The sequence below is a fragment of the Apteryx rowi genome, unplaced genomic scaffold (genome assembly GCF_003343035.1).
Source record: "Apteryx rowi isolate R43461 unplaced genomic scaffold, aptRow1 scaffold_550, whole genome shotgun sequence".
Classification (NCBI taxonomy): Eukaryota; Metazoa; Chordata; class Aves; order Apterygiformes; family Apterygidae; genus Apteryx; species Apteryx rowi.
Window position 1 is genome coordinate 320884 of NW_020450817.1, and position 72089 is coordinate 392972.

Sequence of the window (72089 nt, forward strand, 5' to 3'; positions counted from 1 at the left end):
TCCAGATGTGGGCAAATTTTCTCATGGATGTCAAAACATATGTTCCTGGAACAATGAGACTAGAGGAAAGCTTCTAATAAAACCAGTACTTTAATATTAGCTTAGCTAATATTACAGCCATTTTTAATAATAATATAGCAACAAAGATAATAAGAATGACTTAAAATAGAATCTGTACTATTTTCATTATTCAAGAACTTGTGATCATCTTTTCCCCTTTAAACTATCCAAATTAGCTTTGACTGTATCCTTTACATGAGTATTTTGGATTAATTTCAGCTGAGAGAGTTAGAAGTGGCTAAAGAAAAGAGAAGGGAAACATTCATGCAACATTTCTTGAAAAAAATGGAATCCAAATATTTGTGAGAAATAGAGTCAGTTCTCAACAGGAATGATCGAGGTCAGAAATTCCTGTGCTCAGATATTGTCTTAGGTAGCACAATGAAAAAAAGTTTTTACCCCATCAGAATCAGCTTGAGCCTGGAAGTAGTAAGCACAGTCTGCATTGCATCCTACGGTAAGACTGCTGTGTTCCTGTTTGTGATTTCCTTGACAGAAGCAGATGACATCTGTCACACATGGGACCCCTCACAACTTCTGCATGCATGCCACACCTATTGCCTGTACATGCCTGCTCCTGTATGTCCCAAAGACACCAGGTTTGCTATGTACTACCAGGCTGTGTGTGCACTGCTGGGTAGTGTTTGCATCTACAAAGTCATGGTGTCCCCATTACAGAGCTGATCTACACATGCACAATAGTCCTGTGTCCAGGATTTCCAGCACCTTGGCTGGAACCTTTACTCCAGCGAAACTGCCCAGCACCTGAAAATAATGGGCAAACACTGAAAGTCCTTCCAGTTCACCCGGTAGCCCTGTCCATGAGGTTTATTAGCTCAGGTGCAGTGCAGGATAAAGGCAAGAAACCTGCCGGGGCGGGGGAAGTATTGAAACTGCTTCCCCAGCAATCTGAAGTGCTGGGCAATGCCATGCAAGGTCATTAGTGTGACTGTAGTTTTTGCTGTCTGCATGTGTATTATCTAGATTTTACTGCTATCTGGAGCATCCTAACCTCTGATGTCCTGGAACTAAGTGGAACTACAGTTCAAAACCTGAATAGTAAATACACTTTCTCAAATTTATGTTCTCTGAGCAGTTCTATTGACTTAAGTTTAAAAAGAAGCATAAACAAATTTGGGGTCTTAAATTGTCACAAAACAAACTAAGCTGATAAGTTTAAAGTAAAGTATAAAATTGCAAATGTATCAGAAACAAATCCTCCCAGATACATTGTAAAGAATTTCTGCTTCCTTCAGACAGTTCATACAAGTTTTAATTTTTGGCTTTATTTTATTTGGTTTATTTCAGAACATTATTGAAGAAACATTCTTCTCTTCACTGTGCTAATGGGAGAGTATAGAGAAGTGATAGCACAAGAGGCAATGGACACAAGTAGGAATGACAGCAATTCTAATTAGATCTAAGAAAAAAGAATTTACCATAAGGGTGGTGAAACACTGAAACAGGTTGGCCAGAGAAGCTGTGGAGTGCCCGTCCCTGCATATATTCAAAACCCGACTGGACATGCCCTTGAGCAACCTGACCTGGTTGGATCTGCTCTGCGCAGGATGTTGGACTAGACAATCTCCAGAGGTCCCTTCCAACCCAAAAACTATTCTGTGACCTTGTGTTATACAGATAGCATTCACCTCCCTGTTACATCTGGAAAGATGCCCAAACCCAGAAAGCAAATATGCCTTTCAGAGCTACTGTGAAGTGCTGGTTAGCTGCTGCAAATCATGTCCTTCCACTGATGGCTGCAAACATTTTCCTTTGTAAGTGGTGTCACCCCCAAGAGCTATTCGGGTAAGATTTCATGCAACACTCATCTCCTGAAGAGCTGGATTCTCATCTATAAATACAATTTTACTGGTTTTCTTGTCCTTTAAATGTAGTTCCGTAGCCTTGGGCAGATCATTTTAACTTCATGTAGTTGTTAGTTTTGGCAAACCTGCATATGCTGATGAGCATGTTCCTCGTCCTGTAAACACTGAGGCACTTTCTTAATTTAGTTGTCTGACACAGTCAGTTGTATGGAAAACAGTGGAAATATTCACATTAGTAAGGTTAAGCCATTGCACATGTGCTTGCAAATGGTCTACATCTGCACAGTTTTTAGCACAAGCTGGCTCCAGTGTGGCTGAGCTCTCTTGAGAGACTATTGTATACTGTACTTTATTCTAGGTGTAAATAATGTGGAAGTATCCAATATTAACTTGATTGTTCTGAGCTATTTATTCTGAATATAGAACATAATGGTTGAATTGTTTCTGATCATGCTGAATTTGTGTTATAAAATACTAGTGATTCTGCTGAAGTAAAAGAGTAAAGCAAAGCTAAAATCGTTGATTAAAACACTTTTGTTTACAGGAATAAGGACTTCAGAGAAATCCTTTACAAAGACTTGGAACAAATGAAACCTTAACAACCAACAGACCAAATAGTGGGCAAGGAGAGTAAATTTGTCAGTCATTATGCAGAAAATAGTGTTATACTGAATTTGCATTTTCTTTGGGAAGTAGGAAGATAAATTTATATATTGCAGTAATAGGGAAATGTTTTGTATTCCATCATTATCTATTGGCGCTTGCTAAAAATAACTAGTCATGTGAAAAAAAGACAAATCAAGAGAACCAGTTAATTTGTAGCCAGTTTATTAAGGAGTTAATTAAAAATAATCTGAATAATTTTGAACAGCTGCTTGAATCCTGAGGAAGTTCTCTAAGTCTGCAAAAAATATACTGTTTTGCCCATAATTAAAACAGGTGACTGCAAAGACATAGGGAGCTGCAGGCCGTGTAGTCTGCCCTAAGGAAAAACTGTAGAGAGCATGCTGTAGACAGTATCATAATTAATGTCAGTCAACAAGATCAGGGCATACAGCCCCAGGGTGAAGGTGTGGAGGGCACAAATGCAAGGGCTGAGGCTTCTCCCTAACCCTTCTAACATCAGATCATCTAATGTTTTCTGCTGCCAGAAATCATGTGCTTTCCACTGCCAGAAATCACGTGCTTTCCAGCTCTGCATAGTGCTGTAATTTCTCTATAGCTTTTTATAACTGATATATTTTGTTGAGAAGCTAAAGAGAAGACCAGGTGTTATACTAGGAATCCAGAAATCCACACCTGAAGCAAAATTCGTGAAATACATTTGAATAAAATTACAAATTTTGTTGATAAACTCTGAAATAATTACTTGATGCAATACTTTTTGAAGGCATAAGATATTATAAAGATCATATACCCATATGAACTTTCAGTACAGAAAATTACAGAGTAAAAATAACGTGTTTCATGCAGATTCACAAGCTGCTAAATAAACAGCACAGATATTTGATGGAAAAAGCTTATAGAGTCAGGTTATTCAGTGAAGCTCCTGCTGGAGAAGGATTAAATTAAATTAAATACATAATGATGTTTTCACATTAGAAGAAAAAAGTCCAAAGCAAGACAAATAATAATGCCTGCAAAAATTCTGATGCTGCTCTTAGGGCATTCAGCTTAGTATTTGTGGGCTGTAGTTGTTCCTCATGATCCCAAAGCCACAAAATGTAAATTAGTCTTTGCAATATTAAACTGTAATATATTTTCTTATCTGGAGGTATAATACACATTTTTTCATTAGTAAAATACAAGAAACTGGAAAAAAATTATTAAAGGAATGTCAAAGTAACAACAATCTTTACCAGTTATCCTGTTCAAATCAGCCAAAAACCTGACATAATAGATGAAGGAAGAAACCTGATGCTTATGTAAACCTCGGTCTACATCACCTAATAGAAACTAGGAGTAATTCTACCAAGTCTTAGATACATAGCATGAAACTGGTGGCAGTTGGAGTTAAGTCACTATACAATTTCTTTAAATGCAATGAATTTGATCAGATTGATGCACTGCAGAGGGCATGAAGTCATTTCTTACTTTGCTGTAAAGGGAGGCATATGTCTCCCCAGGCACTGCTGACGCAGATGTCAGTGAGCTGGAAAAATTGCTTAGGTACCTGTCTTATTCTGTCTGTGGTAATGGAATTTCTCAGGTGTTAATGCATTATTAAACTGTATACATCTACCACAAAACACCTGGACAGCTGTTCAAAAATTTGTATTAAATCTGTAATATTCTGATTAAAAGGGGAGAGATTCTATGATAAGCTGACGAAAAACCATCCTTTAAAGGTTTTCAGTCCCGATACGGGGAAATTCATACTGATGTGAAGACAACGCACTTCCTGAAAAATTTACTTGTACCTTTTTTATTATATTACTTCATGTTCCAAAGCCTATAATGGGATTCCTTCCTTTGCTGTCAGTGGAGAGTGGATGAGGTCCTTTTACAGAGCTTGCATCTGCACTATGCAAAGCAATTGCTGTTTGTCAAAGTACACTTTTCAAAGCATCAAAGATACTTAATAAGAATATGACCTTCCAGATGCAAACAGTGCATAGAACTAACAAAAAGGATATGTAGATACTGAAATCCTTCCAAGATTTCTAACTCTTTAAAAATTAATGTTTGGGATAACCTTTAACTGGAAAACTGGGATGGCTTCATTCTTCATGTTCTAAACCTGTTTCTGCAGTTCCCAACCTTTAAAGTGAATTAGGTAGACTGAGTGCCCCACAGGTCTGACTGCATGCAAATTGTGGTTTTGATCTCCCTTTTTGCATACCACTAATTGCCTACATTTGCATTCAGACACTTAGGAGACTGAGAGAATTTCTTCTTCAAACATCAGCAAGTGTTCTGCATACATCCCTAAACTACTGCACAAAGGGGAGATGGGGGAAGAAAACATTTAAAGTCTTGAAACCAGTAATTCTGTGGTCTCCCTTTGCTTCTCAAAAACATGTTCAGAAGTATGTTAAGTCAATGAGGTTAGTCACAAGCTTCTATTAGGTTATTCTTTGGGGATGGAGTGCTCTGCACTGTCCAGAACCCCCCGAATTTCAATGGCTTTGCTCACATGAGCAAATTATACTTTTTTGTTTCTAGGCCTTGTTTTCAGATTACATTGAGTAATCCCAAGTTCTTGTTTTGTCATTCAGCTGCAGGCTTGTTGACACAAATTTTATTTGGAATTTTATCTGAATACAGATACCTGCTAAATCAGGCTTGTAGATTACAAAGTATGGCTTACTTTGGCTTTCCAGCCACAAGCCCAGTGTGAATACGCACATTATGAAGATGTGGAAATAGCAAATTCTTTCTACATTAGGAGTCCAGTGAGCTACTAAAATCGACATTTTCAAAACACAGTTGCTCCAGGATCACAAACATAATTTTACTTTGTAGGAAATAATGATGAGTTTGATGTACTGGGAGCTGTAACAGAATGAAGGAGTGGAGAGTGTACTTTTAAAGCACTTTATCATCTTCAAAAGAGATATTTAAAATGAACCTACAATGTGAGATAACAGTTTATTTCCAGCTAGTTCTTTAAATAATTTATTTTTAAAAGGCCTGAGGCATCATTTATACAAGGAACAAGAAAATATTTGAAACCACACTAATGTGCAGTTCTGACCACTGTCACCAAACTGTTTGCTATCACTCTTCAGTGATGGTATATGCAGGGCCAATTCTTGGTCAATATGCATTAATCTTCCTCAGTATGTTATGACTAAAGATAGCACTATGCTCTTGCATGGCTATGCAGAGTGATAGAAACACGCGGATGCAAGAATGAAAAACAAAAGGGAGAGGCATCATGAACTGTTAAAACTTCCCCCCACTCTGAGGAAATGTTAATTTATTTTATTTCAGGATATCTCTAAAAGCAGATATACAGGACAATAAAGATTGACTTTTGAGTCTGGACCTAATCTTGCTGACTTCAAGCCCAAATCATTTCTTCCCCAGGCAAAACTGCAGTTTAATCTGGATAAAGATTACACAATAATTTACACATGGCAGCATTAATCTGCTTGTAATAATCTTATTTTTATTTCTATTCTTAAAAATTATGAAAACATTAATTCAGCTCTCCTACTATCTTCCGTTTCTTCCCAGGTGTATTTCTATGATGACTCACTTTTTTTTTTTTTTAAAAAAGATCTGCTCTTTAAATTTACTCTTACTAGATTTTTCCACAGTGGTAGTGTGGTAACAATGACTCCACACACAAATGAGGTTAATGTATAGGGCACTGCCATAAAAGGCTACATATGCTCAGAACACACAATAATTTTAAGACTGAATTTCAAAACATTCTTAAATATAAAGGAATAATATTACAGTTGCTATTTTCAGTGCAAATGAGACAGTAACATTCGCCTGAAATATATTTCGGAAGACTTATCATTACCTAGTTAGTATCTATACAACACACTGAAAATAAAAGTTTGATAGTATTATACTGAATGAAGAAATCTGGCCTGCGCATTAACAAATTCTTGTCCTTTAATGTTGTATCATTACCAGTTTCTTATTATCTTTGCTCTTTGGGGAAAAAAATCCAACTTTCTTTTGATTTTGCTGTTTCATTATACTGTCAAAAAAAAGGCAAAAAAGCTGTGTTAAAAATGTGTATGGCTTAAGTAAAACTGATGAACAGCCTCAAAGTTATTTGCTCGTTATTTACTATCCTATTACAGCAGTTCCTTGCTCCTTGGATCTCAAGTTGAAAATCGCCACATTTGACAAACATCAGGTGTTCAACCAGGCAACTCTAGCACAACCTCCAGACTCTGGCAATTTTTTGGATAGGTTAAATGAATTCCATCACCTGCCAGCTTGAAGTATGCTTTACTGCAGCATGCACTGAACTACCCCGGCTCTATCCCCACCAGTATGACTATTGCTTTCTTCACAGCTGGTGGGGCTGACGGCAGAGGTAGCATGCTGTGAAAAATACACTTTTTGAGGATAGAGATACACATCAGTAAGGTTAGGGGGCTGATAATTACAATTGCTGTTCCTTTGTATAGCGAAGACCTGAACAGTCTTCAGACAGCTCTCCCCAAAATGGCAACAATAGAGGTTAAAATGCCTTCTGGTCACTGTCCTATTCCATACAAGGAATGTCTTCATTTTGGCCACTCTACAGGGAACGTTTACCCTGGATTTCTTCTTCCGCCTCATGTATCCCATCTGTGCTGTTTGCTCATTAATTTAAGGGAAGCCAAAAGGGAAATTTTTGCTCTCCTTCTGTCCTCACTATTCTTTCCTCTTTGTTGCCCCAGGGTATGGCTATTAGCAACAGAACAGAAAACACCGCATTAGGTCCCTTGACTTCCCTTTCAGCAAACCACCAAGAGCTGCCTGCACATGTATGTTCATGTTACGCCCCCAGGGGATCTGCATGGGTGCATCCCGGGCACACGCAGGCCGGGGCTGAGCCTCCTGTGCTCAGGGCAGCCCCACTGGCTCCAGGGGCGCAGCGCCTGCCTGCCTCAGCACCAGCCCCAGGGCGGTGGGAGGGTGAGCAATCCTGCTGTCCACCACCGGCAGAAATCACAACCATTGCTGCATTAGGGCTTGTCCTCTGGAGCGCATTTCTGTCTTTCTGCCCATCTGATACATGCAGGTGCTTATCCTTCACAGTCTTAAGGGCAACTTTGCTTCCTGTTTGCCACTTACTTGTGGCAGCTCTTTCTGGCTGCTATGACCCCTCTAAGCACACTCAAATATTCTGACAGTGATGACTGGCCAGGCTGATAGGGACTGGGCTCTTCTACCCGTTATTCATACAGGGACGCATTTTGTTGCTTCTCAGACATAATATTAGGAATACACTGATCTTCTGTGAGAACACATGCTTTTGCTAAGTATCAATGTACTGAAAAGTGCATCAAGGGAGAGCTTTCCATTCACAAAAAGCAGTCAAAGAGCCCACCTTTTACTGAACCAAAGCATTTACTGGAACCTTAATGTATTCCACTAAAGACATATGCCCAAGTGTGTTAAAATCTGACACACAGAGCACCTTTCATGGACTCCCCCCTGCATTATCAACTGCGTGATTTTATGAAAGAGCTGAAAAGCCACAAACTGACAAGTGCTACCTGCCCTGTCCCCCTGCCCACCAGCTAGAATAGCAGCTACATCTTCCGATACCTATGTGCAAATACAACACTACTTCTGGGCTTTTATCGTTTATACTGTGTGTACTCCAAGATGTAAAAAAAAAGAAAAGCTTGTTTAAGATTGTAAACAAATTCTATCATATTACAGGATGTCAAAGACAAATGAAAAATGACCCAAATCATATCCTTGACAAAGCTCCAAGCTTGGGAGCATTATTTCACATTAGAAAGGCTATACATCTAAACAGCTGATGATCTCCCCTATTTTTATTCCACACCACAAATATTTTATTCTAAAGTGTTCATTCATTTTAAAGTGATCGAAGATAATTCAGAGAAGTCTCTTGGACTCGCAGTATGGATTTCATTATTTGGGAAGTGCTATCATAGTGAGTAGCTCCCTGCAGTTCACAATAAACCAAGTTCCTTGATACAAGCTCTTTGCAAATGTATGAGTAAACCTAGTAAGACTGTCCTTAAAGAGACCTTACTTTATTTTCCATGCAGTCACTGTTATCAATTGCACGTTAATTTTTCAATCACTTGTTAATGATATCTGAGGTTAAAATGTACTGAGCTTTTCCATCAGAATCATGACTCATATTTTTTCTTCTACCACTAATGCAGCTTTTCAGTAGGTAAAGATCACTTAAACATTTAATTTTGCAATATTGTATTCTTCATAGAAGTAAAACAGTTTTATCTCCACATCAGCAACTTCTACTTCCTGAGCAAGATCAGAAAAAATAAATTCCAATTTTGTCATTTTGCCAAACAGTGTCCATATCACTTCTTAGCTGTACTGCTTTTCATTAATTTCTAGGAAAAGAACTGCTTCCTGTGCTTCTAGGAAAGACAATACAGCAGTTAAGGCATGTTTTCTCTCACCTACCTTCAGTTATCTAGAACTTAGTTGGTTTGTTTCAGTTAGTGCCTAGGCACCTTCCACAGTCAGCGGAGATAGATGAGCACCTTTGGAGATTCATTCACATATTCTAGACACATTTTAGGATGAAGTAAAACACCATCCATTAGTTAGAAAACACTCACCATTAGTTAGAAAGCTAGTCTGGACAATCTAGCCCAAACACTGTTTTCAGGCATTTAAATTTGCAGATGTATATGTACCAGATGACAGATGAGGATCTTCTGTTTAGTTCTAGCACTTCCATACAGTCTAGACCTTCCAGTTGGGCAAGAGGAAGAGAAGTCGCACGAGCAGAGTATTAAACAGAATTAAGGTTAGAAAAAGTGACTCATTCTGTTTTTTGGGAGGCTTTTTGTTGTTGCTGTTGTTTTTTAAAGAAAAAAATCATTTCTCCATTTTCCCTTTGATGACTATATTTTTTCATTATCAATCATCTTTTCTGGCTCCTGATTTTTATTTCCTTATCATTAGTATTCCTTAAAAGAACTATTAAAAGAACTATTATATTCAGTTGTGCCTTTTGGTCAAATTCCAAGCCTTTTCAAATTCAACATTTTCACAATACTTTGTCCTCTGCTTGTATACAGTTGTTCATTCCACTGTTTCTTCTATAGCACATCACTTCCTCACTGACTGCACTTTTGTGAGACACTGCAATTAAAGCTTTTCCTTTTGCCCTTATAGAGCAATTCTTAAGAAACTGATTTTGAATTGTCTTAAAAGAGGTATTAAAATGTAACAACATTAAAGCTGTAATGAAATTTAAACGGTTTAAAAGGATTATTTTACACTCCTAATCTTTACCATGTGCTGAAAGAACACCCTACCCTCCTAGCTTACAGGCTTATTCTATGTTCCTTATCATTACTATTGGAAAAAAAAGCCAACTGTTTAAATAATCATAGTATATAAATTTTAGCCAGTCTGGTAAAACTGAGACAAATGAGTTGTTCTGATTCTGTGAATGAAAGTTAATGCTCCCTTTTTTGGTTGCAAAAAAAAATATTCCTTTTTAAAAGAGTCTGTTTCTTATTAAGATTTAGAATACCCATTCTTCTCTTATCTGAGCTTCAGAATATGCAGCACAGTGCTCCTGACACCTTAAAGCTATTTTATTTAAAGAAGAAAAGTGTATTAAATGTTTATAACATTATAAAGTCAAGGTTCTGGAAGATGGTAAATACCAGATGTAGTCATCTGCATACTGTGAATTCTATTCCTTATCCATTTCATCCAGTGTCCTTACTGGTATAGGGTTCTATGGGAAAAAATGAGATCACACAAAATGGGTAATTCAAATTGCAATTACAACCTGAATTTTCTTTGGCAGTTTTGTTTTTTTTCTTCCTCCTTTCAAGTGTAGATTGACCAGTTTTCAGGAGGGTGAAGGGTAGAAAGGATGAACAGGGCTCCAGACCCCCCATTATCTGGTAGAATACACATAACATAGCTGTGAAACCTGTCCAGTGTGGCATCCAGCCATGCACATGTGTCTTGGCCTACTGAGCTGCCTTAACTGGAATCATTAGGCTCATGTCAGAGGTCCACAGATTGACCTTCAGTACATTGCTATGTAGTTGTTAGGGATTTAACTTTTGTTTGATAAGCACAACTACAGTTGTTATGAAAAAAAGGCACAACTAGCAGAAACAGCAGAATGAAACTTTAGTAAAAATATTTGCCCAGCAACTCCTATACCAATCAATGAGCAATAGCTCGCAGCAGTCCACCAACCTGTAAACATCGGTCTGGAAGATGTTCTCCACCTCATAAAACTCATCCACTTCTGCCCGAAGAAGGGGGTAGCCTGACTCTACCTTCAGGGATGCCTGGGACCAAGCTCACACAGCCAGAACCACCACACTTCACACCCTATTCCTCCTAACTACTGACCGCTGCCACCCCTGTCAGCAAGGAAAGGAGAAGTAGCAATAACCATGTTTCTGCAACTTTGTCATATTCTATGCATTAATAATCACTCTTTCACAGAGGCAAAAAATATCCAGACTCCTTCACACAGATCCAACCCTTGCATAGTAATTAATGCATATGTTTGGTCTGCCCCAGTGTGAACAGATGAATGGTAGCACTTTCATGAGAACTTAAAAACATTTAAAATATTCAGTGGAAGACTATAATAAGCAATATTAGGGATTGACTGCTACCCTGATAAAGCTCTCATATTTTAAATTACTACTAGAAGTGCATGCTTTTTATTTGTAATCTAAATGGAGACAGTAATAGGCTAAGGAATTATTTTCAAAAGCAAAGACCATTCATTAAGCGAACTCTTGTAGCCTTGCTGTAGAATTTAACTGTTGGGCTACTAGTAAAGTTGCAACAGCTACAAAGTAGAACATACCCCTCAAAACTTCGCTAGTGTTTCAAACATACTGAGGAATCAACAAGAACCCGTTCAAGATTTAGTACGTGCATGCTTTGATTATCCAGAAAACCTCTGTTTTTCTCTACTTCTCATATGTCTTGACTGGTCTCTCAAAGGTATTTTTTTTAATCTCAACTCATAACTGCTTATGTTAAACGGCTCTGGAATTGGCTGCTTTACAGACTGCCTCTCTAGCAGTCTCTTGCTTTTCTTAATCTAGTGATGTTTAATTCAATATTCTTTGCAGGATAGGGCAGGAGAGAAATCTGTAAGTGTTCCAATGCTATCTGATGTATCACATATGTACCATCATACTATCTGATGCATCTATATCATAGATGTACCTATAATTTGCTCTTCAAGACATGTTAGAACCCCTCTGGCTTCTACATTTTTTTAATAAGGAAAGGGATTAATAAATTAGAAACAGCCACACAGCAAAGACTTTTTTTATTTTTGAAAAAAGACTGTTCTTGTAAGCAGAACTGAATAACTGGAATATGGTTTTCATGAATACGGAAAGACTTTATCAGATACAATATTTATGGTACCAGTGCAGCATGTAGGACTGCACTGTATGTGCGTGTTAGATTGACTCTTTAAGTGACCTGTGGTCATTACTACTCTTAAATGCAGTGGCTGATCTGTCTCTTTTTTGCAGATCCCAAAAGAAATTAATTATGTAAATCTTTGGCACAATAAATATGGAAAGAAGGATATGAAAAATTATTTTAACCAAGAGTGAAAAACTCAAACTGTTTTCTCCCCTTTTTCCTCATTCCATCTTAACAGGCCAAATGTCTACATGATAAAGGAGCACCAGAGCACTGATGCTAAAGCCTCTGGAACAATCTACCTGCACCTCAGACTGCCAAAAGAAACTACTGTAAACACTGCTTAATACTGTACAATTCAGAAGGCTAGGTCTTTTTTTCAAAAAAGATTTTCCATAGTGGCAACTTACTAGAGTAGGTGGGTAGGCAGAAAGAGATGAGAAACAATGCCAGAGAGGGGGGAAGACAAAGTTACAAGATCGTGCAGTACATCATCTCAGTCACTAATGGGAAGCAGCATGTAGTGATTTGAAAAAAAGAGAAGAAAGTAGTTTTAAATGTGTAACAATAAAAGCAGGAATAGAAACCCCCATTCTCCCCATCTTCAACAAAACAGAGCTGTGCAAAGTAACCTTGCACTATCTCAATGAGGCTTAAGCACTTTTCCAGAAGTACTTTTCAGATTGTCAGTGGTCCTTCTTTGTAATTCAGGGAAAAGGTATTAAACTTTTTAGTTCTGGAAGGTGTTATAGTATGAATAGTTACTGGGAGAAAATAAATGAATTCCTCCACCTTTCATAATGTACATGTTCCACAGAAGATTCCCCCCCCCCCCAAAAGCATGTACCAGATTTATTTCTATGAAAATTAGTAATATGGTTTAAAGTTTGCATAAAGTTGGTGGTTCCTAAACACAGTGGCTAATTGCCCAACTTACTTCTAAAGCATTGTGTGGAAAGACTTAGTCAAGGAGAGGACAACAACAAAAATACTCAGTTTAAGGGGACAGCACATTGCAGAATGAACCTGGTAATTCCTGGGTTAGCAGAACTCCTGCTATTTTTAATTATGTAAAATTAATTGCACTAATAGAGCAAACCAAGTAAAACAAGATACTTTATTCTACCATGTATCTGTGCAAACCCAGAACTTTTTTTTTTTTAAACCCCACTATTTGAGGCATTGCTTTGACATACACCATAGTGGATTCTGGATGGCAGTTTAGAAAAAAAGAGAATCCCGTGTGATCTAAGCTATACATTTATATATGTAAAGGCCTTAGAGTGGGGAAAGTAGAGTTTTTAACACAGTTGGCTTAAGATACTCAACATTAGCCAAGTGGAAGTCTTCATGAATCATTCTACTTTGCATTGTGGATATATGATTGTAACAACCTATAACAAAATTACAAGACATGTATATTCTTGGGACAGTTCTGTTTTAGGAGATGTTACATAGTCTGAGAAAATTAAGAATCTGAAAAAATTATAAAATAAGTTAACATAAAAGGTCTTCAATATTCTTCTTTTAAGAAGCTTGAAGGACTAAGGCATACAGTTCTATCCAGAAGCATCAAATATTCACAAACTTTTTAAACAGTAAAGCAAGAATTATTGCTATTATTTTATACTATCAAATTTCAACTCTTTCATTTCTAAAGAAAAGATAAAAATCCTGTTTGTATAAACTTCAAACAACTTCAAAACACGTGCCTTTTCCTGAGGCCAAAAGTTGCTGGATTTGCTGAAGACCAAATTCCTGTCAGGTATTCTTCATTTCTAAACAGATGAGAACTGAATGCATTTTGAACACTGAAAAAATCAGTCACATCTGTGAATTAAAGCGAATAAAGTAAACATCAATTTTTATTACCTTTCCATGAACAAGAACAACAATTTAGATAAAAAAATAGTTTATCTAGAAGATCACACCCATTTAGCAACCTATTATGTGTTGCTAGAAGGGACACGTCTAAATCAATTTTCAGATAGTTTCTTTGACTATAGCAATGCCACCTTAAACATTTCACCTGCAAAAAAACCCTAGAAGCCAAATCAGTATGTTCCCCAAATACACAATTCATCATTTCGGGATATGCAAAAGACCAAAGTCAACAACACACAGTATTTAATGCTCAGACTCTTCATATGGGATGGGGGAGAATACAGTTATACTACTATTTAAGAACACACACACACACACAAAATCTTGTTCGTATTGTAGCACAGATTTTTGTATTTAGCATTCTTTCACAAGATGCTAGCTTTAGAAGTATAACACACTGCTCCATATCTAATATGGTTAAAGTGAAAAACAGACACTCACTGATGCAGGCATTCCAGCTCAGAAGGCAGGTCACAACCTATATAAACTCTGTTCTTTAAACTGTACTCTAACAGTGCACAAAAACAGGGATCCTACAAGAAAAGATGAATGTTTAATTCAACTCATGCTACTTTGCATAATCAATTTTCAAACAGATTAATGGGGCACAAGAATGGAGGAAATTTAAAAGGACCTTTTTCAGAAATAGAACTCTGCAAATGGTGCAAGCATGAAGGTACATGAGAGGAAGATAAATATAGTTGCTTTAAGTTACATGTGCTGCGTGTGGGTGGGGGAAGAAAACTTTCTTTTCAGACTATTTCTGGAATACTGCTTTCCTCCTTCATATCCGGAAGGACAGAAAGAACAGCTTATCAGAAGAGCCCGTCTTATTTCTGTGGAAGACCAGAGGTAACCCCAATTCATTTTTCAGGGGGATCAGAAGCCTAAAGCCTAGATCATAGAAGTAAGATTTATTTAAACCCTGCATTAGGTGTGAGAAATGCAGTCTGGTACTTTGGTACTCCTGCCTAGTCTCTTAGATGTTTAAACTTTCATTGGTAAAGCACTTCAGGTGATTAGGTTTCTGTTAGCTGTATGCGTTCAGCAGCACATCATCTTGGTTAAGATTCTGGCACCATAATCCTAGTTAGGATTCCTAACTAGGATTCCTACATTCCTACAGCTAAATCACTTAAATATGATGGAATTGGACCTCTTCGCTCATGGACAGCAGTAAGTCTAGCACAAAAGCCACAGGCCTTGCAGCTTCATCCAAAATCACACCTAAAATTACAATGCTGATAACTATATTAGATGATGGCTCACATAGTGAGAACGTCTGTCCCAGTGTTCTGCTCAAGGCTCTATCACATTGTCTTCTTGTTTGTCCAGTGATTGCTTGCTACAAAGTGTATGTGGAAATCCTAACAGCAGAAAGCAAACCCCTGGACTTTCAGTGCTTTTTGACTACCTTAATATCTAGTGTAGATTTCATATTCTTTTTCAGGCCCCATAACTAAGATATCCACACACCCCGACGTACTTCGAGAATGACGAGTATACCTACCTTGATTAACTGTTAGATACAAGTATGAAACATGTAGCTTAAAATGCCTTTACCCTAAGAAAGGCTACCTACAGGCTCAAGAAGGAGACCACCAACCTGGCAAGCTGTAACAGAGAGCAATCACTTCTATCTTCCTTCATTTTAAAAATGAGGTAACTACATTCTGTGAAGGAGTCTAATCTAGTACTAGGAGTCTAAGCTAGCACTGCATAAGGATATTCAGAACATACTTATTGGACTTAGAATGGCGGAGAACTGCAACACTGAGGTTCTGACCTTTACTAGACAGAAACAGGAGGTAGGTGCTCACATGCACAAATCAGCATTGAAATTTTCTTTGTGCCTGGAATTCTACTGTATGGGTGCCTAAACCGTCCATATTCAGAGAAGCCTATGGAGATCACATACTCCCAAATGCAGAGTTAGAACAGTATAGCACTTCTGAAAACATATAAAAGATGCTCCATCACATCAAATAAACCCCAAATCAACCATTTACCGTGGCAAATACCATATAAGCTCAAAGATCCAAAAGCTACTTACTTTTACAAGAACATGAGGATTTCCCACCACAATCAGCAAAGCTTTTGCTCTGGTAACTGCTACATTAAATCGCTTCGGGTTAGAGAGAAAGCCCAAACAGTACTTCTCATCACCAAATGAGCCTTCATTAGATCGTACCTAAAATTAATTATGGATAATTTTAGAAGTGGAATAATGAGAAAGCAACTCACCTATCCATAGTGTAGTTTTAACATTATTTGATTACTGCAGCAAACCATTGCTAAGTGCGAGCAACAGGCATGTTCAGCTTCATAATCCAACTTTCAAGTAGCTAACTGCATTCCCACCATTGATCTTCCCATAAAAGGTCTATTCTCCAACAGTCTGCTAATGCAACTTCAGCCATTTCAGGAGAAGTGTTCCTTGGCTCTACTGTAGCATCAGGACTGTCCACTGCAATTTAAAAATACAAGATATCAACACTGCTTCCTAATGAGAAGAAACAGACACTGAATCTATCTTTTCCATAGAAGTAATGCTAGAGTTGCTGGTTCTGTAGGTCCTACAGCTGAATTAGAATTCACAGAATGTCTTTTTACAAGCCTTCTCCAATAGTCTGGTGCCTTGACTCAGCTTAGAAGAAACTGCCACTGCACGTTGAAATTTATAACTGTTCATTTATTTCCTCCATATTTGAGGCCATCTTTGAGGTAAGAAGCTTTCCATCACATAAATAATGAATTCTTGTGGATGGGACCATAGTATGCATCTAGAACTATTTTAAGAGACAATGCTGGATTGGAAGGCTGTGGTATAACGCATGATGAACAAAGTAAGCATGGTACCACTGCCTTCAGGAGGAAAAGGAAACACCACCAACACCAAACACATACCACCACCAAACACACAAAAAAGCCATCCTGCTTTGTGGACTCTTGGCTGTTTTCATAGGTACTTCATCCTCCTATCTCCTGGAAATGCTAAGCTCTCCTCTTAAAAGAAGTCTAATATTGGTCACATCTTCAGCTACACATTCTCAGTCTACATTTCCTCCTTTGATCAGTTTGCCTTATATCCCATTTCCCAGATTTAAACTGACTATGTCCGCACTGTATATTTTTGAACAGCTCTGAAGGATCCAGGGTCACAAACCCCTCAGGAACTCCACATTCCTGACTCTTAAATCTCTTACTTTATTTAGATGCTGATTGCATCAAAAACATGTCAGCAAAGGCAGATTTTTTGTATTCTGAACTGAATTTCACACTTTAGAAATACAGCTAGGCAGGGCTTATAATGCCTACCAAAAGAAAGTCTAAAAAAACAAAAATACACTGAACATTAGGCAGTGATACCAGTTTAAAGTAGTAAGTTAGCATTGCTTTAATGTTTCCCAGGCCACTGTCTCTTCTGCTGATCCAGCACAGCTCTTTACTCCTATCCAGGAGTTCAGTGTATCTATATGCACATATGTAATGGAGCATATTTGACTGGATGTTGTTCCAGAAAATCAAGGATCAGCATCCCATATTCCAGGAGAAAGCAGCTGCTTGCAAAAGTGTCTCCACTCCACTCAGAATTCTCCTTATCAGCATACACAAAAATCTGCTGTCAACAGCCCTGGCCAATAATCTTACATGCCTGAGAAGACAAAGGACAAGAAAAAGTTGCTGTAGTTCTTCCACTTATGGCGCTTTCATGAAAATCCAAATGCCAAGGATATGTGCATGTACCAGAGTAATACCTAGTATTTAGAAAGAGGGGCTGACAAGAGGTATTGATGAAGAGTCATCTGAAGAGCACATATAAAACAGCATGAGTGGAGCACATAAGCTATTTTTTGGATATCACAAGGCATCACCTGCATCTGATCAAAACCAAGGTATGGTAATCACTGATGAGTGGAGCTCAACCCCTCACAGAGTCTTTTGAAGCCCAAAGTATCAGCTGCTACAAACAGATTTCTACACTCTAGTCAACAGCCTGAAAACTATGACTTCTTCCATGTCTTTCATCTGCAGATAACATTCACTGAGATATTTCCAAAAACCAGACATCTGCTAAAGTACATTGGTCATCTGTTTGCAAAGGAGTAGTGAGAGGCAAGGGCTGCCAGCATCCAAATAATAACAGCAACTCCCAGTACTCAAAAACGCATTCCTCTTTCTTTTTTCCCTTCTCAAATGACAGGGGATGAGTTCAACACGAATCTCCAAACATCACTGCCCCAAACTTTAAGATGTCATTGCATCTTCCCATGTTTGCAGAACACTCTCTTCAGTCAGCACCGTTCTCAAAGATCCATATATTGCAAGGAGTGAAAAACAACACTTCTGCATTTTCATGGTTATTTAAAAATTTCTAGTGATGTTAATTTGTGCCTCTATACCTTCATATTTACATACATTTAGTCCACCTAATACAGCTCTGAATCAAGGAGATGATGTGTTGTTAAAATGATGGCCCATGACCATTGTGCTGCTGAAGTGCCACTATAGCACATTAACCGCATGGAAGTTTTTTTCCCCGACACTTTCTTCAAGGCAGTTGCTAGCTTGAGATTCAAACAACTAGCAACCTAGAAGAGATGTTCACCAGTATCCCTCTAACACAATCAGCAGAACACCTCAACAATGCATCATCAGGATGATCCTGAAGGACTGTCAGGCGCTCTCGTACTAATGCAAATAAATGGCAATAAAGGACTATTCAGCTTCTAGGCACAGTCAGCATTGGTGACTGGGAAACTGCCAACTGTATACAATTAAGTGATGATACTCAAACTGAGAGGAAAGAATATAAGAATCTACAGCAACTTCAGTAAGTCAAATAGTAATTACTTTTGATTATTACGATTTATGCCGTTTTCTCTGCAGTATTTAAAATGCAGACAGTTTCCACTCTCCCTATGTTCTCTTAAGTAAAAGGTACATTACCTGCATGAAACTCTGGCTGTAAAATAAATTTAGTGTAAATATCTACAAAGGTTTACAAAATTTACCTCAAAATTAGCGATGTTGTGATGTTACCATATGCCTAAAAGTAAGCAAGTATTTTTTCAAATACTGTGATAGACTACTGAAAAAAATACAGGCTTTTTTTAAAGCTCCACATCAAAAAAAGCACCATAAAGAGTTAGAGACTAACAAAAACTCTGCAGAACCACAATAGAATACATACCGTTGATAAGATGATAACCAAGTACTCCTGCCCTTGGAACTCTTCTACTGAGCCAACTTTAACATCTTCCAAATCAATACTTCTCAGAAGAAATCTTATTTTTTCCGCCTACCAAAAATATGTTTGAAGGAACTTATTTTTACATTTGAGGGTGGATTACTTCAAAAGTGAAAACATACTTTAGGTACAAATATGTGGTTTAACATAGATATGTCACAGGCAATGCCTGCACCAAAGTTAGCCAAAGTTATCCAACATCAACTATTAAGTCTTTTTTTAAAATGAAGCACAAAGTTTACCTGAGAAATACCACATTTATTACAAGACTTAAAAGGTGAAGTACCGAACGCCATCATTTAAATAGAAATCAACACAGTTTTTTGTTAATAATCCAGATTTTAGAGAAAACTTAGACCCTAGAGATTATACACATAAATTCTTCTAATGTGCAGTGTGTCCAAAACCATGCCTTACCACGGATATGGTAAGGCAAGTACCTTTCCCCAAACCCTCAAGAGGACTGTGGAGAGATTCTACCTTTGCTTTCCAGCTTCATGAGGTGAGATGGGAACCTTAAGCACTCTCCAGAAAAGGGAATGAGCATGAGTCATCTGCATTCCAGTATACAAGAGGATGCTTGCGATCAGCATATTACCAGCATATTACCAGTCTCTGCCTGGAGACTGTACTTTAAATGTTCTAAGAAATCTACTATCACGTCTGGGAAGGCCAAGGACTACAGAGAATGACTACTGTCAGATCTGTGTTCCCATAATACAATGCAACGTTTCGAAGCAGACATTACTATCCTTTGCCCTGCATCAGAGGCAGATGAAGAACTTTATTTTATTTAAGGGTATGAACTGTTTTAGTGAGTGCAAGACATTCAGTCACACAAATACTATATAAATGTTTGAAAAATAAATAGTAAACTATAAACAGGGGCAGGTGTATATGTCAAAGAATGGAGTCAACATGGACAGAGCTCTAATTTGCAAGTAAGATTTCTTCAAAATGGACTGGTATTTTCCATATGCCTCATGGTGTCTCCCCCAATCCACAGCATGCAAGGCCACAGATACCAAATAGTGAACACCAAGAAAAACAATATCCACCCTGTTGAGAGCTTGCTATGGAAATGTAAGGAGATTCAGCTCTATTTTAAAAGTGAAAGCACACATCACATACTTCACAGACTTGAATATAAACAATTCTAAAAATCAAGCATTGCATTTGAAGTTGACATTCAACATTGTTTACAGGCTCAAATAGCAGCCCAAGCTTCTAGCCTAACCTGTGGACAGCTAGGAAGTCCTAATTCCTTTAGCTTCCTCAAAGTCACAAAGTGACATGTCCTCTACTTTACTACATTTCCTTTTCATTCCACTGCTCAGTATAGAGTGACTGATAGAATTGGATCACTAATTAGATATATTCTATTTGTATCAACTGTTGGATGCTAAATTGAGTTACACTCTTTACTCCCAATTACTGAAAAGTTTATTTCTGTCTCCAAAACTGCAAGCAGATCTCCCACTAATCACTTCCTGGTTTTTAAAATCAAGAAAAGCAGAATACCATTACTGTTATCTTTCTCTTAGAGTTTAGAGTTCAATGAAAACACCATTACTGGATTGATAAAACACTATGTAATATGACATACAGTGAAGTTTGAGATATGCCTCCCTGCTTTAACGAACCACAGCAACTACGCAAAGCCACAGGATAAAAATACAGCTTAACTTTTAAGCTTTTAAAAACCAGGTATACCTGCTTACGATATGGCGTAATCACTCCAATATCAATCACTGGCACTGCACTGTTTTCATTTTTAGTAAGGTGGCAACAGTACCGCATTACTTGAACTGCTTCAGTTGGATTAAACCACGAGGGACTGTGACCTTCACGTGTTTCATTGCCCTGCATTAGTGGACAGGAAATTAGAAGATGAAGACCAGGTATGGCAAGTGACAACATAATTATACATCCTTCACGCCATAAAGATAGGTTTGGTAATGGAGCTCAATGCTGTGATGTAACGTTACACACAATTTCTCTGCTATATATTCTTTCCAATAAACATGCCTCACCTAACATTCTCCACTGTTTTTTGGCTGAAGAATTTAAGATGACAGTGCTCTAAATGTGTGATGTGGGAATTAAATGTCTACTCAGAAAAACAGGGGTTAGCAGCCTTGTACCTTGCTTCTGTGCAAGGCAGAAGAGTCCAGAAACAAGCCTCTCCAAGCAGAGGGTAGGTCGGATTTTGTTTTACTAGCTTCTTGGAAGACTAAAGAAATTATTTCAAACTAGTATTTTTTCCTGCTTGCTTTCAGGCTTAATCCTCTAACTGCTATAATCCTCTAGTTTTAGTGGCCTACATTCTAATGTGGCAAACTCATATCAAAAGGCAATATAAAGACAGCTGCCTGTAGCTCCATCTTGATTAGATATTAATCTTGATTAAGAACTTAAATTTATAATCAAAATGTCTCTAACGATACACTACAAGGGGCAGATGCTCAAGTTCTTCGCATATATTTGTTGTTAAAAAAAACCAAACACACCCCAAACCCCCAAAACCCAGAAAAACAAAAAACCAAAAACCCACCCCAAAACCCACAGATGATCAAGAAGTCATACTTCTTGCAAAAAGTAGTTTATTTTTTTTCTTTTATATTCTTTATGAAATTTACTCTAAAGAAAACCCTCGTCTACATCATCAGCAAATTTCTATCAGGTCTCATTATTCATACCTTAACTAATTAAACATTTTACATACCCGTATTCCATGAAAAATTAATGGAAATCCCTTCCTGGGCAATTTTCCCCAATGCAACAAAGTTGTTACGACACCAGCGTCTGCACAAACTTCTAGCTCTTTATGATAAAACAATTTAGATGGTAAGGTAAGCAATGCAGAGTGTGACCTGTAATTCTTCACAAGTTTTGTGATCTGCAAAGACAAAACCCAAAATCCGTAACTGAAACGCGCAATTATTCATCCAGCTTCACAGTACATGGCTCTAATAGAGACACTATCTTACCATCCTCCACTATTTAGTTTTTTTTTTTAAAAAGCTGCCAGAGAATTGTATTGAAAGCATAATCGCAGCTGTGATCTTCTACAAGCAAACACTACATCACTCCTAGCATCACTTTCTCAAAAAAAAAAAAAAAAAGAGAGAGAGAGCGTGAGAATAAATCTGAAAGATGAAGTAGCCATTCTCCTATTTCTTAGATATTTTATCTATAAGCCCATCCTTTTTTTTAATGCAAATCAGATTCTTTCCATTGGGTTTCTAATGAAGTAACCTGTTTTGGGGGGGGGGGGGGAAATCTTGACAGGCAGGGAGGTTGCATGCAGAGGAAACCTCGGCCTATAGTGTGCAGCATAGGCCTCAGACAGTACAGAGCACATCTGATTGCCCCTACAACCAGGGTCTTATATTTGTAGTCTGGTGGGGAAGCTAAAGCTTGAGCAGTTATCAGAAGCTGGCCTTGGAAAACAGAATTTTTTTATTTGTCTTTAAATGAAAGAATGGCATTAAGGATTTTACTAAGCATCCCAGTCAATAATAATTAGCTCCACAAAATTATGTCTGGTAAAAAGACTGACGTATGACACAAGTCCAACAAGATCCTTAAAGCTTTCACTTCCTGCTCTCTAAGTCTCAAAAAAGCTAGTTCTTCTTCAGTATTGTATAAGGAACACAAGAATGGAAGTTTGCTACAATAAAATTTTAGGAGGAGACATGACAAGTTTTTCAGACCCTCCTCCTCTCCTAAGCCTGCCACCAGATTTCCTCCTTTGCCCACCTGGCCACCCTTTGCTTTCAATTTTAGTTTAATACTTCAAACTATAGTACTGCAAGAATGGAAAGGCATCTTAGTACAGGTAAATCTAACTTTATCCCTGTATTTCAGATTCAGACAAGAACTTAAGGCAGCTGAAACATCTATGCTTGCTCATGAGTTATGCTACCCCTGGCACGTCACAGGTACTTTAGGTACTTTATCATACAAGAGTACTGGGAGGTTGTAATGACAAATTATGACTGGTCTTCCTAATATTTAGCTCAAACAAAGAGAAAAACAGTACTATTAATATTCCACATGGGTAAAGGAAGAAATTTGCAATGTGCATGTGTAGAGTTGGACAATTAAATCTTGGATGAAGACAAAACAGTGCTCTTGCCCCTAGCTTTTCACTCTTTTCCCTCATATCAGCCTTTAGAGCTAAGCAGGGGCCCAAAATAAGACCAGGCTAGATCATCTGTCAGGTAAGGGGAAATGGTTCTGGAGAGTCACAATAGATCCATTTAAGAGAATCTTCAATTCAAATTTATACTTCAGAATGGCATTAAGGGATTACTTTGGTCAAAGTTATAATCAACAGGTTACCAGATCAAGGTTTCTAAATATACTTGTGCTCACTAAAATGTGTTAACCCTATAATCCTGAACAGATTTCACTAATGTTAATTAGCTTCTAAAATCTTCTGATATTTCAGTTGATGTTCCGGGCTGCTAGATATAGTTTCAACTCAGAGGTAGAAGAAATATTTTTGTGGCATAGAAAGATATAAAACTATGTATCAGTTATTTCCAGCTATTCTGCAAACACTGTTTTCTCACGCTTGTATGGGGGAAAAAAAAAAAAAAAAGATTCAGAAAGCAATCCTTCAGAGAAAAATATAAATACAGATAAAGAAATGAGAAATGGATAAGTGTACTTTTTTTTTCTTGCTTTCTGAAATATGATTTTTGCAAAATTATCTTTGTATCTTTAAGGAACAGGTTTTGCTTGTCTTTTTATGTTAAAGGTGGAAGTTGTGCTGCTTCTTCTGTGGAGAATTAAGTTACAAAGTTATGGTAAGCCCAGACAATGGAGATGCAAGGGAATTTTACAGTTATGCTTTGTGTCATATTTGGCTTATTTTGCCTAAAAATAGAGAACCCCTTCAAAGAAGGGTTTTAACATGCTAAAGGGGTAAGCATCCTTGCCATTCAGAGTATATACTTGAAATATTCAAGTCTTCCTGAAAAAACAATGCTCAAACTAGACTTACTACTATGCATAAGGGAGCAAAAAGGTGGTAAGGAAACTGATAACAGGAACCACAGTTTCTCCTGTGATTAATCCGAGAAAATAAAATTGTTTTTTTACTCACCAACAAAGGATTGTATGATCCACAGACGCTAAAAGCATCCTCATCTCTCAGATACATAGATCGTGACATCAGCCTTTCCAGCAAGGATATATTCAATCCAAAAGCCGCTGCAACTTTAGATTTTATTACTGGCCCTAACTGCTTTGGATCTCCAACAAGAACTATCTGTATATGCAGTTAAGAAAATCTTGTATTAAAACAGTGATTAAAAGTCTAGTTACACACTTCAGAATTTAAAAGCCAATTTGTATTAAGTTTTCTGCTTTCCTCCAAAATGTTTTTGTGAGGAAGGTCTAGGCCCAGAATAGCAACATATTATTGTATTAAGCTCTAAAAATAGCATATTTTTATTTTTACACATTCCATGCTCTGAATCCTGTACTACCAAAGTAGGCTTTTTAAGATGTAAGTCAACTATTTTTAAGTGTGGGAAATGGACACTGTGTCCAAAATTTAAAATTAAGTTAGTAAAATCATGTATTAATAAGATTACAAGCATTCAGCATTTCTTACTCATTACCAGGAAATAGCAGTTTGCATTGCAGATTATGAAGTGATTAGAAGTCACGTGACATCATTCACAATGATAAAAAAGAAAAAGCCAAAACTTTCATGCTTTCAGAAGATGATGCTAAGAGAAATACCTGTCCATTAGCTTCTGAAATCAACCCAAGAGGAATCAGGCTCTCTGGTTCACTTGCTTGCCCTGCCTCATCCAAAATCACATGTGTGAAGTGTCCAAGCCTAGAGTTAAATAACATGACCCAAACAGGGCTGTTTTCAGATTAGTTCATTCTGCCACCCTGTGGTTGGCCTCAGCGATTATGTAAACTTCTTGGCTCAAGTGTACCAGGCAACTCCACATACACATCAAAGGTATTTCAACATAAAAGGTAGAAGAAGCAACCTACTATGTTTAAGCCCTCATCTGTGATTTCTCTTACGTAGTCTGCTATACACAACCACTGCTTATCTTAATAACCTTGCTATAAACAAAGGTTTAATGACATTTAGAAGATTCTTCCTTGTTCTCAATTTCCTCTGGCTATTTAATTGGAATAATGCGCTTGGTTTGGCATGCACAATCCCTTTAGGCTCTGTTATTGCAAAACAACTTGAGCGAGTTAGATTTCAGAAGTGTCATTTTACACAGTTAAAAGCAGAATCACACAGGAATCTTTAGTTAATAATACTTTACACAATTTATTTTTATAGCTAGTAAAGGTGACTTGATGAAAAGCTAACTACAATATGGTCTTAGTATGAACTCCCAAAATGCTTTTGGGCCAACATGATTGCAAACAGCAACATAATTGTCTAGGATCCTGCTCATAGTAGAGGGAAAATTACTGTATCAAGAACTTTTAATGTTATTCAAGATAGTTCTTAAATTTACTATAGAGGAAGTCTCAGCTGAAACATTACTAAAAAACAAGAATTATGATAGGAAACTGTTGAGACTCAGCAATGTCTAAATAGAGGTACATGCAATAAATTAAAACAGCTTAAGTTACAGTATGGAGGAAATCTAAGCTGGATATTACAAAATCCAAAGTTTATCTCAGTGATATTCATATCTGTAGTACTGTACCGTATTCCCGTTTGATAGAACAGTCCTGCACTGCTGCATGTGGTAATTATTATCCTGAACCATAATGCTTTCCAAATATCATCACCATCTTTGCAGTAAGGCTTCACTATGTCATCAATTTGCTGCAGAAACAGAAAAGAGTATTTTGTAAAACAAGATGCCACTCAAACTAAACATTTTAATACGAATCAAAAAATGACCACTAAAAACTTCATTTTAGAAACTAAGGAATGCTTAGATTTGGACCCATTCATTCACTGAAATGAATTCTTCACAAATTTGCCTGAATAAAATAGTACCTATGCAAGGCACACTTCCTTTATTTTAAGGACAAAATTGAACATATATGTATAAATACACAAACATACACTCTGGATACAAAGATGACAGTTGTACTTGTTCACTTTTCTATGTAAGCAGTCTTAATTTGGAGAGGTAAAGGCTTGACGTGAATAACAGATTTTGGGATTGTTTCATGATTGAAAGAATCTTATCACATTAAAAATCCCCACTGACACATCATGTGCTACCTAGTAGAGTTATGTGCTACAGGAAATAGGCTCAGATTCTATGCTCGTACAATTGTTTTAAGAGCTATGACAAACATTTTCCAGTGAATTACTCTGGATCCTGAACAAGGATAATCAGCCTAAGAAACAGCAGTGGTATGTTATTAAAACAGTATTTTAAGATCAACATGTGAAAATGGAAATATTAACTGGTGGATATCTATATACTTACCTCTGGAGACCTGCAGCTAGCATTAACTCGGACCATGGTTCCTGGTTTTAACAGATTGCTTTCATGCAGCCGCATGCAAATCAGATCTGTTGCAGTATTTGACGGTGCACAGACCAAAATTCGACTGTCTGGTAAAGTATAATGTATCTACATTCAAGAAGAAAGACATTTAAAGAAAAGGTATTTGGATAAGTAGCAATAGCTCAAACATAGGCCCATGTCATTTTATAGCCACTGAATATAAAATTCAGAAGAGTTTTGTATACACATGATATTCATCCACTCCTCTGCAGTTCAAGAACACCAGTCTTGAGAGTCAAGACTGTTCAGTATTCACAAGCTGAGTGCACTGAATTTGAAATTAATTTACAGTCATCATATTAAAGTATATTTGTGCTTCATAAACCTATTATGCAGTATTGGAACCACTGGTTAGATACTATTTACTAAAGCTTTAAAGATATAAAAATATGAAGCCTTGAAAATAAGTCATTTAGGAATTTGTTAACAAATTCATATCTAGATCTTTCCTCTTTCACTGAATTATAAAGAAAGATTTTTGAAAGGAACATTTCAAAGACTCTTGGTATTTGGAAGCAAAACAATTGTACTTGCAGAATTACTGTGTTCTAATATTGAAAAGATGAGAGATGACTGATTTGTCATCCACTATTACCTGTAAAATAGCTTCAATTATTGTTAACGTTTTTCCTGTTCCTGGTGGTCCAAAGAGGACATAAGGAGTTGGACGACATTCACCAGCCAGTATCCTTTTCACTGCCAGTTTCTGGTGCTCATTCAGCAAAGGATTGAAAAAGTTGCCTGCTGTCTGTTTAAGTGTCACACTTTCACTGACTGTAATCCAGTAAGATAAGCATACATTAAAACTACACAAAAATATTTTTTAACATACATACATTAATGCAATTTCAAGTTCACATCATGATTTAAAGAACAGAAGTTCATTTTTCAAGTGGTAACAGTTAATGAAGCCCTCAGAAACTCTCATTTCATAAAACAGCATGTAGAAAATGGCCAATAAGATTTCAAAAGTGCATTGCATCTTTTATAAAATCGAAGGCCAGAAAAGGACTACGATTATCCACTCTAACATCCTATAAAAACTGTATTGAATAATTTAAGCGTTAAACCCACATTTGTTTTTCCTAGAACAGCTAAAAAAGTTGCTAAAAAGCAACTTTTCAGGGATAATACCAGTACTGGTGACAAGTGGTAAATGATATGACAACTGCTCCTGTCTGATTTAGATGGGCTTTCTAGGACAGTACCTTACCAACCCTTCTATAGAAGTGCCTCTAGGTATTCCCTATTCATTTAGGGATCCTATTGCTATAATGTGATAAAATCACTCTTTCTATTAAATTAAGTATACTGGTATTTCAAGTCATACTTTCCAGATAAGCATAGGAATGACCTGTACTTTCTGAAACTTTTGTCAAGTTTTTAATATCTTTATGAAATGTCTATCCCAAAGATGAGACACCATCCCAGTAACAAATAAGATACTTTGTGTGAAGATTACAGTTTTCCAGTAAAGTACTGATTGGGAAATGATAATTTACTGACCACAAAATATTACACTAGCTACTTGTTGAACTGAAGATGTTTCTAAGTAGGAAATTTCCTGCCACTACTATTCTACAGTTTCTTAAAAAGACAGAGCTGGAGGGCATCTAAAAAGCACCTAATCAGCCCTGATTTACCAAAGTAACTGCAATCCTGAGCTTGTTATACTTCAATATAAAGAAGTATTAAAATATACCAGGTTGACTTGTTGGGGGAGGAACTGTCACCACATCTGGTATGTTCATCTCCCTTGATGCCATGCATTTTGTCTGTTTGTTCTGTAGATTTTTGACCTGAAAACATCACCAAGCTAAGGTAAATGCATTTATAATCTTAAGGTGACATGCAACTATCTTCACTAATACTTTCAAAGTTGTTGGGTTTTTATTTTTCCAATAGTGCTATCTCATTAAATATGGTATCTACTGGGAAGAGAGGAAGATGGAACAGAGAAGGAAAAGATGCTAAGAGTTCCCAATTTATATTTAAAGTTTCTGAAACAGGTTCAGGACTTGATATCTCAGTTTTCTTAATAATACTGATCCTAATCCAGTGAAGTGACAAGTGGTGGTGGTTGATTACTCCTTCTTGTACAGGACACAGGTGTGTGCTTGCTTGCTGGCCAAACATACCATCCAGGAATGTCTGCTGCTTGCCCAGAGCCATGTCTTGGAAAGACTGCAAGGGTCAGTTGGCCTTCTGATTGCTCCCCTTTGATGCTTATCCATGTGGGTATTAATGACACCTTGAGTAAATCAAAGTTTCAGGGTATGATATAGCTCTAGGGCAAGCATGAGGGGTCCAGGTGATGCTCTCCTCTGTTCTCTGTGGAAACAGAAAGGCCCCAGTAGGAGCAGGCATCTTGCATAACAACTCCTCGCTGTGCCACTTCTATTTACCAGCATGGCTCTGGGTCTACATGAAGGAGCTCCTTGACGGGACATTTTGCATTGCAAAACCAGAGATGTGGCTGAGCTGTTATCAGAGGAAGATTGAACAGTGGTTATGTTGTGGTGGGCAGTTGTTACAGACCAGACAAGGAGGACAACATGGATGAGACTTTCCACAAACAACTAGCATAGTCTTCTGATCACAGGTCATGGTGTCCATGGGAGATTCCAATCATTTCCACACCTGTTGCAAGTAACCCAGGATATTTCTAGACCGAGTTGGTGACAGCTTCCTAACATAAATGGCAGAGGCACTGATCAGGAATAATGCTCTAGTTGACCTGCTGCTCACACATAGGAAACAGCAAATGTGTTCATATATAGCAGCTTGGGTTGCAGAGATTGCAAGGTGACTGGGTTCAGGATATGCAGGAAGCCTAAGAAGCTGCAGAGTCAGAACACTGGACTTTCAAGGACAGACTTTGGTTTCTTTAGGGAATCGCTAAGCCAAGTCTTCTGGGAAGCTACCATGGAGGGGAAAAAGGTGCCCAGGAAAGCTAGATGATTTTGTTCGTTTAAAATCTGCTTATTGAGACTCGGACAAGCCACCCTGTTGCACAAGATAATTATGAATTTCAGCAGAAGGCCTACTTAGCTAAGCATGGAGCTGCTTGAATTCCTAAAGCAGCTATCAGAAGTGAAAACAAGGACAAGCAACAAAGTACAAAAGCACATGGGGACAAAATCAGACAGGTCAAAGATATCAAAGTCCAACTAAAGCTAAAATTAGGCAGAAACAGAGCAAGAAGGATTTCTGCAAATGTTGTGCTGAAAAAATGTAAAGAAAACATAGGTCTGTAAACTCATGGGAGAAGACAGCTTATTGATGGATGGTACGGACAAGGCTGGATAATTTGATGTGCTTTCTGCCTCACAAGCAGGCCTCTAGACTCCTGTGCAAACCACCTTCGAAAAGAAAGGGACTAGTAACAGAAAGGGAGGAACAAGCTAGGAACTGCTTGGAGACATAAATGTATTTAAATTCATAGGGTCATCCATGATTTGCCAAGACAATGCTTCTGCTTATTATGCACAAAAAGAAATCATGAGCAGTCAGAGCATGTCTTTGGTGACAGGAAAAAGGCTAACAACACTCCAATTTAAGACAGACAAGAAAGAAGACCTGGTGAACTACAGCCAGTCAGCCTCACTCCAATCCCTGAAAAGACCATGCAGCAAATCCTTTTGGATTCCATGCTCTTCACATAGTTGGAAAAGAAGGTCACCAGGAACAGTCAATGTGGCTATACCAAGGGGCAGATCTTGCGTGACCAGCCTGATTTCCTTCTACGAAGTGACTGATCATGTGGTCAAACAAAAAGCAGTAGTTGTAGTATTCCTTGACTTCACTGACTTTGGGAAAGCTTTTGACATGGTGTACTTACCACAGCATTCTTATCTGTGGGCTGAGGACATACTAGCCCAACAGACCGACTACTAAATGGGTTGAAAATTGACTGAACTTCTGAACCCAAGTAGTTAGATACTCAACTGGAAGTTGGTCACAAACTGAGGATCCCAGGTTTGCTTTTGGGGTCAGTACTATCTTCCCTCAATGAATGGGATAAGACACATACCCTTACCAAGTTTGCAGACAACACAAAACCAGGAGTTGTGCTGAAATGCCACATGGTCTATCAACAATCCAGACAGACCAGGAGAGACTTGACAATTGAGCCAACAGAAAACTCATGAAATTCAATAAGGAGAAGTAAAATGGAATAATTGCACGAATCAATATTGTCTGGGTATCCACTGGCCACACAGTAATCCCCAGGCCCTTTTCAGGGCCTGGGGCTACTCTGGATACTAGGATTGTGTATGTGCCAACAGCATGTTCTTGGTATGAACTGGACAGGTTGGGAGAGCTTGGCTTTTTTAGTTTGGCGAGGAGAAGTTGAAAAGGTAGTCTAATAACCTACAGCAACTTAAATCCAAGTTACAAAAAAATGACAGAACCAAACTCTTCTTAATAGTAGCATATGATATAATAAGGGGCAACATCCACAAGTTTTATCTGGAAAATTCAGACTGGGCATTTGAAGAGGGAGTGGGGGAAGAGAGGAATCAACAGTAAGGAACAGGTTATCCAGGGACTGTGGAATCTCCATCTTTGGAGGTTTCAAAGACTTTGCCAGACAAAAAATAAAAACAAACAAACAACTCCCCCAAACCCTACACAAACACCCCCTCCCACAGCTGACCTGATCTAGTGTTGGTGACAGTCCTGCTTCAAATAGAAGTTGCACTAGGTCACCTTCTGGAGTCCCTTCTAAGGAAGATTTCTAAGATTCCTTTTTACAGTTTAACTAGCAGTTAAGAAGCCTGGATAAATCTCTTTGGAATAGGATGATTACATTTTATCATAAAAATATTTCCTGCCATAGTGATGAAATTTAATGTATTTGTTAAAAAAAAGCTATGAAAACTAGTTTAAAACAAATCTGAAAATTCCAGTTCTAATCCATTAAGATTTTTATAAGCATTTTCCATTTTAGATGGGAGTGTTAGCCTAATAATAATCAGTTATCATAGGCTCCCCTCTTTTCCCCCTAGCAGTAAACAAATACTTCCATCATCAGAAAGCAGAATACAACTTTGACTCTTTGATGCCCTATTACACAAGTCCTTTCTAAAAATAGCTTTACAGTAGGTATCTTACTAATCTGAATGCTCTAAGTACTTTAAGAAACATTTACCTTACTTTCCTGCTTGGAACCTTGTTCAAGGCCATCATCAACAATAGAATATTCCACTTGTGGTGATTGTAAAAGGAGCCTTTCTGGAAATAACACTTTAAATTTAGAGGAAAAAGAGAAAGAAGTCTGAAAGCCACATAAATACTTTATTCATGTTCTGTTAATCATACTGCTGCTGATACATTGGTTTGCTCCAAGTTGCCAAATAGGTTTATGAGAACTAACGTACTAGTGAGAAAGATCTGTGCGACTTTACTATAGTTGAGCAGAATGATCCATATAATTGAATCAATGCATTCTAATACATTTTGAGGTAACAGAAAACACTGGCATTTCACATAATATTGTTACAACAGTATGATTTATACAGTTCTTATTGGTTCAAACTGCTCATAAAAACAGTGTAAAGCCCTCTCCCTTGTGATAGAAAACAGATGAAATCATTCCAGTAACACATACTCTACATCCAATAGTTGCTTTTAAAATCTATTTATCTATATATACATGTATATTAGGAAATTCCTCTAAAAACAGACTAGAATGCATTCTTCTCAGTATGCTTCAGTATCTGAGAAGAATCACTTCTCAGATGCGAAAGCAATGAAAAACAACAGACTCCCCACAACCAAACACCTCTAGACAGTTTAAATCTACTTAAGGATACCTTTTTCACCCAGATACATAGCTTGCTCAACTGCCAACTGGCATCGCCTGCTGGTAATCCTGTTATTAGAATAGTAATTTGTGGATTAGAGTAAAAGCTTAAATTTCCAAAAGCTACAACAGAATACACATACAAGCCATCCAGTATTTTCTATGCACCAGTGCTTATAAAAAAAGAATTTTATATAGGAGTATTTAAGTATTTATTGAGAAATAGGCTGCAAAAATATTAATCAAAAGCTTTGCTATGAATAACATTCTGATGCATTTATCCTCTTTGTCTCAGTGGAGAGCTAGAGAACCATGTACTCCAGAATTAGGTAGTCTTTCAAATAAGTTTCATACAAAGCTAATTTTACAGAGAAGATTAAGCAATTAAATACAGATAACATTCCATAAATGAAATACGATATTGCTGGTATTAAAAAAAGTATAGGTGGTTAACATCAGCAACTTTTTTCATAATCTTGCAGCCATATTGGTATGTTTTTTCTTCTTGGCACCAAAAAACCTAGTTGTGTCCTTCCCATATCTATATCCATTAGAATAAACCACTGAATAGTCATGCATAGTTTAAAAGTAACCTTACTGGAGAAATCATGAAATGCAGCTTTTTGGAAACCTATAAAAATACCTAGAGTGAACAAATTCCACATCCATGGGTTCTGAGTTGTAAACCTGTTCAAAGTCCGGATGAAATTTAAGAGTAACATCTTCATTATGAATCTGTTGCAAGGATTAAAAAAAAAAGTCAGTTTACTGATGAAGGCATTTAGTAGTTTATACATGTATAGAAGTATCTTTGAAAGCATTTAAAAAAACCCCATGAAACTAGATTTACTAACTGTCAACATATTACATTTCTAGATTATTATGGAGTGCTTTCAGAGCAGATAAAAGTTATAATCTACAGAGAAAAGGGAAGCCTATGAAGTCTTCAAAAAAAAAAAAAAACAAAAAACCCCACCCAAACCAAAAACAAAAAAAACCCAACCCCCCAAAAAACAAAACACCAAAAGCCCCCAAAACAAACCCTAGTTCACGATATAATAAAACAATAAAAGTAGAAACCTACTAGCCACTAGAACGTAGATTAAAAAAAAAAAATCTAACTTCATAAACCAAACAAAAACAAACTCCTAAAAACCCTAGTCTGGCCTCCATGAATTGCCAGCTTCCCTTTAGAATCCTGTTGACCACAGTATTTTCAACAGAAGACACAGCTTGCTTACCTCAGTAATATAGGCTACATACTCTATTACATGCTCAGAGTAGATCTGACTTTTCAGTATCACCTTATCACCTAATTATAAACAAAGTTAAAAAGCAACACACGGTTACAAGAAATGGTAAAATTCTCACTGCAACACTTAACAATTTCTTCTTTTGCATGGTTAAACTAGAAATTTGCAGGATGCCAAACGTTAACTTCAGTGAAGTTGCCTTATTCATGAGTATGTCAGCACTTCATTTAGGCCCTAGTTCCGAACTGGAATATGAATTGTGTATAACTTTTTAAAAGGCATCTAGTATTGATGCCATCAAATCTGGAACACTTACCGAAAACAATATCCTATAAATCATAATATTTGAGATTCTGAATTCAATTTCAAATCTTTTCCCTGCTTTTAGTTTTGAAACACCTCTTGCCTTTTAGTTATTACTACATTACACAGCTTAATTTTGTGGAAAGCCCTATCAATTCTTGTACATGAAAAATCTGAAGACATCAGAACAAGCGTAATAACAGACACATGCAGTGCTTCCTCAGAGAGCAAGCCACTGCAAGACAAACAGTGAGACACCAGTAACGTAGTTCACATGTCTGGTAGCTTGGATTAATTTTGTGTTCAAAAGTGTGAAAGACTATTTTAACAAACAACAATGCACTGTAGTTTATACTGCACTTAAGATACTGACAACATGCTATTTGGCTTTATTTCACATTAATTACTACCTATACTCAAGGAAGGTCTGCCTTCTTCCACTCCTGGCACTTCCAACACCAAAGAGTTCCCATTCCTTTTCAAAGTAATCCCACTCATGTTATAATCTTTTATCTCCATTTCTGCATGGATTTCTTCAAGCCACAGGAGAGTAGAAAAGTTTGCTTTATAATTATCTAGATTAAGATGCTGAAAAACAAAACAGCATACACTACAACTGTAGCTTCTACTCAGATACAGGCCCCACTGTTCTAAATGTTCTACAAAACAGCTCTTTAGACAGACTGTGCAGCAACCAGCTTACCAATTAAGGTACCAAAATACAGGTATCTGCATGCTAGCTGAACTTTTAAACTCCCACTGTAGTCAGTGCAGAATTAATATAGACCTTGGAGGTCAGACATAATAGCTAACAGTTAGCTGAAGAGTAAACCAGGTCTCCCGTGACTACCATGGGAGTTTCAACACTTAAATGTAGGGGTCAGTCTGCAAACTGAATTCTGTGCTCAGCAATCGTAGAATACATAAAATCTAAGTATACTGGGGAGACATGGGTGAAGGGACGAAGTCATGTCAGTCTCTGGTCTGCCTCATGCTTATACAATTTATGACAAATCTGAAAGTATCTAAACTTTCTCCCTCAGAGCTTAATGCATCTTGCTGAAGACATTCTCCAACAGCATAAACACAGCTCTATCTAAACAGTGACTGGCAAAGAATGTTTTCTATTAGACATATTCTTGCCCAACTACAAGTAGAATGAGCATTGTTTTCTGTACCAGAACCCTCACCAGCATCAGACGAGACTTTAGGTGTCATGTAAAAAATATCACTATTACTGATAGGCTGTCAGTATAAAATTATTTCAAACAAGTCTTAAAAAACCAGAATCACTGCCCTGCTAACTCACTGCAATCACCTCAGTTCTATTTTTTTGACGAGATGTTTAGAAGACAACATAGCATTTGGCCTTTACCTTTTATTTAGCCTTAGTCCTTAAAAAGTTGGAAAAAAAATAAGAAAAGCAAGTGGCTGCAATGTTTCTTACTAGAAATCACAACATAATGCTTTGGAGAAAGAATCACTAATATTATTATTAGACTTCCAGTTCTCTTGTTATATATTCTGAAATTGCTATACTTGCAGGAAGAACTTGAGCAAGCTGTGGTGAATTACACTTGAGGGTTAAAAAAATAAATAAATTGTTTTTGGGCAACCAGAAAAGAATCCTCTTTTACTTCAAAAAAACAAAAACAAAAAAAACTTAAAAAATTCTGCTTTATTTCCTATGAAACAGAGTTGCTGGACTACTACTATGATAACAAACACTTTCTAATGATGCCTAAATAGTGGTAGTGAGCAGGAATCTTTGTTCAGTTTGCTGTAATATCCCTCTCCAGTATACTTCCAATTCCTTTTTGGTTTTTCACATTTACCCTTTTGCATTCAACATAAACTTGGATTCTGTGACATATTAAAACCCACTTAGGTTAAGGGATACAGATTAAAACCTTAATCTGCTTGGTTATATTATTACTTTAGCTTCCACTACACTTAAAGCTACACATTTTTGCTAAATTAATGCCAGCATGAACGTAAAACCTACATAAAGTATGTTTTCTTATATAAATGTACACTTGCGTACCTCTGCAAGGAGAGGCTGAAAAGTCAGTATGTCTAATTTCTGCTCCACACATTTTCTTAATCCATCTGGTATGGTATAATATGGGAGAAAGCTTGGCAACTGCCTTCTGCGATTTCTAAAACAAAAGAAGTATGCCACATCATTTAGTATTCTCAAATTGTATGTGAAGGACAGCTAATTAGCAAGCCTTATCATCAATGCTATGAAAAAACATGCCAAACCCAGTGATTGCTTCAAAGTGACAATTAGAAACTTGCTACACTGGGAAGAGAATGAAGTGTTGCAGTTACAGATTACTTTAAAACATCACGTACTCTGCTTTTATGTTCTTCTCGTTTAGGGATAATTTTATAACTAAGTAAATACTATATGTATTGTGGAAGTTTACTCACAAAAGGAAGAGTTCTTCTGAAGAAAGATGTTCCTGTTCACACAAACTAATGAATCAGATACAGTTGTAAAGTTGCTTGAGAAGTTACATAAGAAATTACTCTCAGAAAATGATTTCAGATTTTCCATCTTTTTTAATGACACTAACAACTGTTACTTGTAGTGTTGCAGAGTAATCTAGTTCTAAAAAGTTTATCACCACATTATACAGTCTAAAGAGCTCCTATACAAACAGATCTAAAAAGATATTCTTAAGTATACAAAAAAAAACCCAAAAGCTTTCTGTCAGTAAAGTCCACAGTTATTATCTTGCTTACAATGTACATATATAATGCACAAAGACTCCCAGTTTTACATTTCCTTTGTCAGCATTACAGAACAGAGATATTCATTACCATTGTGTTTAGCATTGCTAAGTTATTTTTTTCTCTAATTCACAGTACCTTCTGTATTTAGTTGCAACAACTGTTGTCTTCCTTTGCTGAGGCACTGAAATAATTTTAGGCTTTCTTGGAGAAAATGGTTCCACAGGCGCTATTAGTGATTCTTCTTCATTTGTTACAGTGGTTTCAATATAGCGTCCAATAACAAAATCAGAAAAACCAAGCAACAGGAGTTCTTTATTATATCCGGGATTTCTTCAAGCAAGCAAAAGTTAGGTTCTTAAAACCATGATATTCACACTTCCTTTCCCCCAGCTATAAGTAATTTTAACAAAATTGTAGTTTATCTTTTCAGTAACATAAGAGAACTAATAATTTAGGGCAATTCCTCAACATTCACTCCCCACCTTGAGTGCAGTCTGGCTTTCAGTTATCTTACACAGTGAAAACAAACCTCAAAATCCCAATTTCATCAAAAAACCCTAGATATTAACAAACAATATTTCCTCCTCAACATGCAACGTACAAAAATAATATTTTTTTCCCCACAAGAAACATCTTGTATTTACTGTAACTGAAAAAGGTTAGCCAAGCAGTTCCATTACAGGAACCCACAGTATATTCCTTCACTGCGTGCAGCAGCAGCTTTCCTCCACCTTGCTCAAGGCTACTCAGAACTCAACCTAACTGCAAACACATCTAGTGAAGAAGGAAGAAAGGATCCTTTATCTTCTGAAGAATGATACTTTGTATGTGCAAGCAAGGTTTGGGGAGTGACAAATGGAAAAGATCACAGGTAATTAGTTTCTTCAAATCGGGTTCCAAGGAACTTAAGACCAAAGGTCCTTGCACACACCATCTGCTCTGTAATCCCTTACTGAATTCATCCCAGCACAGCCTAGAGCCAAATTCTCTCCTTAACACTAACAACATAGTCCAATGCTGTCACTAAGTAGCTGGAACAACAATATCCTGAGAGGATTTCAGCTTATTTTCTCTTTTTTGGCAGGAGTATCACTTTCCATGCTAACTAACATGACTTACTCAGGTTAAAGCTAGCCTGATTTTATCTACAGTACACTAGCTCAATACAGAAACTGAACTGTCTACAACTGGTCTAGATTTTCAGGGTCTATGGTCTCCTAAGTGCAGAAGTCAGCAAATACTTGTTAAATCATCATGCTGCATTCTATGGAGTTGTGTGGATGGTTTTGTATTATTAGAAGTCTCTCAGATTTTGTGACATTTACAGTTCTACAGCGAAATTATATGCATGTCTTTCTCCGCAAAGGCAGGCCCTGCCTACAGTTTACCTTTGAAACTGGAGCTAGATAATCCTCCTACATGAATTTCAACCCTCTATGTCACCATTTAAAATGGAGCAGAAGTAATCTGAAAGTTGCTTTGATGAATGGAAAAAATTTGATTTTGCTTTTCCCTGTCCAACCTTTAAATGATGATCATGAGGATCAATGGATGTGGTATGCAGAGTTTGTACAGCTACAGCTCGAAGTACCCCCCAAAGTATGTGAAAGTAAGCTTTCCAGCATGAGGTTCCTTCTTGAATTCCGAAGGAGCTCACACAATTGATGCCAAGCCTTTTTATTTCTTAACTATTTCAAGATGTATTTTGTCCAGCAAAGTACTTTTGTTTTTCAAGGGTTTTCTAAGACTTGAAAGCTATTCCCCTTATGAACAATACTTTGATGGAAGGAAGCTTTTTTCCCCAGCATAGCTAACTGGCATTCAATATCACAGGACAGAGAAGTTAAGAAATTTGGACAGGGACTTGAAGATGATTTCAGGATACGGAGTCTGAAAGAAACATTAGACAACACAAAAATCCACAGCAAATCTACACCAACTATAGTGCTCATGGAGCAACTGCTTTTCCAGATAGAATATAACCACCTGTAGCCATTTTCTTCATCTTATTTCCATTTCTACCGGAGCTATCTACTCCGACAGTATTTCTTCATTTACTATTACCACCATTTTCTTGGGACAAAAATCAGAATCAAGCGTTGAAAATGCTAACTACTTTCAAGCTCTAGTATAGATCTCTATATCATTTGCTAATATATACTGGTTTACTTTATATTACACCAAAGAGGAACTGCGCCACAAATAAGGGAAGTATTAAGTCAGTTTTTATGATTTGATTATGTAAGTCAGAACAAAGAAATACTTACATGGCAGTGCATACCATCACCATGAATGTTTTTCCACCCGGTGGTATGACAATTTCTCCAGTAATACCAGCCTCATTTATCGATTGTTCTTCCACATCTTCTCTTTGCTCATTTACTCCATTATGTAGATTTTCATTTTCTACCAAGGAAAAGTTTTCTTTTTTCCTTGAAAAATTTGGATCCTGAGAATTAATTCCTTCTGTAGTAGACAGATTATGATAGTACTATTATCACAATTGCTATAGCTGGCATAGGCAAGTCTCCTCAAAAAAACCCCTACGGGCCTTCTGAGGAGTTAAACACTCAGAATTCAAACGTTAAAACATCACTCTACCTGGAATGACTTCATTCTTTGTAATAGATGCATTATTCAATGACTCATGTGTTGTTCCTCTGCTGTCACTATATGAATTAATTGTAGCTTTTGAGACATTTTCTTGATTTATTGGAGGAGATGACAGATATGCTGCTGAATTGTTCTGGCATTTTTGAGGAATTTGAAAATGGAATTGCTTGTCTTTTACCCATCCAGCTAATCTGCAGCTGATTAAGGACTGTGGTACACTCCCTTTATTCCTATAAGCAGTTATGTGGTTAATTATATAATTAAATGCATAGTTAATGTTCTTGGGAAGCATAATTCTACCTGAAGTAAAATACAACAGTCTGTAGTAGGTCAGTTCATGGTTATTTCATAATGACTATTTCCTTCAGAAAGAAATTGCTTGGCAAATTTTAACTCATGAGAACTAAAACCTCTGCTAGATGTTAATACTTACAGGTCATATCAACTACCATATAAAATACTGCAAAAGAATCAGCAATAAGTACACAGAAATACTGTGTATTAAAGAAGAAGCTATTGTAACTTAAAATTCATCATAGGCAGCTAACCTTTAGGAAAAAAAATAGCAACAAAATGGAGGCCATTCAGGTCTGACCTCATTTAAGCCTCTATGCCTAGAAGTGGAAAACAAAAAAATTCCATTAAAACAAAACAAGAACAAAAAAATCCCCCCCAAAACACAACCCCCCCCCCCCCCAAGGATACACCAAAATAATTCTCCAGCATCCAAGTTTAAGGGGGGAGAAAACAACAACAACAACCAAAAAATGGTCTGCTTTTAATGTGCAAGTACGCAGCAGTCTCCTTGTCCTAAGATTTGGGTAACACAGCACATCTGTAGCTTAATTTAAACATACCTACACAAATAAAAGCATTTACTTTAGTCCTCATTCCAGAAAGGATTTTTATTAGGATTGAATTGGGAGAACCTCAAAGCACTATCTGCAAGATGTCTGCTCAATAATGTCATTAAGCCCGATATAAAATCCTCTTTAATTCCATTATATTTGAGGGTTACTTGAAGGCTATAAACCACAAGGACCAACTATGGGAGGCTTCTGTATGAGAGACAGTTGTACAGACTATGGCATGGTGGAAAGGAAGAAAGCTTGGAACAACTGAAAGGGCTTACTCTATCCAAATGGTCATGCTTTTAGATTCTCCCTGCTTCAGGGTTCCAAAATTAGTCATTCTTGATACCTCCAACCCTCCTTTGTCTCTCATTAAGTTTTCATAAGGCTCGTCCAGATTCACTCCATTAGAGTGAGACAGTCTGTAAGAAGACAGAATTATATACAGTGATTTTGAAACACAAATAGACTCAGGAAATATCTTCAATTCACCACAAGTTTAGGAATTACTAGACTAAAATATTGTCCCAGTATTTAAGAGGAAGCAGGTGAGAGGGTACACTCAGCTACTTATACTTCCAAAACCATCAAGTTACCTTTACTAGTTTAAGCAGCAATTTAAAAACAAGCGTTTCCACAGCAACTCAATAAACCAGGGCCAAAACTTTGACTACAAGATTAAAATGATTCAGAAGCTAGCTGGTCTTTGTCGAAGAGCTGAGCCAAATGGCAAATGAAGCTAGTAAATCCTGTGGATCTCTCTCAGAGCTGAACCAAAACACAACAACAAAGAGCTAGGTCCTTAGCAAGAGTCCTGCTTAGTACTGGAGCTTAGGAGATAAGATGACTAGACTGGAGAATGCTGGTTAATTTCCTTTTTCTGTGATGTTTAAGCAGGTACCCAAAGCACCTGCTTATCATGTCTTCTGCCTATGGCTACAATCTGAAACAGGAAACCGAGGAACAATAATTGAAAAAAGGTGAAAAACAAGAAGCATCCTTAAACACTACTGCACATACTACTGACAAAAAGAGCCTACCAAACTGAAGTCACACACTCTTCTTTGAGGCAGTGACTGTAGCTAACCTCTCAGTCTCAGCTACCTAAAGAACACTGTTTTAAAAGTGATGTTTTTATCCTACAATTAATAAGCTATTCAGTTAGATAATAGAATGGCACTAAAACACTTCAAAGTATTTTAAAGATCTCTCCAATATTTACATACCCTAAGTACTCCTTGGTTATCTAAGGCAATAAAGTAGAAAATTACTGCTGCTGTTATTTACTATGTCAGAGTTTACTCTGAAAGCCCACTAGATGTCTCCCCCTGCAGTTCACCCTGCCACAGTTTTTGATATGCTAGGAAATATGCTAAATTTGAGAAAACAAGCATAAGGTCTACTTTTATAATTTGGCTTTAGTAATAATTTTCTGTGGCTAGTCCATCAGTGATTAAAAATAGGTCCAACTGGAAAAACTGGTGAACAAATTGCACAGTTGTGTAAAGGAAAAAAAACACCTGAAGCTACAATAAAATTCTGCCACTGCAAGTGACCTTCATTAGTGAATCACTATGTGTAACAACACACTGCTCAAGTGTTGGACTCAAGACGTCTTTTAGAGTCCTGAGAGGCCATTTGATTTCTGACTTGGCAGGAGGCAGAGAAAGGGATAGGCAGCTATACCAAAATGACTCCTGACAAGATTTGTCTGACCAGTTTCTAACCTTCAGAGGTAATTCCATAGCTCCCTTTCAATTCCAACACAACAGAAACTTTCAGTATTTCTCCTTCCTATGAGAAAGAATCAGGTTAGACATTAAACATGCACACTTACATGAAGCCTATTATATGCTACATTATCTTCAGTGAAAACAAAGAGCTCATTCCATTCTTCTTAGCTCCTTCGAAGATCCATGTATTGCCTTTAGCCATCTTTCCTAAAGATGGAACAAGGCAAGTTCCCCCAAAGACTATGGTTTCTAGATATGTGAATGAATGTCCTGCTCTCCTTTAGCCTCTCCCATTGGTCCACACTTTTTTTGAGGGGGGTGGGGGCGGGTCTCCAGTATCAGACTCAGTAATCCTGCCAAAGCCTTATCAGCACTGAGAAAGACAGATTTTACAAATAATAACCCTATATATACACATTTGGGTGGTGTTTTTCACAAAGGACAGACACTTGAACTCACGAGTCACAAACTCCAGATCTTTCCTTCAAAACTGCTACCAAGCAGTTGTTTTCCATTCTACATTTGTGCAGTTGATTATTTCTGCCTGAGCAAATGTTCTGCTTCTTCCCCATACTGAATAATACTTATTTTTTCCAACCTCTTCTGCAGTCTGCCTTGATCCTCCTCAGATCAAATTAGCCATCCAAAGCGCTTGCAGAATCTCTCAATTTGATGATATTTGCAAACCTAGCAAATCTCTATTATTTAAGATCATTAAACTGTTCTGTTTAGGACAGCTCTGAAGAATTACTCAGTGTGTTTCCTCCTGAAGAACTATACTTAAGCAAAATAGATTAAAGGAAACATCCATTTCATAGCAGTTTCACTGCAACAGTTTCATTCAGTTCTCAAGCAGTGAAGTTCTCACTAGTAGAATAACACAGATTAGAGGAAGCACAACAAAGGATCATGGTCTTGGCATTTTTCTAATGAAACTGCAAAATTCCTTCCTTGCCTAGCTGTATCACTGAGCTCCGCTGACACTGGTCTTGCTTTTCTAAGGAGTATGGATGTTCCCACCTCCTCAAAGGAATGGGAAAAAAGCAGGGGTCAAACATATCGCTCTGCGATCTTCCCAATGATATGTCATACCTTCTAGCCAAATAGTGGAGAGTAGTAGACCACAGTATTACTTGTTTAATATGCACTACAAAATTTATCTGTATAATTACAACTCATCTCTAGTTGTTAGTAAGCAGAAAGAGAACAAGAGAATGAATGTTACCCATTCTGGTCGACTGGAGCCAAACAGAGAGCTCTCCAAATATAACATGACTGATTACTTTCCACCACAATCACATTCACTAGATCTTGTACACAAGGTGAATAGCCATCAGGAAGTCTCACTGAATCCAAAGTGAAAAATATACTCTCATCTATTGTACCACTTCTTCCACAGATGCTGGAAATACGAACCTGTAAGAGTTTGTTATTCGGTCTTTCTTGATATCATTACTTAAGCTAACAGGCATACTAGCACTACGTTGTTTTCTGCAGTAGTCATTCTACTATTATGCATTAACAGAACTAAATTTCTAATTTCTAATCTAAATTTCAGTTATTCAAGGGAGATAAATATACAGCTCTAATCTGTAATCATTGTGTTTGTCTTTAGATTAAACAAAAAAAAACAAAAAACAAAAAAAACCCCCACACACCAGAATTTCAGATAAGCATTAGGTTCCACTTAAGCATATGCTACAATACATATATTTGACTTCATTGTGATACCTGTCTTGAAACTTATCTAATTTACATTTCAATTTTAGCAATCACAGTAGGAAGAAAAAATTTTTTATATGCTTGACAAGCAGATATTATCCAATATATAAAACTGTCAAACACAGTAAGTCATAAAAACAATATACGTACACATAGAGGGAACAAATATTTTCAGCAGAATAAGAAAAACAGACAGTTACCTTTTTAAGACAAAATAATTGGATAAATAAAACATAACATTCCACAGTCTTTAAGCACTAATAGTCAATATTAAAAAAAAAATTGAAAATCCATAGCCAAAAACACAGTAAGCATCCAAATTAACAATTGATGACCAGTAAGTGTCAGTTATTCATCCTGCACTAAACAAAACATGCATGCTTTTTCAAATGGCTATGTTATTTTAGAAGTAATCCTATAAATAAATGAGTCAGTATATTTTATCTTTTAATTAAAGGCCTGTTATAAAAGATCTACCAATATCAGCAACTTAAGAACACCCCAAAAAAACCTGCACATCACACAAAACTCTTCTTGCCAAAACAAACACACAAACATCTACCTTGTCCACTCGCTTGTATCTCAAAGGTTTTACAGCAACTGCTTCACTGCTCCACGTTGTTGGGTTAATAAAATATTTAGCTTGCACCCAGTCACCTTTATAAGGTTTGAAACCTATATAAAACAGAACATTTTTCAAGTTTAATTGCTACTGAAGGCATTCACATTACTGCCATATGGAACTAGTTTAAGTTAAAAAGTGACCAGCCAGAACAATGCATTATTCAGATTCACTGAGAGCTTAAACTTCTCTTTTCTATTCTTCTTATCCTCAGTAGGTTATGCCAAAGTACATAAGAGATGCCAGTGGAAAATATAATTGCTTATAGCAGGACCATATGTAAATTATGCTGAGTGAGAATGAATAGGTAACTTTCTTCACCCAAATCCTTACATTTGCTTCACTTGTACACTCTATTAGAACTTTTTGGGGATGCGGACTACACATTTATCACAAGATTTTCTCTCTCTCTCTCTCTTTCTCTCTCTCTCTCTAAACCTTAATCAATCAGATGCTCTCACATTCCACATACCCTTGGCACACAAACAAGAAAACCTCTACATACCTTCACAAACTTCTTCCATTGCAAAAAACGTTTTCTGATTAATACAGCCACCATCCTTTGAGAGAAAGGTAATATTACCAATTAGTAGTTTTGTATTCATTTCAGAAGCATCATAAGTGGGACTGGAGTCTTCCCATGTGTTCTGGACTGCTTCTACCTATTAATACAAAAAAACAACAAAAAGAAACCCAAAAAACCTCCAACATTCAAACAGCTGTTACTGTATATGTTTATTCTATAAAGCACGAAGTTAAACATATTACTATTACAAATACCAGAATTTCAACTGCTTCTGAAAGCCAAGCCCCTTATTAGACAATTCTACACCCACTTTAGCTCTTCATTTTGTAAACAAAGACGCAGGTAGTAAACAGTAAGTAACCTGTTTTAAGAAGTATGCTAAATGCTTCAGCACTGGCAACTACTAGAATTATACGTTGATTTGTCAAGTCTTTCTTATGCTCCCTCTTGCCCTAGGTCTATCCTAAGATTTATCTTAACACTGACAAGAGGAACTTCTCCCCCAAAACACAACAATTTGATTTTGCTCTAGTTCCACTACTGTATCACTACTGCAGAAAACAATGTACATGTTCAAGATACTACTAAGATACTACAAGAGAGCTGCTTCTTATGGGCTCTCCAGATCACCACCTCAGAAGTAAGTTTACTTGCTTAAGCAGCCCTATGCAGAACACAAGCCAGAAGAAACCATTAATGTAATCAAACCCATTTTTCCCAGCTGTGCTGGGGCAAGGATATAGCATCTCTTAATTACTCCATAAACACAGTAAGAATTCCTAGAGTTGTGACTTCTCTTCCCTGCTTTCAAAGGGCCATCACCAACATGGGATCAGGAGTTCCTGCTCTACAAATCAATCACTTTTGTCCTTCAAAGCTTCCTTGCTTTTGGCAATGGTTACTGAAACCAGTAACAACTCCCATTGACACTGGCTAGAAACCTTTGATACTGTCAAGCAAGAATCACTGACTCCAGATTCTTGTTTTCATCTCGTTTCTTCCTTCTTTACAAAGTCCAGGTTGGCCCTGTCAGCAGTTCCTTAATGTCACATCAATTAGTGACTGGAGACTTTTGGTTTTTGTCATTGTCTGAGTTATCCCTTGTCTTTCAGGTCTGAGTCTGTGTGTTTTGTTTTTGGCTTCCCCCTTTACTTATTATCCTTCTTGTATTGAAGAGATCTTTGATCAGATAACCTTAATCAATTAGATGCTCTCACATTCCACATACCCTTATATTCAGAAAACCAAATGTTTACAAATTCACAATCAGAATAAAGAAACTGAGTGGGAAATCAGAATAATGCAGGTAAGAGCAACCAAAAAACCTAACTGGAAGGAAGAAAAAAAAAATATCGTTAACTGCAGTGTTTCCACCTCTACTTCAAGATTAGAACCTTGGAACAAAAAGTATTTTCTCTTCTTAATGCACAGTGTAAAAAAAGTAAAACACTAGCAAAATAATCTATATAGTGTCCTCTTTTACAGATCAATATCTGCATGCAGATGAAAAACAGTCCTTCCATACTTGCACTTTTGATAAATACGAAAATGAGTTTTACACTGTTCATATGATGTGACTGCCCTTGTGCGTTGCACTTCTTGGAAGCACAGCTTTCACTAAGAACACAAGTACATTACAAAGCAAGAAGAGATAGTTTGAACATTAGCTGCTCTATCTTGAACATATGGATCCTGTTCTAGAGGCTAAGGCATTACAGAATAACAGTGAGAGAAGCTCTCTGAACTGCCTAAATTAGCCTATGAGCTGGCTTCTCTTACAATGAAGACTTGCTCGGCAAAGGAACTGTCAATGGATTCTACATACAAGTATTGTCTAAAGCTTTACATAGTGTTTATGCAGGGAAAGCTGTCCTTGGATAGCCACCTTGCATATGTACTGCCACAGCTGATATATGCCCATTGTAGAGGTAATGGCTGGAGTGATGATCATACTCCAGCACAGCCCATTACAGTGACTGTTACACAAGTGAGATGCAACCATGACAGTAGATGTACTATGAATTATTAGTCTAAATCAGTTAATTTCAGAAAGCTTACAAAATACACTGGAACATAAAAAAGCCAGTAGATTGAAGGAAGTGATTATGCCCCTTTACTAAGCACTTGCTTGATCACATAGAGAATACTGTGACCAGGTTTGTCATCCTCTGACCCAAGAAAAACATCAGTCAACTAGAGCAAGTTCAGCAGAGGGCCTCTGCAACAGCCAGGCCAGAACACTTGCCCTGTGAAGAAAGCTGAGGGAGCTGGGCTTGTTCAGCCTGGAGAAGAAGTGATTTCAGGAGGACCAAAGGGAGGCCACTGAGAACACAGAGCCAGGCTCTTCAGAGAGTGGGGCATGGCAGGAGGACAAGAGATAACAGACATAAATTGAAACAAGAGCTTTCAGACTGGATATAAGGAGAAATTTCTTCATCATGAAGAAAGTCAAGCATTGGAAGAAGCTGCCCAGAGAGGTTGTGCAGTCTCCTTCCATTCTTAGAAGGTTTGTCATTGTCTTGGAGGTTTTCAAGACCTGGTTGCAGTATACAAGAGGTGGAAGCATGGACAGGTGATCCAGGAGGAATATAGAAACACTGAGCATGCACGGATGGGGTTAGGAGAGCTAAAGCCACCCAGAGTTGAAACTGACTAGCAGTGAGAAGGGCAACAAGAAAGGCTTCTACAAGTACAGCAGCAGCAAAAGGAAGGATAGGGAAAATGCAGGCCTGCTGCTAAATGGGGCAGAAGACCTTGTGACATAGGACATAGAAAAGGCAGAGGTACTGAAAGCCTTCCTCACCACGATCTTCAGTGGCAAGACTGACCATCTGTCGTGAAAGGAGTGATGCACTTCCCTCGTAAGAGGGAAGCAGCACTACGTTTATTGCAGTAAGACAGTGACTTAACAAAGTTCAATTGTAAATAAGAAAGATTTAACGAGGTTCGATTGGCAAGGTTCACTCAGTTATTTACTGCATGAAGGACAGGGTCAGATGCGTGTGCAACAGAGATCCTCCCATTGAGTCATGAGGTTCAGACTGGACCCCCTTGCTTTCTAAACTCATTTGGAGAGGAGCCTAGGTGCGGCTGGATCCAGTCCTAGTCTCAGACTTGGTCAATGGTTTATGTCTAAGGAATTATGTGTGCAATTAGTCAGAGATATAACTGCAAAGTTTTGCGAAGTTCGCAAAAGTTCAACATGCTATTAATCACTTACTGAGGATCTGTCATGGATAAGGAATCTCTCTCAGCCTCAAGGAGTAACCTTGAGAGGCATTCCTGCTCAAGAGGGTGTTCTGCAGTGCAGCCCACTGCCGTGCAGGAGAGCTCAACGGGCTCTGGGCTGCCCCCTATTTATGGAGGGGGGGGAGATGACTGACTCATAGTCATATTTGCATACTAGACGGGCCTTAGTTGGCGCATGCTCAACTAGCCCCCTACATACATGCTGTTTACAGGGAGGTCAGGTTGAGGGGAAGAGAGCACATCGGGGGGGGGGGGGGAAGAGCACACCGTCAGGAATCCCAAGCCATTGAGAACAAAGGGGAAGTCTGGAGCAATGAAGACTTAACCTGATCCTCCTCCTCCAAGGGTAAGAAACACTTAAACTGGACATACACAAGTTCATGGGCCATGGTGGGATGCATCTGCGAGTGCTGAGGGAGGTGGCCAATGTCATTGCAAGGTCACTTTCGATTATCTTTGAAAGGTCATGGTGATCATGGTCTTCCTGAAGACTGGAAGAGAATAAATGTCACTCCTACCTTCAAGAAGTGCAAGAAGAAGAATTTGGGAAACTACAGGCCAGACAGCGTCACCTCGATCCCTGGGAAGGTGATGGAGCAACTAATACTGGATACTATTTCCAGACACATAAAGAACAAGCAAGTGATCATGAGTAGTCAACATGGATTTACAAAGGGGAAATCATGCTTAGCCAACCTGATAGCCTCCTATGATGAGGAGACTGGCATGGTGGATGAGGGGAGAGCAGTGGATGTTGTTTACACTGACTTCAGTAAGGCTTTTGACACTGTCTCCCATAACATCCTCACAGACAAGCTGATGAAATATGGACTAGATAAGTGCTCAGTGAGGTAGACTGAAGACTGGCTGAACTGCCAAGCTCAGGGGGTTGAGATCAGCAGCATGAAGTCCAGCTAGAGGCCAGCCATTAGTGGTGTGCCTCAGGGATTGACACTCAGTCCAATACTGTTCAATATCTTCATTTATGACCTGAATAAGGGGATCAAATGCACCCTCAGCAAGTTTGCAGACACTGCAGAACTGGGAGAAGCGACTAATACATGAGCTGGTTGTGCTGCTATTCAGAGGGACCTCAACAGGCTTGAGGAATGGGCAGAGAGGAGCCTCATGAAGTTCAACAAAGGGAAGTGCAAGGTCCTGCACCTGGGGAGGAACAACCCCATGCATCAGTACAGGGTGGGGCCCAACCAGCTGGAGAACAGCTTTGCAGAGAAGGACCTGGGAGTCCTGGTGGACAATAAGTTGAACACAGGAACCCTTGTGGCAAAGGCGGCCAACAATATCCTGGGGTGCATTAGGAAGAGCATTGCCAGCAGGTTGAGGGAGGTGATCCTTCCCCTCTCCTCAGCACTGGTGAGGCCACTTCTGGAGTGCTGTGTCCTGTTCTGGCTCCCCAATACAGGATGCATTGATTTACTGGAGCGAGTCTAGTGAAGGGCCACAAAGATGATTAAGGAACTGGAGCATCTCTTATATTAGCAGAAGCCAAGAGAGCTGGAACTGTTTAGTCTGGAGAAGAGAAGGCCAGAAGTCAGGTCAGAGAAGGTCAGTGTTAAGTATCTGATGGAAGGGTGTCAAGGGGACAGGGCCAGATTCTTCTCAGTGGTGCCCAGTGACAGGACAACAGGCAATGAGCACAAACTAAAACACAGCAAGTCCCACTTAAACACAGGAAAACAATTCTTTACTGTGAGGGTGGCTGAACACTGGAACAGGTAGCCCAGAGTGTTTGTGGAGTCTCCATCCTTGGAGATATTCAAAACCCGACTGCACATGGTCCTGGGCAATCTGCTAAAGCTGTCCCTGCCTGAGTCAGGGGTTGAACTGGATGATCTCCAGAGGCCCCTTCCATCCCCAACTACTCTGTGATAACATGCAATTCATAGGAGGAAACTTTTACAGAGAGTAAACTCCTTCATTTCTTTTTCATGCACATGATAATGCAGTCATACTAAAGCCTCGTTGTAGCAGCATGAAGGGAAGACTTACAGTGGCTAGAATGCATTGCACTAAACTATTTGTGTTGTCACTCACAAGGCAGTCTACAGTGGTATTTGGTCATTGCTTACAGAGAATCTGCTGGTTAATACTGCAGCTCTTCAAAAACCAAGCATCAGCAACAGCCGATGTTACCATTTTCATTATTGTCACATAGTCATATATGTGTATGTGAGCTGTATGTACATGTACAGCACGCCTTCCACAGTATCCATCATCTTCTCAATTTTAACTAGATGTTTCATGCAGCAATGACACAAAAGCAGTTACATGCCCTGCACATCACAGATGCATTGCAGAGGCCTCTTCACATACATACAATCCCCTGGATTTCCAAGTGCTCATTCAGTAGTTTACTGTTTTAGCTTGACTTCCAGATACCTGGGAAAAATAGCTGAATCAAGTCCTCAAAGTTTGATGGGGGATAGGGTAGGAGGAGAAAGAGAAGATGCACTGTACAACCTCGGACATGTCAACACCTCCCCTGATATTCCAGGCCTTACTTACAAGCCTCCAAATTCTTTTCAAGAAGTGTGCACACAGAAATCCAATCTAGCTTCATCTGCTCAAGTTTATCAAGAAAAGATAAGAGCCAAGCCCAACAGGACATAAGTATAAGTGAAAAGTAGTCCCATGGTGATAGGTGGAAGAGCATTTTTAAAGATATATCCCTACTTACCATTAAAATGAACAGCATCAGGATTGGTCAACAGACTAATTTTGAAAATTGTACAATCTGAAATAGCTTGTATCACTGGAGTAATGAACTATAATTCACCCTACTAATATACTCTGCTCGATATCAACAAAACTGCAACGCGTGTCAAGATAGTACAAACTCACTTCCATAAAACAGTTGATTATGCCTGGACGCTGCTGACAACTGACTAAAATGTCTCTGACATACCAAAACCAGGACTGGACATGAAAGTGAGGCATGAAGAATTAGAAACACTATATACTAATCAGTACGGGATTTTGATTTTCTTTCCCCAATTTATATGGGATCATTTACCAGTAGAATGTAGTAAAAGAAATATTAATGATGAACTCTTCAATCTGGTAACTTACTCATACTGTAGCAGTGTATTAGAACTTTATTAGCAAGATTACTAGAAACATTAGAATACTTTGCCTAATCATTATTTGAAATTTTAAGCCTGAAGCCATTCTGTTTGATTATATCCTTTACAAACAACATGAGTTGGAAAGATCCTTAATTATAAAATACTTACTAGAAAGTTAAAATGAACTTACAAACTGCAGAGCTATACTGAGATTGGCTCTGAACAGGCAGTTTGAGTCCAGCTACATCTACTTACTTTGGCTCAAGCTTTTTTTTTCCAGGGAGAGTTTATTGCTAAGTACGCTAGTCCAGTGCTGTACTCAAAGCATAATGCAGCTAAGCCCAGTAGACAGAAGCCAAGAAGGAGGGTCTGGTACTACCCAGCAGTTATCAGCTCCTTCTGTGCTAATGTCAGCATTTGAAACCCCAGAGTCATGTTTATGTAATATCCAAACTAAGAAGGGCAGTTTGAGTATGAGAGCTAGACTGAGTAAGAGAAGCTATCACAGGTACCTGAGAGTTCAGGCTATATGATTTAAGAAAATTACAGCAGCCCGAAGTTGAAGCAACAGATAATCAAGCTTGAAGTAGGTTTACAGAAGTGTTGAGTAAAACCAGCACTGAAATCTATACATCTTTTAAACAAGTCTGTTTTCTAGGGCAGAAAAAAAAAGGCAACTAAAGAATGTCGCACAAAGGGTTCTGAAATTTGTCTTCTTATTCATTTCCATAAGCTTGCTTTTCTGCAGCCACTGTTCTTGTTTTCCTATTCATTCACAAAGTAGCTTTATAAAACTATGAATTTAAAAAAAGAATAGTATACATAGATTTGAACTAGGTATGATTAAACAAATTCTGATGCAGTTATCACAAACAATAGTTTCATATTCACCACATCTAGACTCAAATTCAGAGAATAAGTATTAAAGCGGATAACACTGTAAAGGAAACATCTAAAAAAAGCCACCCCAAAAAACACACACAGGAAAACCACCTCACCCCTATTAGGTGAAGGGCTGGCGATTTCTCCTATTTTTGTACCATTCAGAAGTGTAAAACTATAGTAACCTCCAGAATAAAGTCTGAAAGAATTACTTCACAGAGAAAGTGAGACTATCACTTGTCTTCATCTCTTACCCTAATGGCCTTCAAGCCACTTGATATTTTGTCCTCTTCAACAGTGGCAATAACTTTCTGTCCAACAGTCAACAGCACACTGTTCACAACAGCATCATTTGTGAAGATTATCAAGTCATCTATCATCCCATAATCATGGCAAAATCTTGTCACTACTCCTTGTACAGTTTTTAATTCTTTATCACCTGAATCCAGAGAAAAAGTGTTAGCATAAAGACAGATTGCTTATTCACAGAACTACATAAAAAGGAATGCTATTTAAGTGCTATCACTTTGACAGAAGTCATTCACTTGTCAAACTTGAAAAAAAACCCCAACAAATCACAACTAATCAGTTTCACATTTAAGTCTCTTATAAGTTGTTATGGTTTCAACTAATGAAAAAGGCCGGTTAAATCCAAACAATTTTGTTTTTACAATGTTCTTTTTAAGCTACATGAAAACATACCTTTAAAAATTTAAGATTAAAACACCTGCAAGCTAAACAACTTCCCCCCAAAGCTAAGGGCCAACTATTTTCAATAATTTCCACAGCAAAATAAACAATTCTCAGCATTTTTTGCAATACATTTAAGGCTTCTATATTGCAGAAAGTGGGAGAAGTAAACAAGCACTGATGCTACACAAACAGAACTCTTAAAAGTAGTTTATGTGATACCATAGTTAATATGCATCAGAACTGAGAAGTGGTGCTGTTCCTTTACAGATCCACTAGTTTCAAGTCTTACAGATTAAAAATACTATCTACTTATGTATCACATAACTTTCACTCAGCAGCACTGTACTACTATTTCAGGCTTAAAGTTGGACTGAAGTATGTTAATAACTTCCATTGTAAGTATAAACTAACTATACTCAGCAGCACTGTACCACTATTTCAGGCTTAAAGTTGGACTGAAGTATGTTAATAACTTCCATTGTAAGTATAAACTAACTATACTCAAAGTCAAGGCTATTAATACAAGTTGTCTCTCTTGCTTTTAGTACTCCTAAGTAGTTGCTCCTACTTTGAATAATGCACTATTTGTAAGATATCTTTTCATTTATCCTAGTTAGGGTTTGTCTTGCAGCTGACCAAAGAAACCTAGTGTTTGTTTAGGTTGTCTGGAAAGCTCCTCCAAATTACTTAAACCTCCCTACACTCCCCATTTCTCCTAGTCCAATCCAAAAAAGAGCCAGTATTATCCTACAACCTAAACATATTGCCATTATACATGAAAAAAATCCTAACACTGAAAACCATAATTTTTTTTAAAGCTAAAAGACAGTATTTTTCAAAAAAAACCCCTAATAGCACTGTAAGAAACATTGTGAGCCTCCAGCCTTGTAAAAGCCACAACCCTCCATATTTTGATGCAACTAATTCATAAAGGCAGGGGTTAAGAAACACACATTCCTGTGGGAGCTTGTGTAACAATATTCAAAGAATTCTAGTTAACAAAACTTGGTACTTGAAAATTGCCAACAAGTTGATCACAAGTCCTGTGATAAAGTGAACTGTACATGGAAACTTGCTCACAATTATGCAATAAGCAGAACTCATGTCCAGAACAGCCTAAGTGACCTGAGCAAGAGGAAAGTATTTTAAAACAGTTTTTTTAGAATCTGACCTAGGAAAAGAACAAAAACCAATGCCTATTGTTTTCTCATACACATATCTAATTGTAGAGCTGCTTTTTTAAAAGAAAGCTCATGAATAACTTTTGAAAGTACCTTAAATGAGCAACACTTTGAAGCCTCAAAACATCAGAGTTATACCATTTTACAGTGCAATAGAAATGAAGCAAAAGAGACTTATTTGTGAAGACAGGATAAGTGACCCAGCTCTGTCACCCACTATCACAACATTCCTTTTACACCATACTAACCAGTAACAGCAATCAGAACTACTCAGAAGATAAATGAAAAACTTCTTTTAGGAACAGTATCACATGCTTTGAGGTCAAAAAGCAGTCTTCTTTTCCTGTTCGCCTACTCCTTCCTTAAGCAAGGGTAGGCCTAGACCAAGCCCCACAAAGCCAGATCACCAATACCCTCAGCACCAGAGCCACACTCCACCAGCTTGAAGCTGCAACCAGGTCCCACTCCCAGCACCACAGACCCACAACAGGGCCGGAAACTTCTACCTGAGATCGCCCACCTCCCATCTGGGCCTTCCTCGCCACCCGCACGCCTCCAGAAGTAGGAGAGTGCCTTAGACAGCAACCGAAACATCCCGAGGAACGCCAACCCCACAACCAAACCACCACCAACACGCTCCTAACGGCCGCGCTTCGAGCCCCCGCGAGGCCGCCGGCCAATCAGGCGGCTCGCTCCTAGCCACGTGCGCGAGCCCGCCCCTCCCCCCGGGGCCACGGGGCCGAGGCCGGGGAAGCGAGACGTTAACGGCTAGTGTGGCCCCTTTCCCGCCTGCGGCGCGCGGGCGCATTCGGCGGGTTTAGCGGGCCAGGGGCAGGAGCCGAGCAGCTTCGTCCGGCACCAAGCTCGTCGGAGGCCCGGCGCAGGCAGGCCACGCGGCTGAAGGGCGAGTCGGGTGTGATGTGGCGCAGCGGCACCCCCTTCCCCGCCCCCCCGCCGCATCGAGGCCGCGCTCTGGGGGGGCGCGCGCTGCCTCGGGAGCGGCGCCCGCGCCGGTGGCTCCTGGCAGCCTCTGCCCGCTTCTCCCCTCTCGTACCTGGCACTGTTTGGGTGTTCGGTCTGTACTTGGTAAACGTCGTCTGATTCTGTGTGAGCCGATCTGGAGCGAATTAGGCTTTTCCAAAATATTTGTGACATTTAAAAGGCTTCCAAGGCTGTGTTCCTCAGATACTTGGAAAAGTCTAAGTTGCTAGGAAGAGATTTATGTTTAATCTCGGTGTCCCAGCTGTATAGCCCCAAAGAGGAATGAATGTTGGTCAGCAGGAGTGTAACTAGTAAGGAAATTGTTTTACCAGGGAGGGTAGCTACCCACGCAGCAATTCTGCCTGAAGACCCTGTCCCTGAGCTCATAATATATGACAGCCTTCCCAGGCTGGCTGCTCACCTCAAAAATCTTATGAAAGCAAATGGCGTAGGCAGGAAAGACAAGTATTTAATCTGGATGCCCTTTAAAATACTAACATGATGCATTTGTTTATTACATCCATAAAGTTAGAAATATTTTATATTTTTAATAGTAATAATTGGATAGGACAAATACTGACTGAGCCTGTTTGAACTCTTCAGATGGTGATTCCTGCGAAGGGCAGTAAATCCAAAAAAAGTTTGTATTATACGAGGGGGAGGAGACAAATCCCTTTGAAGCTATTGGACCCCCATTTTGCTCTTTGTTTGGTTCATGGCCCCCAGGTGTAAGCTGGGAACAAAAGGGTTTTGAGGAATCAGCTCCAGAAAAACAGAATACTTCAAAGAGCCAAGTTTTTAAGAGCTGAAAATATTAAAGATGGAATACAGGTAATGAATTAAATAGTGTAATATATTGTATGAAAGAATACATTGGTAGTGTAGCTATTAAAAACTCAAGAAGGAAGTGTTGGTCAGCATGGTAAAAATAAATTCACCTGAGCTCAGGTGTTGTGTATTGTTGCATTTAGATACAGGAATATTGGCATGAGCCTGGGTTTAATACCAGGGGAACTGCTCCAGGGCAGTGTGCTTTTTTTTTTATTATTAAGTACTAATATAAACCTTACAAGTACAGTAAGTTTATGTACCTATTTTATCATGTTGTCCCTTGGCAGATCAGATGTAATCTTCAGTTTTTATCTTCTGTGGTTACTGCAGAGGATGCTTGTATGGCCGAGTGCTAGCAAATGACCTAGTGACTGATACAGCTTCTTCAGGCAGCCTGAGCTTGTTCAGTGGCCAGTTCTTGCTTAAAGGTAAGAAGTTCTTCATAGCCTCTCTTCATAGCCTGTTTGATTTGATTTGTCTTCCCTTGACATCTCCTTTTGACCTAACTTAGAATAAAAACACTTCATTTGTAAAGTCTTTTCAGAAGCCTGTAATGTTCTGTTAGCATTACTACATTATTCACTGCATTCTTTGTGTAGGTTTTTTATGTGCTTTTTAGTATTAGAAAGAATCTTTTTACTGTTTGTATAGCACCTAGTGTTATAGGGTCTTGGCTGATGACTTTGGCTTCTGACTACCAAATCTTCCTGTGTAGTTGTGTATGCACAGAAATGATGAAGCCTTTTTAGGATTCAGAAGCATGAAATTAAGGAAACCTAAAATAAGGGCCCCGAAGGAGTTGTTGAGTGGAAACTGAACTGTGTGGTTTGAGTGGTTTCTATTGAAACTGATGGCAAATGCAACGGGTACAATAATCACATGGTAAACCTCTGTGCAAAAGGAAAGTAGCAAATACTGAGAAGTGCAGAGGCAAGGGGGAAGAAGGAATCTCAGCGTAACCAGAGGAAATACTGCAGCACAACTCTTGAGAGAGGGAGCTTTCAGGTACCGTGCCAGCTGAAATGTGTGGACCTGTGAGCAAAGATGCCTCACGGTGTCTGAGCCCTGTTCTGTTCAGGGAAGCAGGACTCTAGATTCCTTTTACTCAAAGAGGTGAAACCAAATAAATACCTGAATATCTCACCAGTTTCTTCTAAAAACTGACCTCCCTCAATTGACTAAAACAGTCATAAGGAATAAAATATGATCCTGTTTTATATCTATTATAATTCACATTAGAGCACACCTAGCATTCACTGAAAAAGATGTGAAGTATTACTTATTTTCCATTAAAATATAATCTCTAAAAGGATACAGATCATGAAGATATTTGGGTTATGTTTTTCCATGAACAAAGAAGATGAGAACGACTTACTTTAAGTTTTGCCAGGATACACAGTTTCTTTTAAATTTTTTTTGCAGTTACAGCTGTATATAATGCATGATTAATTTCTATGCTTCAGTCTATTCAAACAACTGTAACATTTTAATATTTTTTTCAGTATTGGCTGATATTTTGAAAAGAACAAAATCTACAGTCGGTACAAATTGAAAAGTTTCTAGCATACTTTAAAAGGTGATGCTCTTCAGAGGACTGAATATTTGATTGTGTCTTGATTACAACAGCCTTTAAAGTGTATACAAAAGACACTGTCATTGCTGTAGTTGTCAGGATGACAACATCTTCAAGATACAAGCATTCTTTTATTTTTTATTGCCTATTAAGCAGCAGGACTGGTTCCAGTGTACACTGGCCATTGCATGTCGCTGCTGCCTGCTAGATTTTAAATGCATTGTTTAATCATCATGGTGTTCTGTAAATATCAGTACAATTCAAGTGTGCAGGGTTTATCTGAACATTCTAGAAAAGTAGGATTAGTAGAAAAAGATAAATAAGAATTCTACAGTGAAGAAGATAATTTTTTATAGGTATCTAACTTATTTGTTGGGATACTTGAAACTTTTTTATCTATAGTTTAAATATTGCATTTTTAAGTATTTTTTGCTCTTTTGAAACAAGAACCAGATTGTTGAATATCATCAGTGGCTGCTATAATAACTAAAACTGATGAGAAAGATTTTATTTAAATAGCCAATTATAGGATAGCACTCAATTAAAAAAGAGATTTGAAACATTTTTAATTTGTTGGTCTGATTTGGAAGCAGCCTTGTGAGAATGTAGTACAGCCATTTTCTAGTGTATTCTGTTAATTAAAATTCAGGAGGCATTTTCCTGTTCCCTGGCTTAACTGAAGTTTTTGCTGTGCTTTTGTTCAGTATATGAATAGATGTTGTTGGAAGCCAAAGTGTAAGGGAGAACTTTTCAAAGACTGCATGACTCACTGAACGGTGAGAATATCACAAAGTGTACAGGCAGCTGTTTTCACAAGACTATTTTAAAGTGACAGTTAACTTTTCATTTGAAGGTAAGCATGAAGGTTTTTGACTGTTGAAAAATGTGCTATAACTTACCTTAATATAACATATTCCTCAAGGTATTTGAACAGCTTAGCAAGCAGTGAGATGAGTAAAAACAGAGCTAAGTGAACAAGCAAAATGGTTGATACTAGGTGATTTAGAAAAAACAATCTGCTGTAGCTGAGTTACTGTGAGTATATTAGTTTATCTGAGTCATAGTGAAGCGTATCATTGTAGATGTCTGATAACAAGTGTTAAATCAAATACAAGTTAAAATTAAGTACATCTAAAAATCTACTATCCTAACAAGAAAAGAATGCTTTGGTTATAGAGTAATTCTCAAATTAAGCATTTTAGTCATAAGTGCTAACTTTATGTTTTTTTTAAAATATTCCTCCAAAGATTGTTCTTAAATCTTCATCTATTGAAGTATCATAGATAGCAAACTTTAATTTTTTGGTATTCATACTAAATTATTATGAATTGTGGCTATAGGATGTAATATGCTTGTATGCAAGTCAGCTGTTAGTATGCTTAACTATTTTTAAATGTAAATACAGCTCAATACTAATTATTACTTTTATTTACCATGTCCTAAATAGACTTAAAAACCAGTTTAGCACTGATCCAAGTGTGTGAAGAAACTAAATTGTATTTTTGATCTTTCTGCATCATTTGCTTTGCCATTATTATTATCATTTAATTGCCTTTGTGAAGTGTTATGACCAGGGAAGACGGTTACAGAGAAGAATTTAGCTATGACAGGATGCCAACTTTGGAGCGCGGAAAACAAGAGAATGGAAGTTATGTACCTGATATTAAATCTAGTGACCTTCAGCTATCAAAGCGGCTACATCCTTGTTTTAATTATAGAACGTGGATCTTTTCTTTGCTGATGGGAGTGAGTACTTTAAATCATATTAAATTTAAAAATTTCAGTGCCCAGGAATCTGTCCTCTTTCAAATCATTCAGGGAATCACAATTTGACATTGATAGTATTGAATATAAATATTGGTACAGATGGAACATGTTTAGCAAATATAGAATGTAACACTTCTTGGCTAATGGTAATTTTTGGATACTTCTATGCTCCTCAAATAGTCTATCTGAAGGATGAATTTATCTTTACTGTTAATCCTACAGCATAAACGGAGAGTAAATGTAGTAGTGGTAAAATATGACCACATATGTACATATGCACATACAAGCAATGCTTTTTTGTAAAGTAGCCTCATCATATGCCTTCTTTTAACATATTTTTAACTATTAAAGGTAGTTTGCTTGCCCTAATAACATTTTGGCATTAAAACTATGTATGATATTTGATTGCTGCTTCTTCCTCTGTTTGATAGTCATGTGATTCTTTGGTAGAATCTTTATGTAGTGAGTTATATACTTCTGTTTTTTTCATGAACATCATAATGATTTAAATTTTTGTGTCACTACTAGCATCATAGAGCACTATGATCTTGCGTGTGCACCATATGCTTCTTCATATTTTGGCCCACGATAATTAAAGTTTATTATAGCAATTATGACTGTCTTTTTATTTTCCTTTTTCTGTTAGCCTGTGTGTTTTGCAGAGTAATTTCGACCAGAGCTGAAAACGTTTATTTCAGCGTTACTACAGTAATTACTTATTTTTGCATAATGAATGAAAGCAGTGCCTTTCTTTGATGGAAACATCTGAACTCTTTTTCCTTTCTGACAATTTGATTTGCTTGAGAATCTGGAGTTTCCTTTCAGATGTACCATTACATAAAAAGAGCAAAAGAAGAGCTGGCTTTCTTTGCTTTAAATCTTTTCAGAGACTGTCAAATTTAATTGTCAAAAAGGATAACTCTCTTTAATTAGATTTTTCTTGTTTACTAAGTTGTGCATGATTGGACATTACTTGTGATTAATGTTCATTTGCTGAAGTCATGTTTATCAAGAAGCATGAATTTTATGGCTAAATGAAAATGCAATTTTATTAACAAACCAACCTGATAAATTCCAATTTTTTTTTTTTTATCCCAAATATTACAGTGGTTAATCTCTCAACTCATCTGAAACAGTGGTCCATAAAGCAAAGTCTACGTGCTAAGGAACAAAAGTTCCATAGTGAACAAAACTATTACGGTTCAGGGAGCAGTTGCATACCATAGGGTAACATCAAAGTGTCTGCCACTTGTATTCCATAACCAGTTTCAGCACAGACTGTTCTTGTGCAGGAATAGTTCAATATGCTTCAAGCACAATTTCAAGTTGTGTTCTATAAATACCATTATTCCAGGGTGCCAGAATTCTGCGTGTCTGTGTGTGTGTTTATACACGCATATACACTGTCCTAATTTTCTTTCACCTGTCTTTTGCAGAGGACTTTTAAGACCTGCATAATGTTACAACATGAAAAAAGCCTAAATAAAACAAAAGAGCCATTCATTCTCTCATCGTCCTCAACCGCTTCAAAGAAAGTCTACTCAGAGAAAAAACAAGCAAAACAAAAAAATATTAGTAGAATATATTTGTCATTTAATATTGGGAATGTAGCTCTCTGATAATTATGGAATAACAAAATGTTTAGCAAAGGAAGCAGCAGGAGTTCAACGTTTATTGGTGCACCACAGGACCAAAGCCTGAAGGCAGTACGAAGGGAGAAAGGAAGACTGGTGAAGATTCTTCCACCTGTGTATCCTAGTATTATTTTTATTACTGTATTCCAGTTGGTAATTTCCCAGCTGCCCATATGCATAATGAATGTTTGCAGAACCAAGCACAGAATGTGAAGTAGACACTTAGTTGAGGTTTCTGAAACTGGTTCTGAAAGTTCATTTTTTCCACCGAACTGTCTGCGATTACCTTTTTAGCATCTCGTTAGCTATTTGCCAAGTTGGTACACAATACTTAATTCAAATGTACTTTTATTGTTCAATGTTAAGTCTTGGTAACCAGCAAAACATGTTCTTCAGAACTCAACATATTTTGATATTTTGCTTCAAAACTTTTCATGTGAAGACTGCATTATTAATGTTCAACAATAGCTCGATTTGAAAGGAATTATTGATTTCCATCTGACTAGCTGCTCTTTTTGAAGTCATTTTATTCATATTAATTTACATTTTTTGTTGCTTTGCAGACTTGCCTCCTTATTACTTCTGGATTTTCGTTATATCTGGGAAATATTTTTCCATCTGAAATGGATTATTTACGTTGTGCAGCAGGTTCAGTAAGCATTCTTAATTATTTGCTGTAACTGTTTGACAGCAAAAACAGTAGTAAACATTTTTTGTGGATATATTTTCATTCTGTCTGTCTTTTTAATACTAACTTTCTTCATGGAAGATTTAATGAATTTTCATTGTATCGTTAAGGGAATAACAGTTGTCATAGACAGTGGTTTTTTAACCAGATCACAATAGGCAGCCATCTATCAGTTACTTTCAGTAGTTTTTCTGTGCTTGATTGTAAGAAAATTTGCATTGTTATAGATTTGTGGAATTTCTTGGCTAAATACTCTCAGAATGTATTTCAGACATATCTGCTGTTCACGGTATTTTGCCATAATATCCAAGTATTGAACAAAACCTGAAAAAGTTATCTTAAATATTGTAAATATTGTTTTATTAGTACAATATGTATGAAAGATGTCTTACATTTTTCAAAGTCCCATAATTTTTACTATTTATTTAATAGGTCATTTTTGTCTTACTCTATTATATATGCCTAACCCACACTTCAGATCTCTGTGGATAAGATAAATCTCATGTAATTGCTTTGTTTGTGACAAGATTCTGTTTTTTTTTGTTATTTTAGCAACCCTACTTGCAAGTCTGCTTTAGGTTAGGTACAAGAGTGGTACTTTACTTTAAACAAACTACGTCCCAGGAGTTGCTCCATGAGTGGACTGTCGCTTGTGTTTCTGTTAGAGGTGTTATGAATAAAGTTGAAGCAGTTTGTGAAGTTAATATCTTCACTGATCTATTATGCTTTGGACTGTCATTATTCAGATGTCTCTTTTTCTGCCCCAAAATCTTGACTTTTTGAACTTTGCGAATTTTCTGTATTCCTTCAGAATTTCCAAAGATCTGATAGGAGCAGAAGGTTAGGTGACAAATCACTTTTACATTGGGTTTGAATGGGTCGCTGTGGGCAGGACTGAGTTCTACGTGAAGACGTGTACATTTGGGTGTCTGTGAGCAAGGTGTTCCAATTCCCACAAAAGATAAAGGAGTCGATATAGTCAGAAGAGCCTAGAGAGCTGTTTGGCTGACTGACTACTAAGTGTCTAGTTAGGATGGACTGAATTGCTCTCTAGGCTTTTTGACTGTCCTGACTGTGGATAGGATTCAGTTGCCTGATATAGTCATGTTGTGTTTGAGAGACTCCAGGGTATCTAGGACGTATATATTAGTTTTAATGATGTTAAATATAGGTCAGCTGGTGTTGAGGAAGTGCTGCTAAGAATTTTAGATATTTTAGATGTGGATATTAATCTAATTATAGTGGTTCTATTGTTAAGCTGTCAGTGCTTAGATTGCAAAAAGATAATTAGTGAAGAAATGCAGCATTTGTTACAGGATTCGTTCTTTAACATGGAAACATTTTAAATATATTTTTAGTGTATCTTTGTTTTGCTTAAAAGTATGTTGCAACATTATATATTTGTGTAAGGTAGAGTTGGGTCTGTACAGTACAACTTGCTGAAGATCTAGCTCTGGCCCTAAGTATAGAAACACAATTCCCAGTTAAGACAGTGAAGATCCTAGGCACAATTCTTAAAACATAATTTGACTCAACAGATTAGTTTTACAAAGTTCTTCAGAACTGTACCATTGCTGAAATTGGCCAAAATTTAGCTTAAATAACCCTGACGTTGTCTTTTTAAAAGTGTGGAGGCCTAATATGGTCATAGTTGTGTTTTCTTTTCCTGCTTTTGGATTGCAGGCCTCCTAGAGTTAATTAGAACTAACAAAGACATGAAATGCCTCATGAAACGCTTCTTTCCTTTACTCATCACGTTGTGCTAGGTAGCTAGTCAAAACTGAGGGGTATGGAAAGCTCTTTTAAAATGCTCGTAATCTTCAAATGTAGTTACTGAGTTCAAACAGTAGTGACAGCTTTTTCTCAGAATTTCTGATCTTCCACTTAAGTTGTTAAACTACAGTATGTAACCATACCCAATAAAAAGCATATATGGAAATATATAAAAAAATCTTTCTGCAGAATATTCCACTAGTCTTCTCTTAATTTTTCTAGTGTGTTCCTTCAGCTGTTGTGAGCTTTGCTATAGCAAGGAATAAAATTAATGTGGTAAGTGTAAGATTTTTATTGGCAATTATATCTTTTTTCTGTGCTTAAAATGAGAAAGAAACATATTTTGAAATTGTTTTTCAGATACCCAATTTTCAGATTTTGTTTGTCTCTACATTTGCTGTTACAACAACATGTTTAATTTGGTTTGGATGCAAACTTGTTCTCAATCCATCAGCTATAAATGTAAGTCACTAAAATAATTACTAACTAATGCTCCATTTGTCTTTATAGAAAAAGGTGTAGATCATGTGTGGTTACCTTGTTGTTAATACATCAAAGTGAAGAGATTACCTAGCAGTAATTGTCTCTTCTGAGTAAGGCAAGACTGGAAAATTGAGATCAGAGATAAAACCTTATATGGCTAAAAGATGCACAGTGCAGCTAACTTAGAGGAGATTAATATAGAGATGATTTTCCTGCCTTCTCATAGAAGTTGTCTGTCAATCCAAAACATAAATTAGATCATCACATGTGATCCAGTTTGATCAGCTGGCTATTTCTCTTTTTGTTGACTGTAATAACTTTTGTTATTTTTTGGGGTTTTTTTGTTTGTCTTTTTTTTTTAAGGAGCAGGATTGGAAGAGAAAATCAAAAGTAAATTGGTGGCTCATCTGTAGATTAGCCAGTTGTTAGGGTTTAATTGTCCTGAAATAAGAAGGCGTCCCAAACTACGCTACTTCTAGGACATTTCATCTTCGGATTAAGATAATCCTTTCTTGGATATTATTTAATGGATAGTTTTGCTTTGGAGACCACCAATAAAGAAACTTTTGACAAACATTTTTTCCCTTACGTCAGCAACAATGCGAAAAAGACTGTTATGTTATCTGTTGCACACATATTTCATGCTGGGAAAAGTTCTATCTTTTTGAGTCACAACCTTCTAAAATTTGGTTTTGGTAGTCTGAGCCAAACAATAAAACTACAGCTTTGTTTTCAGCTATGATAAAATGTTTTGAGGCCTGTATATAGTCATGCCCCCCTGGGTTATATGTGTTTCTCGGTTTATACAAGCCACAGTTCTTTGCATAGCCTTTGCTAGCTTATTGCTAGTATAGCAGCTTCCTCATGCATTTTTCTCCCTGAGTGTCTTGGGCTGTTAGGACTCAATTAATTATATACCAGACATAGGGATATTGGCTTTATCCCTTTTACCTTTCTTTGCTGGGTAGACAGTTCAAATGTTAGAAACCAGTCCTAGATTTTGAGAGAGAACAGAAGTATGACTGGAGAAGAATCAGTCTCTTTACATTCCCTTCCCCTAGTAAGCATGCACATGATCACAGCGCTGTCAGGACAGTGGATGGCTATGTCTGCCCAGGAAAGATAGGCCCAAGGGAGTCATTTTGCTGCTGCAATGAATTATTTTGTCATGATCCCCTGTGTGACAAAATTAATTTTGCTTATGTTTTGAAGAAGCTTTGAGCTGGCCCTGTATGTAAGAACTTAACTTTAGTTGCCTACTTTTGAAATGTTTTCTCTTCAGAGTAGTTTTTAGATTGCTTGAAGATTTGTATTATTGTATTATTAAATATTAAAAGCTTTTGTATTTTCAAGGCAGACCAAACAAACCTTTTGGAAAAAGAGATTATATTAGGACTAGAAAAGTGTGTCAAACATTAAATTTATAGCAAGATGAATTAAATTCTGTATTTGTCAGATGCTGGTGATCTACAGCAATATCCATGAGACATCTTTGTTTTTTGTGATTTTCATACTTTTCACATGCCTGTTGTATGTCACTACTATGTTCTAGATCACTGGATAAAGATAAGTCAGAATAACCAGGTATGCAAAGCTGGCTTTGAACCCTTTTTGTACCTTTCTATCATAAGAGTAGCTTATGGTGCTGACTTGCTTTCCTTTTTGAAGGATACCATTATACTGGTCTCACTGTTTGGCAGCTCACTTGTACAGCTATTTTCCATTAACCACGTGGTGCAAACAACATGTAGAATACCATCTCTTTAAATGTTCTTTCATCATCAATTTTTTTCCCCTTCCCATGGGAAACTGCATAAGAAAACAATATTGGCTCTGATGTGAAATCATTGCCAGTAATTTAGAAGCAGTAAGGCTCATTTAAAAAAAAAAAAAAGTATTTAAGTAAGGCAATTAATATTTAAAAAAAAACCATACTGTTAGAGAGGACCTGGGTAATTCTTGGTCATCTTTACTCACGTTGATGGATAACTTTATAAAATTTCTTTAAACAGATAAATGGAATTCAAAATATAAGCCACATCCCAGATTGTGACTGTGTTACACAACTCCAGTAGCGTGGAGAAGTTCTGTAGTCAGTGTGCTACCGATGAAACTTTCAAAGTGTAAAGGATGTAACTGCCTGCTGCTGCCGCCGCCCTGTTCCTTTGCAGCTCTCAGACTAAGAAGCCTGCTGGGCAAAAAAGAGCATGCTTGAATTGAACCTCATGCAAGCTGGCTACTGCAGCTAAAAGAGTTCAGACCTTGAAGGGGATTCAGATTAACTCCAAATTAAGTACATGCATTTAATTGTCTCCATGTGAGTTGGGTGTCTGTACTCCTAGTGTAGTCCCATGTCATATGTGCCGTTCATGCATGTTCCTGTGCTTGGGACCCTGAAACCCAAACCTGTGATCTTGTTCACCTCAAAGTAGATGCCTAAGGCAGGATTCAGTGGCCACAGACATCTCTTATCATTTTATGTGGTGTGGCATATTCTTTGTGCCTGCTGCTGCTGCTCTGGACACATGAGGATTTCCCATAAGTCCCATGTCATATGTTCCATTCATGCAAGCATGTGCAATATGCCTGAGTATCTCAAATGGCACTAGAAACCTGTGTTTATAAAACTTAATCCTATCCCTAGAGACTGGTTGACTGAATAGCTTTCAGGGTTCCCTTCAGTGACTGTATTGTCTAGATTTCCATTGACCGGAATGGCAGCTTAGACATCTTGGCTGCATGTAGATACTGTATGTGCCTGATTTAGGTGGTTAACATTAAGTGTCTGCCACCATTAGCTATGCCCTAGCTTATCCTGCCTGGCTCCACCTACTGGTCCAGGAGGGCATCAGTCTCCTGTAGGTCCTCTGTCATCTGTCAGACTCATGGAGATAGCTTAGAACATCTGTAGCGTGTTTCAGATAGTACTAATGTATGTGTTTAAGCAACTAAATTGAACTTGAAATGATTTAATCTTGAACTGAATTCTACTTATCATACAGTTCCAAGGACCACATTTTTAATATGTGGTCCAGGTTCAGAGCAAACTGGATTAAAGTAGTGATGATCCACTACTTTCTCCTCAGTTACACTGCATGTTCATTGTCATGGAGGAGGATTAGGAACACAGTTTACTTGGTTCTCTTTATCCAGAGATAGAATTTATATAAGCAAGTGGTAGTTATAATGAGAATTTTCTTTACTGCTTAGAAATCTAACCTATTTTCCTCTATTACAGATAGTTTAAAAAGGTGCTTACTTCTAGTTTTAGCTGTATTTCTGTTTTAAAAAAAGAAAATTTCCAGAACTGGAGATGATAATTTCACTTTGGTTTAGGGCTGTTGAAGTAATTTTATGAGTGGAAGGTTCTTTCTGATATTCTGGATACATCACATCAGAAAAAAATATTGTAAAGATATCTGGACCTGAACTTGCATGTTTGCTTGGCACTGCACTGTACAGTGTGGGCTTGCTAGCCCACGTCAGAGCCAGCACTACATGTCAAAACACATCCAAATCCTGGGAATTTTCAGGCTAGATTAAGTTGTTCTGCAGGCCACACGTTTGATACCCCTTCTTCTGCCAAATAATGTCTTTATTCTTCAGGCTAGCACTTTCCCTAGAAACTTACCTCTCTGACATTTATTGCTGTTTGTGGCTCTAGCAAAACTGTACAGTCATGTGCTGTTAGATACGTAGTTCTAATTACGAATTCCTGAGAAGGATGAATTCCAGAGCCCCAAAAGGCTCTAAAATCTGCTGCTTATGATCTTTTTCAAAAAACTTGTGCTGTAAGACACATGTCGGAGAGGAACTGAAGATGTGATCTTCCCCAAGCAAGCCTGACATGAGGGAACAATATCATTCTGTTCCAAGTCACTGAGCAATGGCTTGCTATAATTGCATAGGCTCTGCAGGAGATCCAGTCTCCTTAAACTTTTGGTACTTCGCCCAATGGCCTGACCTAACCACTAAATGTCTGCTTGTGCTGCCAGTGGAAAAACATGGTACTTTTGAAGACTTATGGTGGGGAATCCAGTCTGCCTGACTTATGTGGTTCTAGAAAATGATTCAGCCCACTTAAAATAGTTGTATCTTTTTTTGAGACAATAAGGAACTGAAAAGAAATGTTAAGTACTCCATTCACTTGGTCTTCTCTTAAAGATGAGCAATGGCAGGAGGAGTGGCAGGACCCACATTTTTGCACAATAATCTCTACAGATCTGTGAGAGTTGTGAAACTGTATCCAAAGCTTGTTTATCGGCTCTCTCCTAGCACTGTGTTAGTAGAGCACACACCTAGGATTCTCGACCTAGTTCTTCTGATTGTGTTTGACTTCAGCAGTAGCTATTACTTTACACCATTGGGATTGCACTGTAGGGACTGGAAGCCTATGACCCTCCTTCCCTCCCAGCGGATTGCCTTAACTGCTGGGCTTGTTATGCTCCCTCATTTGCCCTCTTTCTGGTCCTCTGAATCGTTCATGATTTACTGCTGTGCTCTGGTTTCGCATGGGATGTTCTGTTGCAAAATACAAGAATACAAAGCGACCACCCCCCTGGTGGATATGTACTCTCCTGGAAGACAGTAATACAGTCTTCTTCAGGCAGGGTATTTCTATAAATGAAATGAATGTCTGTCTCTCAGATTAGGCTTCTGAGTATTTCTGTGCACAACTAAGGGTTGCCCTAGGGATTTACAAAGAACCAAGAAAATAGTTGAGCAATATACCTAATTAATAGAGGTGTCTAAATGTCACAGCTGGATCCCGCCTCCTCTTATATTTTTAATATGGAAGATGTAACTCATTTATGTCTGGGATTCTGCTGACAGATAAATTTCAACTTGATTCTACTTATTCTGCTGGAAATCTTCATGGCAACTACTGTGATCATTTCAGCTAGGTCTACTGAAGACTGCTGTATGAGGAAGAAAGTAGGTATCCTTAAGAATGAAAACATTATTTGATTTTTTTTTGCTTGTTTTTCTAAGTAACCATTAAAAATATTAGATTTCTCCTTTATTCTGTAAGTTGACAAGTTACTGATTACTCCAGTATATAATTTCGTATTTCATGGTAAAATTAGGTTTGTCTGATAAATAAAAGTACCATACTAAACAGTAATACTCTCTTCTTCAGGAGTGCGGTGGGCCTTCTGCAAAGTGCAACTGTTGCAATTATGCAGCACAGGGTTGTGTGAATATCTTATAAACAGTCATGGTAACTGTTTTGTTTGTATCTTGTAGAGCAAAACTTCATGAAATACTAAAATACTGTGACTATGTATGCAAGCAATGTTTTGAACCCTGAGGTGGAGAAAGTATTCTTCACATATGAAGATTTGCTGATATCTGTACAATGAATATTAGTTTCAGGATTTGGGTCTATAAATAAAACTTTCTGTTTATCTTTAGTCAGAAGTGCTCTCCCAAATCCCACACCCTATTTTCCACAACAGTACTTGCTTTACCTAATAGTGAAGCAAATATTTGTGCTATAACATTGTGTGTTCCAGTAGAAATACTGTTTGCTAGACAAAGTCATGTAGAAAGCTGTGTCCTCTTTCAGTTACTGTTTATCCATGCCAGCAAAATCTGGAAGAACTTTGGAAAGCTGAGGGATACCGTGTGTGTTGAGATTTTGCAGGTGGAAAAGGGAGAGAAGATAAACATTTTCATTATTGGATAGTGGTTGTATAACAGCTAAACGGGGACTACCTCATTTGTTTTTAGTCTGATTGATGTGGTCTGACACTGAGGAACACCGTGGTATGTCGCTGTCAGCTCTGATGGGACAACCAGACATTGCATGCAATCAGTAGGAACTATAACAGATTGTACAGGATATTAGAAGAAATGCATTGCTTTGCATACTTTTTCTGATCATGATTTTTTTCCCTCTAGAATAATGCATATGACAATACCACTGTTTTGAGCAATGTCAGCTTTCCAACTCGAATCCTGAAGTCGTACTCTGTAAGAAAAGTATTGTTTTCTTTCATTGAATCAGTTTGTTATCTCATCTTTCATCCTTCCAAGTACTAAACTAATTTTAAGCCAGGAAAAGATCAGTGTAGGTAATAACGGAAAGAACAGACTTAGAGACAGAAATATGAGATATATCCTAAAATATTTCCTTTTATAGTGTTGCAAGATAAATGATAACTGCCATGTACAGGAGGAGAGAGACTACTTAATGACTTGAGGATAAATAGTTTAAACAGTACTGTTTTTCAGTGGAGCTAATAAATACATTTACATTTGCAAAACATTGACTTCATGCATATCTAATATCATAAATGCATTTTTTCTTCTTCCAGTGAGTCTCTTTCTATATGCAGATAGAAAATTTGCTGTTCAAATGCACTGTTAATAATTTGTGTGCTCTACATTGTTTCAGGTAATTGAGGTGATTATTGGAATTTCATCAGTATTTGGTGGAATAATTGCTTTGAATATGGATGTTCTAGTCTCAGGTCCATATCTTTCAGTAACATTCTTTTGGATCTTAGTTGCTGTAAGTAGTGCAAAGTGAACATAATCTTTTAAAAGAATGTCTTTTATTTTATTTTTCTCTAGCATGATGTTTATTTGGCCCTAATATTAATTGACAGTTGCTGCTTAACAAATAAATTAACACTTGATTATGCTTAATATATTATGCAATATTCTTTTCTATTTCAGTTTATAATACTTTGGTCCTTATAACATATTCTGATAAATTTTCAGTCCTCAGTTCAGTAAAATGGAGATGAATAATAAGGGTATTAAAAGTATTAAAAGCAGTCTTTTGTCAAACAAGTCCTAGTTATTAGAATATGTCTGGCTGCAAAATAAAAAGTGATGTTTAGTTACAACATCACGGAATTCTTAGAAAATCACTTTTTGCCCATCGGCCTTAAATGTCTTAAAAGCCTGAGACTGTGATTGCTAATCCTTGTCGCTAATAACAGCCTGTATCTTGAAGCCATGGATTCACAGAGCATGATATGCTGCCCTACTTCCCACAGATGAGACTGGCTGAGAAAGAAGGCAGTGAATACTAGGCTTTGTATGGCTCCTATGCCTGGAAAATCCCTTAACGTGAAGTGGACAAAATAACAGCAGGGTTCTTCAGTGTTCAGAACTCATAAAGTTCAGTTGGGTTTATGAGGGTTTTATGCAGAAACATCAGGTTATGTGGATAATACTCATATCTCAGTGTGCATAGGTTTAATACATGATACTCACTAAATGCAGGTGAAATGGAGATTCATTTTCTCTCCATTTAACTATTTGATTCCTAATACTGTCATAAAAAATCATATATGGTTTTACCTTTTCAGGAAATTCAGGATGTGATCTGTGGCTAGTGGGAATCAGTGTAATTCTGTTGTAATTTGTGTAATTTTCAACTAGGTAAAGATTCATTTTGTTATGCTTTTTTGTCTTATATTTAGTGCTTTCCAAGTGCTATTGCAAGTCATGTAGCTGCTGAATATCCAAGCAAATGTTTGGTAAGTGAGTAAAATCCTTGGATTTTGTCATTAGAGTGGAATAATACTAAAAAAGCCTTTCTCTGATAGTGGGCACTACTCATGTTTGTCCATTTACTTTTAATTACTTTTACAAAATGTAATAGAAATATGTAGCACAAATGTAAGCTGATATTCCTAAAAAGGAATCCAGCAGGTCCTTTGGAGATTTAGTTCCATCAATTCTAGAAAAGAAGTCAAAAGGCTTTCTTTTGTATTGATTCCTTGGTAAAGTTTTATATATTACTATATGGAATGGACGTACCTCATATGGTATATCTGGAAGTGCTTTCATGTTCCTGAGCTGAGGTACCTACCCTTCTAATATAAAGGTGCATGCAAGACTTCCAACATGATATGAGAGTGAGACTGAGGTATGTATCTGCTTTCTTCCTCTCTAGACTTCTTCCCATTCCTTTTCCCTTTCCCTGCTATTATGTGCCATGGTCTTTTGTAAAAGAAGAAAATCAGGTGTGCAAGCTGCAGTGGACCTAGAACATATTCTGACCAGATTCCTGATCTGCATGACTGGCAACCAGGACTAAGAATATTCAATATGGTGCATTTATCCCTTGAGTCCCAGCTGTGTAATTAAGTCTCCATAAGTCAGCTGTTCTCAGTTACAGTCATGCAACCATACTGAAGTCAGTAATGATGCATGACCACAACTGAAGTCAGAATTTTATCCTGTAGAATATTATTTGAATGAAAACTAGGCTGCTATTGTATTGCAATAAATTTGCCTCAAAGCACTCAAATCTATTTGCATAGTTATTTTAGGTTGTAAGCCTGTAATATCTGCAGTTAATTCTCATTATTTCATACAAACTGAAAAATAAATGATCCTTCTGTACTAGCTCTCTGAATTTGGTATTGTTTCCTCTATCTGCATATGAAAGACACTTAAAATCAAGTGAACAAAAAAACCTCATCCTTGTTAAATGAAAAATGAATTACAGAACAAC

General features: G+C 37.5%; 2 protein-coding genes across 2 annotated transcripts in view; one reads left to right on the top strand and one right to left on the bottom strand.

Annotated features, from left to right (window-relative positions):
• Positions 1-14272: 14272 nt before the first annotated feature.
• MOV10L1 (Mov10 like RISC complex RNA helicase 1) lies at positions 14273-54474 on the bottom strand. Its single transcript, XM_026081496.1, has 26 exons — positions 54387-54474; positions 52261-52445; positions 44769-44925; positions 44204-44316; positions 43145-43335; positions 40468-40608; positions 39324-39565; positions 38990-39188; positions 36858-37052; positions 36025-36139; positions 34391-34568; positions 33666-33736; positions 33068-33159; positions 32435-32493; positions 31771-31865; positions 28384-28414; positions 27211-27389; positions 26535-26681; positions 25794-25915; positions 24847-24946; positions 24203-24367; positions 21812-21985; positions 20800-20949; positions 19030-19137; positions 15889-16026; positions 14273-14368 (listed from the first exon to the last, which is right to left on the bottom strand). The coding sequence occupies exons 1-26, from the start codon at positions 54472-54474 to the stop codon at positions 14273-14275; spliced, it is 3531 nt and encodes a 1176-aa protein (XP_025937281.1).
• A 3600-nt stretch (positions 54475-58074) lies between these two features.
• Positions 58075-72089, top strand: part of MLC1 (megalencephalic leukoencephalopathy with subcortical cysts 1) — a 20487-nt gene continuing 6472 nt past the window's right edge. Inside the window, exons 1-9 of the mRNA XM_026081516.1 lie at positions 58075-58118; positions 58828-59011; positions 61230-61319; positions 63350-63403; positions 63488-63589; positions 68444-68545; positions 69515-69586; positions 70011-70127; positions 71050-71106. Coding sequence (XP_025937301.1) covers positions 58832-59011; positions 61230-61319; positions 63350-63403; positions 63488-63589; positions 68444-68545; positions 69515-69586; positions 70011-70127; positions 71050-71106 — 774 coding nt within the window. The 5' untranslated portion in view covers positions 58075-58118; positions 58828-58831. The remainder of the gene's footprint in view (positions 58119-58827; positions 59012-61229; positions 61320-63349; positions 63404-63487; positions 63590-68443; positions 68546-69514; positions 69587-70010; positions 70128-71049; positions 71107-72089) is intronic.

Bases quoted from the DNA above. Each gene is read 5' to 3' on its own strand.
- MOV10L1 (XM_026081496.1), bottom strand. From the start codon at position 54,474: ATGTTTCGGTTGCTGTCTAAGGCACTCTCCTACTTCTGGAGGCGTGCG. The intron at 39,566-40,467 runs GTAAGCCCTTTC...AACTGCTTATAG, and splicing joins AGCATGACCATTTGGATAGA to GAATAAAGGGAGTGTACCAC. The intron at 16,027-19,029 runs GTATGTATTCTA...AATTAATTTTAG, and splicing joins TGGTTATCATCTTATCAACG to GTACGATCTAATGAAGGCTC.